Genomic DNA, 72089 nt, shown 5'->3' with positions numbered 1-72089 from the left:
TTTGATTGGGTAATACTTGATGTCATCGTTAGTTTTATTGGTGTTTTTAACTGTCCAGTGAGTAGGGCGTGTCTTTCAACGGAATGAAAAAAAGGCCCACCCGACGACCCACCCATTCCATTTTTAAATATATAGATATAATATGGGGGTCATCAAAAGATGTACACACACATACATTTTTTGTCTACCTCTCTCTATATATTGTTATTATATTTTATCTACTGTTTATCTACTCTTTGTTTAATGACAGTAGATTTAATCCTAGCCTTAAAGACTGAAGAACAGTCGTAGACTACTAAGCACTGTTGTAAGTCACTCTGGATAAGAGCGTCTGCTAAATGATGTAAATGTAAATGTACTATATACTATATGTTTCAGTCTGTCTGCTACATATTTGTTTATTCATTTTAGTTGTCCCCTTTTATTTATATTTGTATAAAACTTTCTGTTGGTCTGTTGTCTATTTTTATTTCACTATTATTGCATCTGTGATGCTTAACAATATTGTGATCTACTGTAAGTAGAATTGAATGGCTTGCTTTTATTGTACCATATAACTAAAACTTGAACTTTCTTTCTTTCTTTCTTTCTTTCTTTCTTTCTTTCTTTCTTTCTTTCTTTCTTTCTTATCACTGGAAAGCTTCACTCACAATTTCTGAGACTGTATGCAGTAAAGTGTGTTAAACTTCTGCAGTAGCTGCTTCTTGTGAAACTTTACATAACTGGGTATCAAATGTGTTCTATTGCAAATCTGAACAAAAAATTTTAAATGGATTGATTGCTACAAAATATGGTACATTTCCATTAATGTTCTAACTTTTCTATCCAGTTCAGGTTTAGTAGCAGCCTCTTCTGCCAACACTGAATGCAAGGTGGGAACCAGCCTTTGATAGGGTGGCCAGCCATCACAGTCTAACACAGTTAAATGTTGAGCGGAGTGATTAACATGTCAAGTACTTAAAGGCACTTTTTTTTTGAGGCTAAGAATAATGAAAATGTCTTCATTTGTGCACATCTTGCTATGCTGTGATAAATCTACTAATAATAGAATTTATTGGTATTAATGTACACAGCTCAAACCAAATTACTTGTAACTTCCTATCTTTGTAGTGTATTTCTCACTTATCTCCTGTAATTTTAATTGTTCTATTAATCACAGATATTTTCTTATTTTTCAATATTAGCTTTTGTAACAGTAGGGGGCGCTAGAGCTCCCTTGAACCCTCAGGTACCACTCCAAACACAGGGTAAAAATCCAATTATTATTTATTAAATAATAATAATGTGCACAAAGCACCCTCCACTCCACACTACTCATACAATAAATCAATAATCAATGAACAATAACCAATCCTCCACTCCCAGACGCGTTGCCACCCTTCCACCCAGCTCAGCTCAACTGTCTGAGATCTCCCACAGTCCTTTATAGTCCTCGACCCGGAAGTGCTTCTGAGCCCTCAGTACATGTGATTATCCAGCACTTCCGGGTCAGGTAAAAACTTCTCTTTTTCTTCAGCCCGGAAGTATATCATTTCTTCCGTTCCCGTGAGTTGGAAATACTTTAAGGCTATATGGAAAATATAAATCTCTGGGCCTCCCTGCAGCAACTCCTGGCGGCCCCGACGTTATCCAGCAGGGCTGTGTATTAAAACTCCATAGTCCATGATGCCCTGCTGGGGGTATTGGCCGAGATGAATGGCCGGCCATATCTCACACTTTGTTCCAGATTTCTATGGACTTTAATTTAAGAGTTAATGGACTTATCCATTAAGTTCATGAAAAGTGTTTTATCCAATTCTGTGGAAAATTTGGGAAGAAGAGTCCTGTAAATACTTACTATTTAAATAAAAAAATGCAGTTTAATGTAGAAAAGTGAAAAGAGCTACATGTGGACAAAAGGGGACATCAATTATAACTAAGCAATGTGCAGATGCTATTAAAAGGGAAAAAAATAATAGCTTATACAATAAAGGCTGGTGAATAGAAATGAAGGGACAACAAAACTCAGACTATAAAATGCACTAGTGAGACCACGGCTGGAGTACTGTGTGCAGTTCAGGACACCAAAATAAAAGAAAGACACAACAGCACATGAAGCTGTCCAAAGGAGAACAACCAGATGCATCATGGGACTTAAGGCCAATTCAGAGAATTAGACCTGTTTAGTGCCAAGCAGAGGAGACTGCGTGGGGACTTCATCCAGGTCTTCAAAATCCTGAGAAGTCATTGATAAAGTAGACCCAGCAGAGCTCTTTCAACTTAACAGTGAACCACATATTTGAGAACACCAATGGAAATTAAAGGGAAGTTCACTTAGGACTGAAGTCAGGAAAAAGTTATTTAAGTAAAGAACTGAGGACATCAGGAACAAACTACCCAGAAATGGAGATGAAGCAGAAACTTTAACAATCTTTCAGAAGTTCATAGATAGATAGATAGATAGATAGATAGATAGAACTTTATATGTCTCCAGGGGAAATTAGAAGTTTTACAGATGCTCAGATGGGATGCCAGACACTAACATATCGACACCAAAACGCATAAAGATTTCGAAAAGCCTCTGCGAGGGGTGTTTTTAAAAATGCTCCTATTATGTGATGATCTTAACCCACGCGTAACCGGACGTAGCATCTGGAGGTCCACAGCTGCAATCTGCAGGCACTAATCGAATCAACTCCACCTACTTGGAGCACATCTGCAGAGATGGGGACCGATTTCTCGAACGCCTTTATTTGAACTTTTTTTGAAGTGAGAGACACCCGCGATTGTGCGTGAGGATCGGTGTGTGACGTCACCGGCCCGGGACTGACAAGACATTTGCACAGATGAATCTGTACGGTTCTCATCGCCTCGGCTGCTCGGCAAATGGAAATATGCCGTTTTAATTATCGACGTCTGCTAAAGACTTTAAAGTATTCCTCAGCAGTGACAAGGCCACAGTACAGAAGTTATTGAAAGATAAAGAATTATTTGGAACGTATTTGTAAAGTACAGTAATCCCTCACCTATCGCGGGGGTTACGTTCCAGAGACCCCCCCCCCCCCCCCCCCGCGATAGGTGAAAATCCGCGAAGTAGCGACCTATATTTATTTTATTATTTATACATATTTTAAGGCTTTATAAACCCTTCCCACACTCTTATAAACCTTTCTCACTCTCTTGTTAACCTTTCCCACGCTCTTATAAACACTTCCTATGATCTTAAACACTTTCTACATTCTTAAACACCTCAGACCAACACTGCACACTGCCTGCACGCAGCGATCAGACGTCAATGTGTCTGCACTCGCTTTGTGAAGGGGGGCAGCTGAACTCACGCTGAGCAGAAATGGACTTTGTGCTGCTTCTGCCAAAATATGAGGGGCCAAACAGGCCATAAATCATATATTTCTGTGTGTAATCTATTGGTTTACGTATCAACACTATTGGTTTATGAATATTTACTATCGGTTTGCGTGCATACTTAATTGGTTTGCGTGCGTATAATACTGGTTTCATTCATATGAACTATATTGGTTCGTGTCCGTATATTATCGGATTGTGCGTGAACTATATCCGTTTGTATATGCATAGCACTGGTTTGCATATGAACTATATTGATTCGCGTGTGTATATCAGTGGTTCCAGTACGTTTGTTATTGGTTTGTGAGTGAACTGCATTGGTTTTCGGTTGTATGTTATCGGTTTGCGTATGAACTATATTGGCTTGCGTTCTGTGCCGGTCTAACGATGGATTTGTGTATGCACTATATTGGTTTCATGCACGTCTTATACTGGTTTCATGTGGGTAACATATCGGTTTTGCGCTTGAACTCTATTGGTTGTGTGTGTGTTCCATGTCGGTTTCTCGTACGAAACATACTGGTTTGTGAACGAACACTATTGCAACTCTGTGTATGAACTATATCGGTTCTGCGTACGAACTATATTGGTTGTTCACGTGATCTTCAGTGAAAATGGGCGGGGCAAGAAACAGGAACTCAGGGGCCGGTAGTGTCATGGAGCGTGTAGAGCAGCTGACAGGGGACAGATCTGGGTTTACTTTAAACAGTGCAGTATTTTTTTCCACACAATAGGTTTGGGAAAGGACTTGGTGGTAATTATTACTATTTAATAGAATCTACCATTGAGTGTGTAATGAACACAAAGCTGAAGTTAAGTACGTATTTGGTCGTCTTTTTATTCGCTTCCAGCCACATGCTCGCTTGCAACCCGCGACTGTACTTTTTCACACAGCTTTTGCAAGCTAGTTACTTATTCTAAAGGCAAAATATTCTACATTTACGACTGACGCCGTTACATTTCTTATGCCCAGCGATCCCGCACCGTGCCGCCTATTCAGGTGAAGTGACATGCTCATGGTCACACAGTGTCACTATCAGGACTTTAACCGAGAAATGTAGGATTTAGAAATGTAGGATTTAGAGGGCAAAGCCCTTACCACAATGCCCCAATGCTTGCACATCTGCAATGTGTATATTATTTGACATAATATAATCTTGTCCAGGACAGATTCCTTTGTTAAAGTTGAGTGTAACATTTTCAACCCGTTCAAGAGCTAAATCTGGGATATTTATTCTTTCAAATAATGTACACACTGTATAATATTTTACCATGCACTTAACATTGAAGAAGAAGCTGGTTTGTGAATAAGTAGCTGACTACAAGCATATGTGTAGCTAGGAGTGAATAAAAAGCCACCTGAATGTGTACCTAACTTAAGTCCCGTGATCATTTCAGATGTTAAACGTTAATCATCACCAAGCCCTTTCACAAACATTAAGTGGCATACAAAAGTATTCAATCCCCTTGAAAGTCATAATTTTCTGCAAGACAAAAGATGTATACACATTTATTCATTCAGTATTTTTCTTATGCTGTGACAAAACATTTCCAAAGACAAAATAAACCATTTTCTGTAGACGTTTAACTGAAGAAGAAAAACTCCAAAGTTAATGTTTGCATAGGTATTTAAACCTCTGTGCTTTGGAAGCTCCATCATTACACCAATGACAAATTAATTACAAAGGTGACAGTCGTTTAACAGTCATAATTAAACATGATGAGGTGCTACTTGTGAGTCCTTTCTGTCTCTCTGGATATAAACAGCCCCCTTTGTAAGGGCCGTAATCTTTGGTGGACAGTCACTGCAAAAATGAAAACAAAGGAGCATTCTACTGATGTGAGAAACAAAGTTATTGAAATGCACAAGGCTGGGAATGACTATAAAAATATCAAAAGAGTTTGAATGTCCCATTGCGCACTGTTGCATTCATCACCAGAAAGTGGAAGGTTCATCAAAGTACACAGACTCTGACTAGAACAGGCTGTCCCTCAAAACTCAACATCAGAGTGAGACATCAACTGGTGAGAGAGGCGACTAGAAATCCAACTGTCACTCTCAGACGTCTGCAATGATCTTTAGCTGGAGTAAAGGTGCTGGGGTCCACAATTTCAAGAGTTCTCCATAAAACAGGCTTCTATGGGAGGGTAGCATGAAAGAAGCATGAGAAAGACCCAGTTAAAATATGGGAGAAGGTTTTATGGTCATATGATACCAAAATAGAAGTTTTTGGACAGACGTAAAAGGTATGTGAAGTGTAACACTAACATTACCCAGGCCTCAAAACAACATTCCTACAGTGGAATATGGTGGTGGCAGTCTCATGCTATGGGGATGTTTTTCATGTGCTGGGTCTGAGAATCTTGTCAGAGTTGAAGGGACAATGGATGGACACATATACTGCACAATTTTGCAAGAGAACTTGTTCCAGTCTGCTATGAAAGCTCAGGAGAAGATTAATCTTTCAACATGATAATGACCTTAAGCATTAGGACAATGTGACACTGGGATAGCTCAAAAACAGAAAGATGAATGTTTTGGAGTGGCCAAGTCAAAGCCCTAAGCTTAACCCTGTTGAGAATCTGTGGCACTGTTTGAAAACTGCTGTTCAGAGGTGCCATCTCACCGACATAGAGGGTCTCTAGAAATCCTGCCAAGAATAAAGGGGCAGAATCATTCCTGAGCAGTGTGCAGAACTGGGGCCTACTTACAAAAGAACGAAGGCTGTTATGGCAGCAAAAGGGTTCTTGACAAAGTATGAATGTGTTGGGCTTGAATACTTAATGCAAACATCAACTTTGGAGTTTTTCTTCTTCAGTTAAATATCTACAGAAAATGGTTTATTTAGAAATGTATTGTTACAGCACAAGAGTTCACATTAAAAAGAATGAATAAATAAACGTGGAAAAATCTTTTGTCATACAAAAAATTAGGATGACTTTTAAAGTGATTGAATACTTTTGCATGTCATTGTATGTTTCTGAAAGGGCTTGGTGGTTATTATTTTTAACAGTATTTTCCCGTAATTCTGAAATATTAACGGGGCTGACGTGAGGTGCACATTCTGCTGGCTTTTTATTCAATCCTAGCTTCATCCAGTATATGCTTGCAGTCAGCTACTTATTCATACAGCTTTTGCACACCAGCTTCTTATTCTAACAGCATGGCAAAATATTCTACAGCATGTACATTAATCAGAACCATTACAAACTGATCAATTATTTGAAAAAATAAATATTCCACATTTTGGTTCTGCACAGGTCAAAAATGTTAAACACAACTTTAATTTAACAAAGGAATCTGTCTTGTCACAAAACTGTGAAAATTAAGGTGGCTGAACGTGATTTAACACTTTACAGTGCCCATGATAGATTATCAGATATTGGAGTGGAAATACGCAGGTACTCGTACCTGGCAGGGCAAAAATCGGCTGCATCTTAAAAAACGCATATGCCTTGTCACAAAACTGTGAAAGGTAAGGTGGCCCAATATGATGTAACTCACATATACTGGTCCTAAATATGGAACATTTAGCTTTTCAAAGAATGGACACGATCATATCATGTCAAATAATATGCACGTTGCAGATGTGCAAGCAGTGGGGCATTGTGGTTAGGGCTTTGTCCTCTAAACCCTACATTTGTCTGTTCAAGTCCTGATAGTGACACTGTGTGACCATGAGCATGTCACTTCACCTGTCTAGGCGGCACGGTGCGGGATCGCTGGGCATCAGAAATGTAACCAGTAGTAACTAAATGTTATACTGGATAAAGGCGTCAGTCGTAAATGTAGAATATTTTGCCTTTAGAATAAGTAACTAGTTTGCAAAAGCTGTGTAAAAAAGTACAGTCGCGGGTTGCAAGCGAGCATGTAGCTGAAAGTGAATAAAAAGACGACCAAATACGTACTTAACTTCAGCTTTGTGTTCATTACACACTCAATGGCAGATTCTATTAAATAGTAATAATTACCACCAAGTCCTTTCCCAAACCTATCATGTGGAAAAAAATACGGCGCTGTTTAAAGTAAACCCAGATCTGTCTCCTGTCAGCTTCTCTACACGCTCCATGACACTACCGGCCCCTGAGTTCCTGTTTCTTGCCCCGCCCATTTCCACTGAAGATCACGTGAACAACCAATATAGTTCGCACGCAGAACCGATATAGTTCATACACAACATTCCAATAGTGTGCGTTCGCAAACCAGTATGTTTCATACGCAAAACCGATATAGTACACACATAAATCCAGCATGTTACTTTCACAAAGCCGGCATAGTACGCACACATAAAACCGGTAGAAGACTGACAAGGACTCAATGTAGTGCATACACAAAACCGATAGCGTTCATATGCGAAACCGATATATTACCCACGTGAAACCAGTATAGTGCATATGAAAAACCAGTGCTATACGTAAGCAAACCAGTAGTATACGAACACAAACCAATATAGTTGATACGCAAACCGATTGCATACGCACGCAAACCAATGCAATTCCCTCACAAACCGATAGCAAACGCACGTGAACCAGTAATAAAGTTCAATTCAATATAGTTCATATGCAAACCAGTGCTATGCATATACAAACGGATATAGTTCACGCACAAACCGATAATATCCGGACACGAACCAATATGGTTCATATGAATGAAACCAGTATTGTTCGCACGCAAACCAATTAAGTATGCACGCAAACCGATAGTAATCATCCATAAACCAATAATGTTCATGCGTAAACCAATACTTTACGTACAAAAATATATGATTTTTGGCCTGTTTGGCCCCTCATACTAAATGCCTGCTTGTCGCTCTGCACGAGGAGTGTGTGTGTGTGTGTCTGTGGGTGTGTGAGAGCTGAACGCACCTTCGCCCAAACCCCCCCTCCCCGGAAGCGCAGTAGGCTCCTGTCAAGGGGGTGGGGAGCTGAATGAACGCTAAGGAGAAGTGGACTTTGTGCTGGCTTTGTACTGCTTGTCGCTCTGCGTGTCAATAATTTAAAAGCCTGTACAATCAGGCTTTTAGGTGTACATCACCTATTTTCCTGTCTCACTGTCTTGTCTTGCGTGAAGTTAAAATGTTTTATAATAGTGAGATGTTACTCATATCCTTAGCCCGACATCCACATATCATATGTGTTAACAAAGTGTGTTTTATAAGTTTACATGTGTTTAAAGCATGTGGGATGGGAATTTTAAGGCTTAAACTATAAAAATGTTTATTTATATGGTCTTTCTATATCGCAGATTTTCTCCTGTTGCTGATGGGTCTGGAACATAACTTCCGCGATAGGTGGGCAATCACTTGTATTTAAAAAGCCGCGAAGTCGTGAATCCGCGAAAAGTGAACCGCGAAGTAGCGAGGGATTACTGTAAGTAAGGAGGATACGGTACAGCGTTTTGTTAGTAAAACAGGACATTTACATTTCAACTCTCTGCTGGAATATAAAGCACACGGCAGTGCGCCCTCTTCTGTTCTTTCTACGATATTATGAGATGCACCAGAAATGAGCCCTTCCTCAGTGCGCCGCTCAGTTTCCACAGCTTGAGATGCTCTGATAAGCAAAGCACCAAAGTGCAGGATCCCATTTTACAGACAGACCGATACTTTAATTAATGAATGCAGTGCTAGTTAGATAAACTTTTTATAATCCCAAGGAGGAATTCACATGCATATGTAGCAAAGTGTAATCTGTCACTTGTAATTTTGTTTTGTTTTAGTTGTGAACTTCGCCAAAATCCATTATTTTTGTAAATAGTTAGTAGTATACCAATCTATAGTATGTTATAGTACGGGCGTTAATTAATGTTAAACCTCACAACCTGCATGCACCGCGTGTCTTGGCTCAGCCGCCAGACGCCCGGTGGGTGCTGTTAGGAGTAGGTGGTGTTTTCAGCTCTCCCCAAGCTTTTTCTGATTTTTATTTTATTTCATTTTATTTGTTGTGTATATTGTTTGGAAATGTTCGAGTGTATATTAACTCACGTGTATTTTTCTCAAGCTCTTACATGTAGTTTTTGCATTTTTACTTTTGAAAATTAAGAAAAGGTTATTTTTTCAGCGTGCATGTTAATGTAATTCAGTGCTGTGTACAGTATGACCATATGTAGATTTCATTCTAGATCTTATTTTATTTATTTTGTATTAAAAGTTTTGTTTACAATAATTTGTAATTGATTTGATTTATTATTTAATAGGCATGGGGGAAGCTGTTTGCGTAATGCCGTGTTCTTTATTTTTCCTTTTGTTTCAGGAAAGGTATGCTACCTTTTTTTTTTGTTAAGAATATATAAGATTATAAAGTGAGAATATTTTTTATTGTGTAAGTCTATGCGTATTGAAAATAGTTGTCTTTGGAAAATCTGAACAATATTTTGTAAATAGTTTTATACAAGGGACATCCAAAAAAGTTTAATATTTTCATTGGAAACAGTAAAGGTGGGAGGGAGAGTAGTAATTAGGCATTAAAAAGTTGGTACGACGCTGGGAAAATTGCATCACAAAGGAAGGCGACTATGTAGAACAGTGATGTAATTTGTTTTTGAAATCCTCAAATAAATAGAGTTAAAAGAAAGTGCAGAAACTTTTTGAAATGTATGTAATGTATTAACATAGTTATTAAAGAAGGTGAAGTACTGTGTATGCTGTTAGGGAAAAATAAAAAAAAATTGTTTCGCCCCTACATGCGTCTGACTTGATTGTCCTTGATACAACGCGGAGAAAGCAGCAGCATAAACATAAAAATCAAAGATACAAACTGGTGGGATAGATAATACAGCAATTCCATCAATAAATAAATAAAGTTTGCATGTTCTCCACGTGTCTGTGTGGGTTTCCTCCGGGCGCTCCGGTTTCCTCCCACAGTCCAAAGACATGCAGGTTAGGTGGATTGGCGATTCTAAATTGGCCCTAGTGTGTGCTTGGTGTGTGGGTGTGTTTGTGTGTGTCCTGCGGTGGATTGGTTCCTGCCTTGTGCCCTGTGTTGGCTGGGATTGGCTCCAGCAGACCCCCATGACCTTGTGTTCGGATTCAGCGGGTTGGAAAATGGATGGATGGATAAATAAACATTTGCAAGTTTAATATGTGAATGTCCATTGTCCAGGGCAGGTGATGGAACAGACCTTATGGATGACGCTGCAGTTGTGACCTACTGGGCTTGCTATTTTGAGAGGCTGTTTAAAGCTGATCCTCCAGCTAGGACGTTAGATATCTTTGGGTCAATGGTTCTTGAAGCCAATCCTTCAATTAGCTGTGAACCCCCCAGACTTACTGAGATTGCACAGGTGGTGAACCAGCTGAGGGTAGGGAAGGCTGCAGGGATGTGGTATCCTGGGTGAACTTCTCCAGGCTGGTGGTAAGGCTGTCTTCCTGGCATTGCAAGCAATCTTTGCTCCCATTTAGGAGATGAGCATCATCCCATCTAACTGGAAAATGGAATTTATCGCCCCTATCTGGAAAGTGAAGGGTCATCGTCTGGATTGTGGCAACTACGGGGGATAACACTGCTCTCTGTACCTGGTAAGGTCCTTGCTAGGGTCGTCCTCAATGGGATTCCTGATCACATGCCAACCTACCAGTGACTGAAAAAGTCTGGTTTTATGGCTAAGAGGTCTACCATCAATCGTATCCTGCCACCAACAGTTTCTTTGAGGCCTTTGTTGATTTTTATAAAGCATTCAACTCAGATGATTAAGCTACTCTGTGAGATCCTGAGACTTTGCTGGATCCCCCAAAGTTGCTGGATATCCTGGCCGGCCTGTACACTATTACTGTGAGTGCTGTACAGGATGGAGGCATAACCTCTATGTTTTTCCCAGTTGATTCTGGGGTTCATCAGGAGCGTGTTCTTGCTCCTACTTTGTTTAGTGCTTGCATGGTCTGGGTGTTGGGCAGGGTCATGGGGTGCAATGACTGTGGGGCATCTGTTGGTGAAAAAAGATTAACTGATCTTGACTTTGCTGACACTGCTGTGACCTTTGCAGAGTCAATGGAGGCTCTGATCAGGGCTCTCAAGAGTCTGAGTGTCTGGGCTTGCGAAGGTCCTGATAAAAAACAAGATCTAGGCCTTTAATGACCTCTTAGGCACAGCCATCAGTAGTGTGTCTGTCTGCGGAGAGAGTGTCGACCACGTTGAGAGGTTTACTTACCTCAGCAGTGACATTCATGTCTCTGTTGACTCTTCCTATGAAGTCAGTAGATGGACTGGGAGAGCATGGGGGTTCATGAGGTTGCTGGAAAGGGGTGTGTGGCACTCCCGATATCTATGCAAAGGACGAAGGTCCATGTCTTTAGAGTCATGTTTCTTCCTGTCTTGCTGTATGGTTGTGAGACATGGATGCTATCTAGTGACCTCAGAGAAACACTGGACTTCTTCGATACTATGTCTCTTTGAAGAATCCTTGGGTACTGCTGCTACAGAGACCCAAATTACCTGCATTGTGAGGGAGCGTCAGTTACGGCACTGCGATCATGTGGTAAGATGAGAGCTGGAGGGTAATCCGGCTCGCAGGGAAATGCTCCATGGGTAGCATTCTTCACAGCATGTCTGTCAGAGCATTATCCGAAATGGTGAAAGAAACGAAGGACAGGGACTCTTTTTATATACTACTGAATTTACATACAATGTCAATCAATGCACACATTTTACTCTGGTTGGTTCATTTGGTTTAGCTGTTACCACTGAAATCCCTGTGTATATTACAACTGTCCAAACACTGAACGGAAGGTGATATTGATATTGATTTGCATATTAAAATATGTGAAATTCTGGGAGGAGTTGGGGTGGAGCTGTAGGTGTGTGCATGTGAGTTAAATTTCACGCTCATTGGGATTTGTAAACAGGAAGTGTGTGGAACTTGGCGTATGCACAGATTTATGCACCTGAATTTTTTTTATGTACGCACATTTCCACTTTTGTCTGTACGCCATGTTTTACTGTGAATTCTATGCACAGTGTTATATACATGAGGCCTATGCTGTAGAAAGGATTTTCTCCAAAAGATTGTGGTCAGATAATGGTAGCTTTGCTGGCCTTCAGCATGCCTTAGTTATGCTGCTCTAAGAATTTTACTAAAAGAGGCTGGACCAAGAAGCACAGCTTTAATTTTAGCATAGGCTTTATAAAGAATGAGATCATCATGGACTACCTAATATATCTGACCATGTGCACATTTTAAATTTATTCCCTGATATTTTTTCTCAAGGAACTGAGAAATAGTGCTTAAAATAATACTAAAAATAAAAATTCAAACATTATTATATATATAGTGGTGAATTTGTGAATTCCAAAATTATTAGGGATACTTACATTTAAACAAACCATTAAAAGCTGTTTTTGTAACAAAAAAATCTGGTGTGTCAGAGAATCCCTCTGTTACGTTTGCAAGATTTAGTATTGTAAGATTTATAGGTGCATCTCAATAAAATAGAATATCATCGAAAAGTTCATTTTGCCAATTATGTCCCACAGGTAATGAAAATTCAAAATTCAGTATCTCAGAAAATTGCAATATTACATAAAACTAATAAAAAAAAAGATTTTTAATACAGAAATGTTGGCTTACTGAAAAGTATGTCCATGTGCACACTCAATACTCGGTCAGGGCTCCTGTTGCATGAATTACTGCATCAATGCGGCATGGCATGGAGCCGATCAGCCTGTGGCATTGCTGAGGTGTTATGGAAACCCAGAATGCTTTGATCGCAGCCTTCAGCTCATCTGCATTGTTGGCTTTGGAGTCTCTCATCTTCTTCTTGACAATACCCTATAGATTCTCTATGGGGTTTAAGTCAGGTGAGTTTGCTGGCCAATCAAGCACAGTGATACCATGGTTATTAAACCAGGTATTGGTACTTTTGGCAGCTTGTTAGCAGAGGGAAGCATGAAGTGCTCTAAAATTTCCTGGTAGACAGCTGCACTGACTTTGGACTTGATAAAACACAGTGGACCAACACCAGCAGATGACATGGCTCCCCAAACCATCACTGACTGTGGAAACTTCATACTGGATCTCAAGCAACTTGGATTCTGTGCATCTCCACTCTTCTTGCAGACTCTGGAACCTTGATTTCCAAATTAAATGCAAAATTGACTTTCATCTGAAAAGAGGACTTTGGACCACTGAGCAACAGTCCAGTCCGTTTTCTCCTTAGCCCAGGTAAGACGCTTCTGACGTTGTCTTTGGCTCAGGAGTTACTTGTTACAAGGAATGAGTCACTTGTAGCCCATGTCCCGGATACGTCTGTGTGTGGTGGATGTTGAAGCTCCAGCCGCAGTGCACTCCTTGTGAATCTCCCCCAAATTCGTGAATGGGCTGTGTGTCACAATCCTCTCAAGGCTGCGGTTATCCCTGTTGCTTATGCATCTTTTTATGCCACATTTTTTCCTTCTACTAAACTTTCCATTAATATGCTTGGATACAGCACTCTGTGAACAGCCAGCATCTTCAGCAATGACCTTTTGTGGCTTCCCCTCCTTGTGGATGGAGGATGGCAATGACTGTCTTCTGGACAACTGTCAAGTCAGCAGTCTTCCCCATGATTGTGTGACCGACTGAACCAGACTGAGAGGCTTGGGACACCTTTGCAGGTATTTTGGGTTAATTAGCTCAGTGGAGTGGAACACCATGATTCTACAATCTTGAACTTTTTCATAATATTCTAATTTTCTGAGATACTGAATTTTGGGTTTTCATTAGCTATAAGTCATAATCAGCAAAATGAAAATAAATAAACGCTTGAAATATATCACTCTGTGTGTAATGAATCTATATAATATGTGAGTTTCACTTTTTGAATTGAATTACTGAAATAAATTAACTTTTCGATGATATTCTAATTTTCTTGAGATGCACCTGTACATCATTACCTTGTTTAAAACTCACAGAAGAGTAACATTTAATGGATGAGTCCAATTTTTTACATTAATATTTCTGAACTCTTGTAAAAGAGCCTTTGCTGTGCCATTTCCAAAGTGTCTCCCATGAGTGATTGACTTTATTATTGCTTAGCCTGAGTGCAAATCAACAATTACAAAAGCTACCTGTAATAGATTAATCATAACTGATACACTACATTACTTTCACTGATGTACCATTCTAATATGAGGAACGTTCGAAAAGTTTCTGCACTTTTATATTTTCATTGGAAATGGTGAAGGTGGGGTTAGTAGTAATTGGTTGTGTCTGAGAGTGTCATGTGACTAGTTTGGTCTGGCAAGCCGACTGCCCTTGGCAGTTTAGTATAAGAGTTGTTTTGTTTTTTAAATTCTTAATAAACAGAGTTAAAAAAAAAAGTGCAGAAACTTTTTAAGCATCCCTCTTATATGACGTAAGTGCTTTTGCTTCAAGCTTTGTAATATATTGCGTGTTGAGACAAAAATAATAAAGAGCCACTGGGAAGGACTACATAGGACAGTGTATTGAAAGCAAATAATCCCCCTCACCCTCTGTTATTTCTTCTGCTATAGCAATTGCATATGACACTACAAGCTATATACAGTTACAACTCACATCTGAGGCTGTACTGGGAATTCACCCAGGACAAACACCAGAACTTGTCATTGTTCCCAAGGCCACACTCATTCCCTACTCCTTTCCTGCTCAGTCCTTGATATGAGACCCCGACTGACACACAATCTCCAGTGTACTCCACCTCCCAGTAGCAGCAATTCCCAGTCAAAACCTCTCTGCACAGAACTTGGCTGAGGTAGTCAAATCTGTCAGAGTGATCAGGATATTCGGTTTCTGTCGTCTCCCATGTCACCTTCTTGTTCTTTTCACATAGGCGCAGGTAACAATTGACTGTGTTGGGGTCCATTGTGAGGGGAATGAAGTCTGAAAGGCAACAAAAGAAAACAAGTGAGGAAATCTGTGAATGTGGAATCTGTGGGCATTGAAACGATAGCTGTATCTAATGAAGATTCAAACAAGTTCCTGGTTGCAGCATTTATTTAACTTTACCATTAACATCACCTTGCGTTCTGGGAGGTGTTATACATGTATGGCTTCTGATAACATGGCACTCATCATGTCATGCATTACAATGACATCATTATAAAACAGGGCAGGGTGTGAACATCAGCATCCAAGCTTTTAGATAAAATACAAAAATCTTTAGTAAGAATCTCATTTAGTTAGGGAAAGGACATGTTGTTATTTTAGGACCTCCGCTCTGCTATTTCGACATCTGACTCACAGCTTTGGTTTCGCTTTAATGCTGTGGTGTTACTGGCTCCCTGACTATGACAGGCCAACTCTCAGAGTGATTTTCATGGTGGTCTACCTCTAAACAACTCTATTTATTTCCCAGTCCTTGTTATTCAAAAGTCTTCAAACCTGCCAATTCCATCGGCAAAAATACACAACAGTACTAAGAGCTCCGCCAACAGGCCAGGATTGTCAATTCTTAATAAACCCCTGGTGGTACATTATAGGAAAAGTCTTCATCAGTCAGTCAACTAGAGAAGATTGGGTTCTCTTCCATTTCATGCAGGATGGAGAGACAGAGGAGCTGGCTGACATTCATCTAATGGTCTTTAATCAGCCACATCTATGTTTTCTTTACTTCTGATTCAGTGGAGCCTCCTGCTGGCCTTGGCATTCAACTTAGCCACCGGGGTCCTGCAGGATAAACCATCCAAAGCCTTCAGCACTCAGAAGATGAAGACCAGAGGCTCCCAGTTTGATTTTTTTTTGTCACAAGTTGTACATCTACAGTTTTTTAAGATTCAATTACTGCTGGTTTTTCTTTCATTGTTATCTCTTGACCTCTACAGTGCGGATTCAAAAAACAAAATCAGGAAAAAGTAAAGAAAAAACAAGGAAAGTGAGAGCTGGTAGGATTCTTTTGGCTTTTTGTGTTTGTCCTCTTAGTAATGTTTGTTCACTTGACACTTGTGACTCCCTTGAGGGTATCCCTTTCCTGGTCTCCCTCTCCCAGGAGGCACCAGCATCGCAATCAGCTCACACAACACAGTCAGTCACACAACACTCACATGGCACTTTCTGTTAGTTTTACTTTCAGCATAAAATGTTTGCACCTTAAAATGTGGATTGGTTTGTGTTCTGAGGACACATTCAGTCAAAGCACAAACTCACATTGTTAAAACACGGCTCTGCTCTGAGGTTTGGGAGGCTGTAGTGGAAAAACTGAAGCTTCATGATCTGAAAATAAGAAGAAAAGAGAAGAATGGAAACTGTGAAGATGGCATTGTGTAATGTTAAATTCTTAAACATGTTGTAAGAAAGGCACTATATTGTGCCTGACCCTACACAGATTGACACAGAGGCACGTGTAAAAACAAATAAACTATTTATTTTTCTTCAGCTGGAGGGCACGTCTTCACCGTAATACCTCCAGCCACAACGCAATCCCAAAGCACAGTACAGTCACCAAGCATTCTTCTTCTTTCCTCTCTTCTACCACCACTCCTCCTCAGCAAGCTTCGTCCACCTACACCCGACTCTGGCTGCAGAGTGGTGGTCACTGGCTCCCTTTTATTGGGTACCCAGAAGTGCTCCAGGTGGTTGATTGCTGACATCTGGCTGCACTTCCGGGTAAGGCGAAACCAGTGCCCAAAAGGGGCCAGCAGCTCCTGTTGCAGCATCCCCTGGCGGCGCCTGCGGAACCCCACAGAGCTGCACAGAACTCCAACCCCCATGAAGCCCTGGGGAAGTCCGAGGCACGGCTGCAACCCAGGGAGGCTGCCATTTTGCGTCCAGGAGGAGATACTGGGCTTCCCGCGTTTGCTCTTCTGGCAGATGTGGTGAAGGGGCATCCCGGCCAGGCATTGGCCCCAGCCATCTGTCACAATGTATTGCAAATACTGTATAATTACACTAAAAGGACACACATATAAAGCACAAAACATGATGCTGTAATGCAATACCAACAGGAAATTGCATGGCATAATTCTTTTTTTCCTTTTTAACCATAAATTCCAATGGCCCTGTCAGCCTCATTCTGAAATGGATCACAACACTGGAAAAAGAATGAAGGTCCAACATCATTGGCGAGAACTCATCCACTCAAAGTTACACAAAATGCCACCAAATGACAATGAGAAGCGAAAGAAAGTGGGCAGGACTTAAAAAGTGAATAACATCTGCAATGACCTCAAAAACCAAATAAAAGAACACACCAACAAGATGACCATTTAGGAGGTTGAGTGTCCCAAAGGCTCAGCCTCCTACACTCAGTTACTTTAACATAGAACTTCAAGGATGTCTGAAGATCACACTATCCACTATGGACCAGTGGATGGCATTAATAAAATCTGTGAGTTAAGGGGGGCTACACCAACTACTACTTTAGATGTGATGAGGAGGATTTTAAGAGCAGCTCTAAACTTGACTGGAAACCAGTGAAGTGATTCATCAACTGCAGTTACACTCCCTTATTGATTTTGCATATGATATAAAAATGTTACATAAAGATGCTTATTATATAAAATGTTGCACAGAGATTTTTATTAAGTAAAATGTATATGTTTCTATACTGACTATATGTCTTAGTTTTCATTCTGGTCCTTTCTGCTATATCTTGCATTAGCCAGTCTATAAAGCTTTGTGAAAGTGAGTTCTGTTTAAAATATGGCAACTTTTCGAGATCCATCAAACTGAGACACCATCTTCATTTTGCAGAATTTCGAAGGAAGAGAAGAAACATTTTAGAAAATAGAAGAGAAAGACAACTGTGTGTCAAAGACATACCTGAGTTCCCAGTAAATTCAGCCAAATTCAATTTCTAGCCTGTTAATTTAAGAGGATTCAGCTTTGGTTTACTGGGTTACCACCAAATAACGGAGCTTCGTCTTCTTTTTTTTGTAATTTAGAGGCATATTTTGCATTAACTCATTATTTTATCTCAATAAAGCATTGCACGTAACTGAAGAAGACTTTTTTTGAAAAGGAGCATATAAATTTGGTGCCATCAATCTACAAACAGAAGCTGATATTTTATATCAAAATCACATCTCTAATGGTAAGACATAAAGAGAAAAAACAACTGATGAGTGCAACACACCCTGAGGGACACCACGTCAAACTGAGGACAGGATAGGCGAGTGCAGCCTTCAGATGCTGATTGATCATTAAAACAATTGGATAATTAAGAAGTTAATCACACAAGGACAGCGTCCAACAAGCCGACTCAGTCGTAGTGCGTTTACGACTAAAAGCTTAATAAAAGTGCCATTGGAGGAAATTAGAACATTACTCATTAAATGACCTGAAGCCGTCTCTGTTCTGTCACCAAGTAGAAAGCCTGAGTGACGTGTTTGGTAATCATTTTATTTTCTCTGAAAACTTTATACATAAATAGTAAATCTGAACTTGTTCAGTATTCCAAAGTACATTTTAATCTTAATCTGAATTCTTTTAAAAAGGTCCAACAATGACTAGTTAGGAGGAATCAGGGACAATGAAATTAATAAAGATTCATTCAGCTTTTCCAATATTGGCTGCGCAAAAATTGCAAGTGACCTTTTCAACAAACTACTTAGAATGGTGCTTTTTTGCCTCACCCCAACAGGTCAGGGAGGTCTAGCAGGGACTCCATGTGAATGACATTAACATTTAAAAGCCCACTGTGCCATCATGTCTTATAAGAACATTCAGATAAACAACATCTCTGGATAATTTTTAGCAAGGTGTATAGCCAATTTCAGTCAAAACATAACATTACCTGTCTTCCCCTTTTCCTTTAAAATCAAATTGTTTCTTGATTATTTCATTTTGAATTTTACCAGCTGCCATCCAGTATTTGTCCTAATCCACCCTTTGTACCATAACCAGAAAATAAAGTTCTTCCTTTAGTTACTACTGCTGTTCAGTGAGAGGATGAAGGGAAATGAAGAACACAACCTGGTCAGGTTGTATGGGTGGTGTGGAAGGCAATGGAATGAACAAACTTGTGAAGAATACATTGACAGCATGATGTTTTTCTTGAATCACTATTTTCCTTGGTTTTGTGGTAGGAAGTTTTAGCTTAATTTACAGCTTATAAAGGTATGGGAGAGGAAAGGATAATGAGAATTAATAAGGGTAGGTATTTTTCATGAAAGGGATTCCACTCAAAAGCTGAAAATAAAGCAATAGAGAAATAGCCATCTTTGTAAATAATCAAATTAAGAGACAAGGGTTGATTAAACAGACATATTAGAGAATTATTGCAGATTGAATAAGAAAACTAAACCAATCTATACAGGTACATATAAATAAAGTATTGAAAAAAACATATTAAACATAATTGAAATAAACATGTTAATAATACCCAGTGAGTGTTGGAAAAAAAAAGTGTTGCAACCTGTTTTCACACATTTATCATGCAAACGTTCAGAGTGGTCAAGAAAGGTGATAAATATGACACTGAGCTAGATAAACAATAAGCCTCATGTTTTTTTTAGGCATTTCCTGTTAATAACCAGAATCTGTCTTTCTCTTCTGGATTTTATGTAGTTTGATTTTTATAAAGGGTAAGATCTATTCAAAGTAAATGTAATGCAAAAGTAATTTTGTGATTGGAAAATCATGTAGCAGACTTTGATCAAAGTGAGAACACAATCATCTGTGATTGTTTATACTAAAGAAAGATCTTTTTTTTTTTTTTTTTTTAAAAAAATGTGCTTTTACTGCTCGCTTTTGCATTATATTTCTCAATTTTATTTTTCTTGAAAATTACAGGCATATGCAGCATTACAAATCTGGAAGGTCATTTCCGTGGCACTAAAAACCTACAACAGTACTAATCAAGGTGATGAGCTGTTCCAAAATAATCAAGTACTATACAACTTGCATTTAAAAAAAACTCAATGAAAAAATATGAAAAACTTTTTAGTTAAAGTTTTTTCAACTTTTTGCAACATATTTAACAATATACTGGTTGTTGTTAAGTGGTTGTTTTGATTTAATAAGTTAACACTTCTGTATGTTCAATTCAGTTACTTTCATTAAAGTTCTCTTCAAACAATGCAGTCTCAGAGCTGTATTACAATTTTACAATATAATTACATCCATCCATCCATCCATCAACTTCCGCTTATCTAAGGTCGGGTCGCGGGGGCAACAGCTTGAGCAGAGATGTCCAGACTTCCCTCTCCCCGGCCACTTCTTCTAGCTCTTCCGGGAGAATCCCGAGGCGTTCCCAGGCCAGCCAGGAGACATAGTCCCTCCAGCGTGTCCTGGGTTTTCCCCGGGGCCTCCTCCCGGTTGGACATGTCTGGAACACTTCACCAGGGAGGTGTCCAGGAGGCATCCTGATCAGATGCCCGAGCCACCTCATCTGACTCCTTTCGATGCGGAGGAGCAGCGGCTCTACTCTGAGCCCCTCCCAGATGACTGAGCTTCTCACCCTATCTTTAAGGGAGAGCCCAGACACCCTGCGGAGAAAACTAATTTCAGCCGCTTGTAATCGTGATCTCATTCTTTCGGTCACTACCCATAGCTCATGACCATAGGTGAGGGTAGGAACGTAGATCGACTGGTAAATTGAGAGCTTTGCCTTACGGCTCAGCTCCTTTTTCATCACGACAGACCGATGCAGAGCCCGCATCACTGCGGACACCGCACCGATCCGCCTGTCGATCTCACGCTCCATTCTTCCCTCACTCGTGAACAAGACCCCGAGATACTTGAACTCCTCCACTTGGGGCAGGATCTCACTCCCAACACTGAGAGGGCACTCCACCCTTTTCCGGCTGAGGACCATGGTCTCGGATTTGGAGGTGCTGATTCCCATCCCAGCCGCTTCATACTCAGCTGCGAACCGATCCAGAGAGAGCTGAAGATCACGGCCTGATGAAGCAAACAGGACAACATCATCTGCAAAAAGCAGTGACCCAATCCTGAGTCCACCAAGCCGGACCCCCTCAACACCCTGGCTGCGCCTAGAAATTCTGTCCATAAAAGTTATGAACAGAATCGGTGACAAAGGGCAGCCCTGGCGGAGTCCAACTCTCACTGGAAACGGGTTCGACTTACTGCCGGCAATGCAGACGAAGCTCTGACACTGGTTGTACAGGGACCGAACAGCTCTTATCAGGGGGTCCGGTACCCCATACTCTCGGAGCACCCCCCATAGGATTCCCCGAGGGACACAGTCAAACACCTTTTCCAAGTCCACAAAACACATGTAGACTGGTTGGGCGAACTCCCATGCACCCTCCAGGACCCTGCTAAGGGTGTAGAGCTGGTCCACTGTTCCACAACCAGGACGAAAACCACACTGTTCCTCCTGAATCCGAGGTTCGACTATCCGACGGACCCTCCTCTCCAGAACCCCCGAATAGACTTTTCCAGGGAGGCTGAGGAGTGTGATCCCTCTGTAGTTGGAACACACCCCCCGGTCCCCCTTCTTAAAGAGGGGGACCACCACCCCGGTCTGCCAATCCAGAGGCACTGTCCCTGATGTCCATGCGATGTTGCAGAGACGTGTCAACCAAGACAGTCCTACAACATCCAGAGCCTTGAGGAACTCCGGGCGTATCTCATCCAGCCCTAGGGCCCTGCCACCAAGGAGTTTTTTGACCACCTCGGTGACCTCAGTCCCAGAGATGGGGGAGCCCACCTCCGAGTCCCCAGGCTCTGCTTCCTCATTGGAAGGCATGTTAGTGGGATTGAGGAGGTCTTCGAAGTACTCTCCCCACCGACCCACAACGACCCGAGTCAAGGTCAGCAGCGCACCATCCCCACCATACACAGTGTTGACTGTTGTCCTGAGACACCGGACGGTGGACCAGAATCTCCTCAAAGCTGTCCGAAAGTCGTTCTCCATAGCCTCCCCAAACTCCTCCCACGCCCGAGTTTTTGCCTCAGCAACCACCGAAGCCGCATTCCGCTTGGCCTGCCGGTACCTATCAGCTGCCTCCAGAGTCCCACTGGACAAAAGGGACCGGTAGGACTCCTTCTTCAGCTTGACAGCATCCCTCACCGCCGGTGTCCACCAACGGGTTCGGGGATTGCCGCCACGACAGGCACCGACTACCTTACGGCCACAGCTCTGGTCAGCCGCCTCAACAATAGAGGCACGGAACGTGGCCCATTCGGACTCAATGTCCCCCACCTCCCTCGAGACATGGTCGAAGTTCTGCCAAAGGTGGGAGTTGAAGCTACTTCTGACAGGGGGCTCTGCCAGACGTTCCCAGCAGACCCTCACAACACGTTTGGGCCTACCAGGCCTGACCGGCATCCTCCCCCACCATTAGAGCCAACTCACCACCAGGTGGTGATCAGTTGACAGCTCCACCCCTCTCTTCTCCCGAGTGTCCAAGACATGTGGCCGCAGGTCCAACGACACGACCACAAAGTCGATCATCGAACTGAGGCCTAGGGTGTCCTGGTGCCAAGTGCACATATGAATACCCCTATGCTTGAACATGGTGTTTGTTATGGACAATCCGTGACGAGCACAGAAGTCCAATAACAAAACACCACTCGGGTTCAGATCGGGGGGCCATTCCTCCCAATCACGCCCTTCCAGGTCTCACTGTCATTGCCCACGTGAGCATTGAAGTCTCCCAGCAGTACGAGGGAGTCCCCAGAAGGTATGCCCTCCAGCACCCCCTCCAGGGACTCCAAAAAGGGTGGGTACTCCAAACTGCTGTTCGGTGCATACGCACAAACAACAGTTAGGACCCGTCCCCCCACCCGAAGGTGGAGAGAGGCTACCCTCTCATCCACCGGGGTAAACCCCAATGTACAGGCTCCAAGTTGGGGGGCAATAAGTATGCCCACACCCGCTCGGTGCCTCTCACTGGGGGCAACTCCAGAGTGGTAGAGAGTCCAGCCCCTCTCAAGGAGATTGGTTCCAGAGTCCAAGCTGTGCGTCGAGGTGAGCCCAACTATATCTAGCCGGAACCTCTCAACCTCACGCACAAGCTCAGGCTCCTTCCCCTTCAGAGAGGTGACATTCCACGTCCCAACAGCCAGCTTCTGTAGCCAAGGATTGGACCGACAAAGTCCCCGCCTTCAGCCACCACCCAACTCACACTGCACCCGACCTCCTTGGCCCCTCCCATATGTGGTGAACCCATGGGAAGAATACAATTACAAAATTTACAAATTACTAGTTACATAATGAATAAATGTAAAGAGACAAATTTGTTTAAACAAACAATAAAACAAAACAATTAAATACAAATTAACATAAATAGAACCTAACAACATCTGTCCATTGACATAATTGTTGAGCTATGACAGGTGACAATGAAGGACAGGAAAACAAAAACTCCCTTCAGCATCATTGCTGGAGAAAATAAATCTCTGTGGGGTCCACGGTCAATTATAACTAACAATGTCAAAAGACAAAATGAAACACAGTTACAGTTTTGAAGACCTCACTACTGGCCACCCACCCCTTCCAGGACATCCTAAAATAAAATCTGTGCTGGGATGTCTAATATGATGGCAGACTCTTTCAAACTTTTTTTTTCTTAGACTACCAGGATCTTAGCACATGTTATCTGGACCATTTCATGTCTATGTTCTGTGCTAAAAATACAATACTTCTATAGGTGACAGGCTGATAAGCAGAACTGACAAGGTAGTCTTCTCTTGAGTTCTGCCTGTGCCAAGCGTCAGACCAGGTGAGATTGAGAATATTAGAAGGCTTATTGTATGGCTCAAATCTTGGTGCAGGGTAGAAGGGTATAGGTTTATCTGGGCATTGGGATTCATTTTGGAACAGATGGGACCTGTTAGAACATTAGAACACTCTAGACGAGAACAGGGCATTTAGCCCAACAAAGCTCATCAGTCCTATCAACTTATTTCTTCCAAAAAAACATCAAGTTGAGTTTTGAAAGTCCCCAATGTCTTACTGTCTACCACACTACTTGGTCGCTTATTCCAAGTGTCTATCGTTCTTTGTGTAAAGAAAAACTTCCTAATGTTTGTGCGAAATTTACCCTTAACAAGTTTCCAACTCTGTCCCTGTGTTCTTGATGAACTCATTTTAAAATAACAGTCTCGATCCACTGTACTAATTCCCTTCATAATTTTAAACACTTCAATCATGTCACCTCTTAATCTTCTTTTGCTTAAACTGTATAGGCTCAGCTCTTTTAATCTTTCCTCATAATTCAACCCCTGTAGCCCTGGAATCAGCCTAGTCGTTCTTCTCTGGACCTTTTCTAGTGCTGCTATGACCTTTTTGTAGCACAGTACTCAAGATGAGGCCTCACCAGTGCATTATAAAGATTGAGCATAACCTCCTTGAACTCCACACATCGTGCTATATAACCTAACATTCTGTTTGCCTTCTTAATGGCTTAGAGTCCACTATGACTCCTAAATCCTTCTCATAAGGTGTACTCTCCATTTTCCAACCACCCATTGTGTATTCAAACCTAACATTTTTACTTCCTATGTGTAATACTTTACATTTACTGACATTATATTTTATTTGCCAATAATAAAATATGTATGCTATCCAAGTCCTTCTGTAATGATATAACGGATTCCAAATTATCTGCTAATCCACCTATCTTGGTATCATCTGCAAACTTAACCAGCTTGTTGCTTATATTCCTATCTAAATCATTTATATATATTAAAAATAGCAGTGGCCCTAGCATTGACCCTTGTGGAACACCACTCTTAACATTGGCCAGTTCTGATGAGGTTGCTCGTACCATCACCCTCTGATTCCTGTGTCTGAGCCAATTCTGCACCCATCTAAAAACATCACCCTGAGCTCCCACTTCCTTTAATTTGATGCCCAACTTCTTATGTGGCACCTTATCAAATGCTTTCTGAAAGTCCAGATAAATAATATCATAAGCTCCACTTTGATCGTATCCTTTTGTTGCCTCCTCATAGAATTTCAGCATGTTAGTAAAACACGACCTCCCTCTTCTGAACCCATGCTGACTGTTCAGAATAACTCCTGTCCTTGCCAGGTGTTGCTCAATCTTATCCTTAATAATTCCTTCCATGAATTTTCCTGTGATGCATGTTATGTTTACTGGCCTATAGTTGCTTGGATCTGCCCTGTCACCCTTTTTATATAATGGGATGATATTTGCCATTTTCCAGTCCTTCAGAATCTCTCCAGTGTGCAGTGACTTCCTAAAAATATGTGTCAAGGGTTTATATATGTACTCGCTAGCCTCCTTAAGAACTCGAGGGTAAATATTATCTGGTCCTGGTGATTTGTTTGATTTCATCTTATTTAATCTGAGCAGCACTTCTCCTTCTACAATTTCCAAATCCCTCAGTACCTCCTTAGTAGTCCCTGTTACCTCTGGGAGGTTATCCACTTGCTCACTTGTAAACACCTCAGAAAAATGTAAGTTTAGGGCATCCGCTATTTCACTGTCTGCATCTTTTAATTCCCCTTTACTATTTCTGATGCACTTGACCTCCTCCTTGACTGTTCTTTTACTACTAAAATACTGAAAGAATCTCTTAGGGTTATCTTTCGCCTTATCTGCTAAATTCCTCTCCAACTGTCTTTTAGCCTCCCTGATATCCTTCTTAATGGTTGCCTTCATGTTCTCATATGCTTTATGATTCACTTTGTAGTCATTAGTCTTATATGCCTTATAAAGATGTTTTTTCCTTTGCAACTTCTTTTTTAAATCTTAATTAATCCACCGTGAAGTTTTTTTTTAGTTTCCTATTAATTCCAGATTTAGATATGTATCTGTCCTGCATTACATGTAAAACATTTTTAAACCTGTTCCACTGCTCCTTGACTGTCTCCATACTTAAAAGCTTATCCCTGTGTATCCTACTTAGACATTGTCGCATCTGCTCAAAATTAGCCCTACCAAAGTTCAACTTAACAATTTTAGTCTTTGCATCTGTACTCTTACAAAATACTGAGAATTGTATTACATTATGGTCACTTGACCCTAGTGGTTCAATCACCTCTACACCCTTAATTCTATCCTGATTATTACAAAATACTAAATCCAGACAGGCTTCACCCCTTGTTGGTGCTTTAACATGCAGTGTTAGAAAACAGTCACTGATTACTTCTAAAAACTCTTGCTCTTGTGCTCCTAAATCTGCAAGGTTATCCCAGTTAATATTTGGATAATTAAAGTCCCCCATGACTATAATATTTCCCTGTAAACTTGCCTTTTTGATATTACTAAAAAGATGTGTTTTGAAATTACTGTCTGAATTGGATGGTCTATAACACACTCCTTAAATAAGACCGCTTTCCCTAATATTTTCCACGCGAAGCCACATGTCCTCACTAAGATGGGGCTCATCATCCAGCTGAAGAGGACTTACATTTAAATTCTGTTTGGCATAAACAGCAACCCCACCTCTTTTTCTGTTCTGTCTATCCTTCCTAAAAAATGTGTATCCCTCTATGTTACACTCGTCCCCATCTTTGTTATTTAGCCAAGTTTCCGTTATTGCTATAATATTATAATTATGCTCTGCTACATACAACTCCAACTCACTTACCTTATTTTTGATACTTCTAGCATTAAGGCAAGCTATTTTTAATGTGTTACTCCTTCTACATTTAAATGTTTGCTTAGGATTTACATTACTATGCATTTTTATTTCTTCACCATTGTTTGTTCTTCCATATATAGATCTAAACCTGGCCTGTCCTAAACTCCCTGCCCCCCATTCCCTAAATTAAACAATCCTCGACTAACCTACACATACACCTCCCCAATATATTGGTGCCCCTCCAGTTCAGATGTAACCCATCACGGTGGAACAGGTTCCATCTGTTCCAAAAGGAGTCCCAATGCTCCATAAACCTAAACCCTTCTACCCTGCACCAAGATTTGAGCCACGAGTTAAGTCTTCTGATCTCCTCAATCTTACCTGGACAGGTGCGTGGCACAGGCAGAACTTCGGAGAAGACTACCTTGTCAGTTATGCTCCTCAGCTTGGAACCTAACTCCTTGAATTTGGATCGCAGAACTGTCAGACTGCCCTTATGTATGTCATTATTTCCAACATGGACAATGACAACTGGATCCACCCCCGCTCTGGCCAAGAGCCTATCCACCCTTCCAGGGAGGTCCCCCACCTGTGCTCCCGGAAGGCAACACACCGTGCGGGACTCTCTCTCTCTCTCTGGAACACACCTGCGCTTCAATGCCCCTAATGATTGAGTCCCCAACTATCATTACCTCTCTCTTTTTGGGAACTGGTTTTGAGGCGGCCCATTGCGGCTCCTCATCCCTGCCTACCATCTCAGAATTGTCAGAGACACCGTCCAGCTCTGCAAGGACATGATAACGGTTTGACACTTCTAATTCTGGGGTTGATGCCCCCGGACAGTGTGCACCCTTTACCTTAGGCCTTGTGACCGTGACCCACCTATTTCTACCTGTCTGGTCTGGAAACTCCTCCCGCACCACCTTGGGGGTGCACACTATCTCTCTAAAGGACACCTGGGCCAAGTCCGCCAATTCTCTCTTACAACACAAGTCAGCCAACTCCTCCTCCAGTTCAGCAACCCTGAGCTTGAGGTGCTGGATCAGCTGGCATCTCTTGCAGATGTAGCCCTCATAGACAACTGGCTCTTCCAAACCATCATCTAAAAAGTCCAACATCCAACAGGACTTGCATTGCACTGGCCTCATTATTAAAATTTGATTTGGGATTAGTAAACTGCCTTAACTTTTTTTTTTTTTTCTTAAAATTAAATTTTTTCTTCTTTTGGCTGCTCCTTAACTTAAAAGGTAACACTAAGATCTGCTACAGATATTTGACACCTTCTGTCCCCTTAAGCTCCTGTATTGTTCTCCCTCTCAGCTGCCTACTATTTGTCTTTCTATGAGGTTAACTTTACTTTTCTCTGTCTCTTCTCCTAACTTTGCGCTCCTCTTACTTATAAGCTACTTCAACCACTAGGGTCAAATGACCATAATATAACAGAGTTCTCAGTGTTTTGTAAGACTGCAGATGCAAAGACTAAAATTGTTAAGTTTAACTTTGGTATGGCAAATTTTGAGCAGATGCGTCAAAATCTAAGGAGGGTAGACTGGGATAAGCTTTTAAGTGTGGAGACCGTCGCAGAGCAGTGGAACAGGTTTAAAAATGTTTTACATGTAATGCAGGACAGATACATACCTAAATTTGGAATTAATAGGAAATCTTTAAAAACTCCACAGCGGGTTAATAAAGAGTTAAAAAAGAAGCTGCAAAGGAAAAAACATTTATAAAGCATATAAGACTAATAACTCCAAAGTGCATCGTAGGGTGTATGAGAACGTGGGCGCAATCATTAAGAAAGATATTAACAAAAAAAAATAAGCTGGTGAGAAATATAGCAGATAAGGCGAAAGACGACCCTAAGACAGAGGTGTCGAACTCTGGGGCTGGAGGGCCGCAGTGGCTGCAGGTTTTCATTCTAACCCTTTTCCTAATCAGTGACCAGTTTTCATTGCTAATTAACTTCTTTTCCCTTCATTTGAATAGCCTTGTTTTTAAGGATTCAGTCTTCTGAATTTATTCTTTTTTCTTCATTAAATGACAGCCAAACAGAAATTAGACGTGAAACAAGCCAACAGATGACCAGCTAAAATGGGATTTCAAACTCCAACCAATTTCACTTCAACCAATCTCTTAATGAGAAACAAATTCTTGCTGTTAATTAAGCCTGTTATTTAATTTCATGGCTTATTTTGATGACCTGAGAGATGAATCTTACCAAGACCATCACCTTTTTTATTTTCAGATATTGTGTGATGGGCACAGATGAGCTGGTTATGTGGTGGCTTGTTTTGTGTCTCATTATTGTTTAGCTGCCAGTTAAGGAAAAAGAAACAACTAAGGGACCTGAGTCAAGTTAATTAGGAGCAAAAACTGGTTATTAATGAAGAAGATGGTTAGAATGAAAACCTGTAGCCACTGCAGCCTTTCAGGGCAGGAATTCGACACCCGTGCCCTAAGAGATTCTTTCAGTATTTTAGTAGTAAAAGAACAGTCAAGGAGGAGGTGAAGTGCATCAGAAATAGTAAAAGGGACATAAAATTAAATTTTAAATTGAGGAAGTCAATAACCTCCCAGCGGTAAAAGGGACTACTAAGGAGGTACTGAAGGATTTGGAAATTGTAGAGGGAGGTCATGTTTTACTAACATGCTGGAACTTTATGAGGAAAGAACAAAAGGATCCATCCATCCATCCATCCATTTTCCAACCCGCTGAATCTGAACACAGGGTCACGGGGGTCTGCTGGAGCCAATCCCAGCCAATATGGAGCATATATTAGTTATCTAGACTTTCAGAAAGCATTTGATAAGGTGCCACATGAGAGGTTGGGCATCAAACTAAAAGAAGTGGGAGTTCAGGGTGATGTTTTTAGACGGGAGCAGAATTGTCTCAGACACAGGAAGCAGAGGATGATGGTGCGAGGAACCTTATCAGAAATGGCTGATGTTAAGAGTGGTGTTCCAGAGGGGTCAGTGCTGGGGCTGCTTTTATTTTTAATATATATAATAGATTTGGATAGGAATATAAGTAACAAGCTGGTAAAGTTTGCAGATGATACCAAGATAGGTGGATTGGCAGATAATTTGGAATCCGTTATATCATTACAGAAGGACTTGGAAAGCATACAGGCTTGGGCAGATTTGTGGCAGATGAAACTTAATGTCAGTAAATGTACGGTATTACCCAAAGGAAGTAAAAATGTTAGGATTGAATACACAATGGGAGTTGAGAGTACACCTTATAAAAAGTATTTTCATTTATAGTGGACTTTACTCTATTAACTTCCAGACAGTGTTCAGAAGCCATTAAGAAGTTAAACAGAATGTTAGGTTATATAGCAAAATGTGTAGAGTACAAGTCACAGGAGGTTCTGCTCAAGCTTTATAACACACTGGTGAGGCCCCATCTGGAGTACTGTGTGCAGTTTTAGTCTCCAAGCTACAAAAAGGACATAGCAGTGCTAGAAAAGGTCTGGAGAAAAGCGACTAGGCTGATTTGGGGGCAAAAGGGGATGAATTATGAAGAGATTAAAAGAGCTGAGCCTTTTCAGTTTAAGAAAAAGAATATTAAGTGGTGACATGATTGAAATATTTAAAATTATAAAGAGAATTAGTACAGTGGATCGAGACTATTATTTTAAAATGAGTTCATCAAGAACATGGGGAAACAGTTGGAAACCTGTTAAGGGTAAATTTTGTGCAAACATTAAGAAGTTTTTCTTTATATAGAGAACCATATGCAATAGTATGTATAGAGATCCATAATGTAATAATCTTGGAATAAGCTACGAAGTAGCATGATATGCATTAAAACTTTAGGGCCTTTCAAAACTCGATTTGATGTTTTTTTAGAAGAACTAAATGGATAGGACTGGCAAGCTTTGTTGGACTAAATTGCTTGTTCTCATCTAGATTGCTCTAATGTTTTTACATAGTTTTTCTTCACACAGAAAACTACACAATGAATAAATTACTAAGTAGTGCTGTAGAGAGTAAGATTTCAGGGACCATAAATATTTGACTTAATTACATTTTGGAGAAGTTAGGTGAATAGGATTTGTAAACGTTTTGGGTGGAATGGCTGCCTGTATTAACTCAGAATTTTTATAATCCTCTAATGTTTTAAGTTAAACCGAGAGTTTAGGGAATATTTCTTTAGGCATACAGATCTGTAATCACACATTACTCATTGCTAATGGGCAGGGCAGTGGCAGTGGGCAAGAAAATAACTTAAATCTGACATTAAACTGCATAAGCACTAAACTAAAATAGTGTTTCAAGTTCAACACTAAAATATGTTTATTTTGAGTTGTATGCTCTTTCAGTTGGAAAAACCTACAAGTTTAATAAAAAAGCAAGTTAAGGTAATATAACATAAAAGGAATTAAAACAGTGAGAACATAACCCTCTGCACACTAGATGCAAAAATTGAGGATCTGAAAAAAAAAATTAAAGGACAATAATAGTATGTAAATAAATGTGTTCATTTTTATTCACTAATAAAATATTCCAGAACTAAAGTTTTAGTCTAAATACAAAGACTATAATAATTCAGGCACATGTATTTCTCTCCATTCAGATTAGTACAAGTCACTTCAAGTTCAAGTATAGACTCTGGGGGCTCTTCCTTTAAATTGTCTACTCTTTGAATAGTTGCTTGAGAGGTTAGAGGTGGATCCACGCTTCTACTGCTACACAGTGAATCAACTCTACACCATGAATAGTTACACAGAGGCATAGACATAGAGGCTCCCTGGTGCATCAAAAGTTGATAACCAGTTCCTTGATTTTGCTGATGTTAAGATGCAGGGAATTCTCTTTGCACCAAGAAACAGAGTTCTCCAACCTGGCTCCTATACTCTGTCTCATCATCTGTATCAATACACCACACAAGCATACAATCATTTGAGAATTTTTGCAAATGACATGACCCGGTGTTATATTATTTATAGTCAGAGGTGTACAGAGTGAAAAGAAAGCAAAGAGGACTCTTCCTTGTGGTGCTCCCATGTTGCTCATATCTGTATCAGAAACACAGTACTTGACTTTCACAAACTGCAATCTGCCTGACAGATAGTCCATAATACTTCATGTGAGTAGAAACTTTCAGCATGAGAAAATAAAGTGTAAAATTAAGAGGAGAAATCAGGGCCTAGGTCTGCTACACTTTTAATATTATTTATTGGTCCAGTTAATATTTACCTTTAACTCCATTACTTGCACCTCTAATTTTGGCTAAGTAAAGAACAGAGAGTAAATAATTACCTGAATAGGTATGGTTCATAGTGATGGACAAAGGAAAAAAATGCAGAATTGTGGGAACTAGAGTATTTGTGGAAGAGGTTGGGAGCCAAGCCAGAGGAGGGAGAGTATTGTAATACTCCATAATTTAAAAGAAAAACTAGGATGTTACAGCAAGAAGAGGGAACATGTAGCAGAAAGGATTGTCCCTGTGTGTATAGCCCATCCATCATTCTGTCCTACTAATCATCTATTTCTATAACCTGCTTATTCTAGTGTAGAGATTTGGGGACCCTAAGCCCATCCTGGCTACATCAGACACATGACAGGAAACAGCTTTACAGGGTGCATTTATGTCAACACTCAAACCTACTTACATTTACCTAACTTATCTTTACCAGTAATCCTGCTGCAGATCTGTGATACTTGATGCCCGGAGCTATGGGCACTTTCCATTAAGCCATTGAGCATCTTGTACTTCGTAAGTGAGGATGAACTAGGACAAGTGTGTTCCTCTTGACAAAAAAAGAACAAAGAAATCTGAAAAATGATAGTTGTTCAAGTATAAAATACAAGATAAAAGCAATGGAGGCTATTTATAACTCTACGTTTATTCAACAGAAAAATTCAGGAACGTTTATAATAAGAAAATATGAAAAAAAAAAGTTCTGATTACTCTTCTTTCCCATGAACAAGCAGGGTGTGTGTCATATCATCTGGAATGCAGAGCTCAACGTTTTGGTCCAACTGTGCTGTATATGGTCATTTCTGGATGGGTGGACTCACTGCCTCCAATTTGAACATAAGTTGAGTGTACAGCTGCAGTATAACGTTGGGGATCTTCTGTCTAAAATGCAAAAATTTAGATGGTTTAAAAATGCTGGTGCATAGATTAGCAAGCAAAGACAAAACATAATGGCAGTCAGTCACTAATTATAAATCCTCTTAATGCAATTAAGGACTGGTGGTAAAGAAAAGACTTTGACATGTCATATTTTACACCAGATTGTAGTTTGTAAACACAAAAGGTAAATGAAACTGTGGCTGGGGACACAGTGGTGTAAAGATTAGCTATGCTACCTCACATCTCCAGGGCACAAAGCACTAAGTTTGTGGAGTTGGCATATTCTCTCTATGCCCATTGGTCTTTTTGTTAGTGTAATAATAACGATAATAATAATAGTAATAATAATAAATATTACTTATATAACACATTTATCATGTTCAAAGTGCTCAACAGAAATTAGGAAAGAAAAATAGGGACATGCAAAGCATTGAAATAGTATAAGAGAGAATAAATCAAAATAAAATATATGATTATAGTAAGAAATCCTGAACAAATAACATAATATGTGCTACAAACACAATTTTCTTTGGGTACCTGGACAAAGAGGATAACCTGAAAGAAGGGTCAGAATGTCATGATCAGTTAAATGCCTTCCCTGACAAATAGTTTTTTGAAAGAATAAATTGAGTGTCAATAATTTAGGAGGATCATTCCACAGTCTGGGTGTAATGGAGATGAAGGCACAGGATAGTCTGGGGCACATCACGACTGCCAGAATCGATCGACCTTAGCAGTAACCAATTAGTATGACTTTTGGTTTTGTTACAGTTTAATTTGAAATATTTATATTTCAGCTAGATTTTAATATCACATAGGCAAGTTATGAGCTGAGAAAGCTCTGATGAACTTTCACATTTAACAAGGAAATAGATGTATCATCTGTATAAAAATGATAACCCTGCCCAAATTTAAGAAAATTAAGGCCAAGGGGAAGCATGTAAATACAGAAAAGCAGATGACCAAGGAAAGAGCATTGAGGGACTCCTTGTGTTACCAGCACAGAGCTGGACCTGCTGTTGCCACGCCTAACAACCTCTTGTCTACAAGTCAGACAGAACTTACACCACTGGATGGCAGTGCCAGAGATACCCAGAATATTCTCAGTTCTGGACAGTAGAATATCATATTTTATAGACTCAAATTCTGCACTAAGGTCTAACAGATTTAACATGCTAATTTGCTCAGAGTCTGCTGCCAAGGTCAGATCATTAGAGCTGTTCCACAGCTGTGCTGAGCCCTGAAACAAGAATAAAAGGGTTCCATCAGCTTATTACAAGTTAGATAACTGTTGAGTTACCTGCTCAAGAACATTAGACAGAAAAGGTACTGTAAGTGAAAGATGGGTGAAAACTTTTTGAGATTGTCAGCAACAAGACCAGAGATTTTTAAGGTTGGGGTTACAGAAGCGATTTTCAAAGTAGCAGGCACACAGACAGGTGCCAAGGGATGCATTCACTATTGTTTTTACAGTCAGGATTATGGCATGAAGGCAGGTTTTGAGAAGTTTGGTGGGGTAGGGTACAAAAGTATTAGACCTGATCTTAAAGACCAGGGGCCTTGCGCAGAATTCACACTAAAACATAACGTACAGACAAAACTAGAAATGTGCATACACACAAAAAGTTTAGATACATAAAACTGTGCATAAGCAAAGTTCTACACTCTTTCCCTTTATAAATCCCAATCAACGTGAATTTTAACGCACTTGCACAAGCTACAGCCCCACCCTGACTCCTCACAGAATTATGCCCATTTGAATATGCAAATCAATATAAATAGCCCCTTCCACTCAATATTTTGTTAAAAGACAATGGCAAAAAGCACATGTAAAAAAGATGAATTTCAGCCAATGCGAAATGGAGGTCCTGTTCAGGGAAGTCAAGGCAAGAAAAAACATACTATTTGGTGACTTAAGCAGTGGTATAAGCAACAAAGGGTAACTGATAGAGAGGCACAGCGTGGCAGAGACAATCAAAAATTCAAGTTCAGAAAGTCGTACAGTGCCCAAAATAAAAAAGAAGTGGTCAAATATCAAAGTCGACATGAAAAGGCAAGTTGCAGCCCAAAGTCTGAGTTTCAACTCCACTAGACAAGGTAGCAGAATTCCGGGGCACATATTGTTTGAGCAGCGAGCTGCTGCAATTGTTAGCTAGACACTTATAACAGACATTTTAACGTTACTCAGTCAGTGGGTTGGCGAATGAGGTGAGAAGCCAAATCTTGAGCAGGTACCCTCTGTCGCCTAAGTAACTGTATGATATGGTAACATCATACAGATAACTTACAATTTTGACCAAAAGTGTAACTTTAAACTTACAATTTTGACCAAAAGTGTAACATTAAATGTCTTATCTTACTGAGAAGCCAGCCATCACACACAACATCATTTTCAAGTTTGTTTCCAACACTACTATTTCTCAGGGCCAGGCCAACTTGCTACAACATTAATGAAATGCATTTTCACATCACAGATAAGGTGCACATTAATAGAGTGGAATTGCTTTCTATTTACATAAGTAAATTAATTCTCTAAAGGCACCTTTAAAGCAATGTGTATGCAGTCGACTGCTCCAATTACATTTGGAAGACCAAATGTTGCTGCCAATTGTGCTTTGATGTTTGCCTGTTCAACCACAGTGTAAGGAAATCTTATATATTTGGATGACAAGTGGATAATACCTTCCCATACAGCTGGCATTGTGCAAATCAGTGATAACTAGCAAAATACCTGATCAGTCAGCCAGTTCACATTGAAAAGCTCCTGTGACTAAAACCCCGAGGGTGGACAGAACTTGCAAAGGAGCAGGTAGAGCACAATTCCTCATTTTGTGCATATGCACCGTTCACACATGAGGCAGCAGGGACCTTAATAATTGGAGATGAAATTGGTGAAAATTTAGAAAAGGAGCTGAATGGAGAGGGAAGACAGGGAAGATATAAAAGGAGGATGGATTTAAATTAGTTAAATTATTTAGGTTATAATTTTTTATCAAAAGTGAAGGAATGTTTCACAGTCTTCAGTGGAAGTGGTGATTTAGTCAGATGCAGGTTGAAATAGTTAACTAACCAGAGGGAACAAACCCCTTAGGTTATATTGGCCACCCTCTATAGTGGTGCCATAATGTATAATTCTCGGCTGCAGTCAGTGCATCTCCATAAGCTCTATGATAGGAACAGAAAGCCTGGAGGTGCACAGTGAGGCCAGTCTTATGCGACATTCTCTTAAGGTGTCACCTAGCTACTGCATAGTCTGTAATGTTGAATTACAATGATTGCTTAAATTGCTTAAATTAAACCTCTTTTTGTTTTAAATGAGCTATTTTATCTAGTGCTGAAAGGAGGACCGTTGTAGTGATCAACAAGACTACCTAATGTAAGTAGAATATAGGAAGACAGAAAAAAGATCTGAAATGGGTCCAGCAAGAATAGAGTGACATATATTTTTAAGGCTTCTTAGAGGAATTTGATGTTTTTAGTTAGGAGCAGGAAGAGGGGTTGCAACAGTGAAAAATACTTCTTTGTGATCAGAGAGTCCCAGATCAGTTCATTGAGTGCACTAGTGATAGAAATTCATTTGTCAGCTTAAGGCTATGTCACATTACACAATTTTTCCAGTAATTTTCAGTCTTAGCTTTCATTTACACAATCTTAGCCAGCTGGAGGAAGTCAGCAGCACGCTCCTGTGAAGCCAATCACCTAATGTGACATATCTAACAACCGAGACCCACTAATCTCTGATTGGCTCGGATTGAATCAAACTTAAACAGAATGGAAAAAAGAAAAAAAAAGTCTGCGACTGTGGCTGAATGCACCTCAGCTATTAACCATTCACACAGTACCAGCACAGCAGCATGGAGGCTCTGGACCTCACAAACAGAATAGAAGCTGGTCTGTTTGATTTCTCGTATTGTACCCAACATAACATATTGGAAAAAAAATATAGGGCATGGATTGTTCCTGAATACTCTGCAACTGTTAACACCTTACACAGCAATGTCTCCATTAGTACTCGACTGTCAGAAAAAGGGGCAAGAGTATTGTGTGATCAAAGAATTAAGGCAAAGGTTAAAGGTAAGGGTTTTAAGACATTACTAACACCAGCAATGATGTATGGAGCTGAGACATGGGCAGTAAAGGGAGCGCAGGAGAAGAAGTTAGATGTAGCAGAAATGAGACTGTTGAGATGGATGAGTAATGGGAGTAATGGAAATGGGAGTACATGGGAAGAGAAAGCGAAGGCGGCCAAAAGTACCAGCATGTCCAGGACTCTGATAGCACATTCACAGTATAGATAAAGAAATTGTTTAAGGAGTTACAGTGAATTGCCCCCATGTCACATGAATGTGTTCATTAAAGTTGTAAAACTAACTCAAAAGAGAAAATAAATAACAACAACAACAACAACATTTATTTATATAGCACATTTTCATACAAAAAGTAGCTCAAAGTGCTTTACATAATGAAGAGAAGAAAAATAAAAGACAAAATAAGAAATTAAAATAAGACAACATTAGTTAACATAGAAAGGAGTAAGGTCCGATGGCCAGGGTGGACAGAAAAAACAAAAAAAAACTCTAGAAGGCTGGAGAAAAAAATAAAATCTGTAGGGGTTCCAGGCCACGAGACCGCCCAGTCCCCTCTGGGCATTCTACCTGACATAAATGAAATAGTCCTCTTTGTAGTTAGGGTTCTCACGGAGTCACTTGATGCTGATGGTCATACAGACTTCTAGATTTTAATCCATCCATCATTGTTGGAACATCATGGTACTTAGAGTAGATGGTGGTGGGTGGACACTAACATAAATGAAATAGTCCTCTTTGTAGTTCGGGTTTTTCACGGAGTCACTTGATGCTGATGGTCATACAGACTTCTGGCTTTTAATCCATCCATCATTGTTGGAACATCATGGTGCTTTGGGTAGATGGTGGTGGCGCACCATCTACCATAAATAAATGCATACCCACATGTGTCTATATCTTTACTTTACTGCATTGTGCTTTCATATCTCTCTTCTCTATTCTTGTGAGCTTGAGCTGCATTTTACACCTGTCCATTTCACTAATTACCTTGTTATTAATTTTGCTGTGGAAAGTGCTTCTCCTTTTTGAATGGAAACTGGATTTGTCATAAAGCTGTAGTGAATGGGAAATCGTCTACATATTGTGCATGTATGCAGCATTCAAAATAAATGGAGTATAGAATGCCTACTGATACGCAGCTTAACAAGCACTGTGGAAAGCAACTCTTCTGTGCCTGCTATGCCAGAGTCTGTTTTTCTTCCATGAACAATAATCAGTCAACAAATAAGACACTGTAATGATCAGGAAAGGTCCATCTAATATGCACAAATAAAACAGAGCTCAATGTTCAGTGATTATAAAAACATTAGGTTTCCACCTTCCACACTGAAATATTGCCCCTTCATTTTCAGAAGTATATGACTCTGAAGAGCATTTTTAAAATTTTTTATTTCAGGAGTTTGAGTGGACAAAAGGCAGAAATAAAGACAAATACATCCATCTATTTTCCAACCCGCTGAATCCGAACACAGGGTCACCTGGAGCCAATCCCAGCCAACACAGGGCAGGAACCAATCCTGGGCAGAGTGCCAACCCACCACAGGACACACACAAAGGCCAATTTAGAATCACCAATCCACCTAACCTGCATGTCTTTGGACTGTGGGAGGAAACCGGAGCGCCCGGAGGAAACCCACGCAAACACAGGGAGAACATACAAACTCCACGCAGGGAGGACCCGGGAAGCGAACCCGGGTCTCCTAACTGCGAGGCAGCAGCGCTACCACTGCACCACCCAGACAAACACATGCATTTTTTAAATTGAAAATGTACTAGTGTGGATTGGGCATAAGAAAGCAAACTCCACAAAGTTAGAAGGAAATGACAAAAAAGAGCTGACCATTTACAGATGTGGCAAATAATACAACTACCTGTTAAATTATTGTACATGCGATGTAGCTACACTTTTCTTAATGTAAAATAAGTAGAAAAAAAGAGGAGGTAATTAAATTAGGAGATCAGTTAAAGGTAAAAATGATTCACTACATGTGAAAATGGTTCCAACAAAATGCTACACCACAGGGGCATCTCCAGGACTGAACCTGAGAATCACTGCACTACACTAGTTTACTTACAAATCAGTACTGAATATTAGATGTACATGCATTAGAGATATTGCCTGGACAGCCCTGATGCACTAGTTAGGGCAAAAGTCGAGGGCCATTTTTTTTATCCTGGTCCCTTCCTGATTACCTGTTACTAATGCCAATGGGAAACATTTTTATCTGAAAGGTTTTGGTATGAAACAGAAACAGAACAGGCAAGACTCAATAGTTTAACACTAATATCCTTTAAAAGTGATATCCATCAACAGCTGCATTTTAGAGAAATCATAAAGATGTTGCTGCAAATAAATCTAGAAGACAAAGCTTCTGAAAGAAGGGACATATATTTTGTATCCATATGAAATGCTCTAGAATAGTGGAGTTGTTTAAAGTAATCAAAGACTGACTGCTTTCAGTCTGCATGCATTTGTAAGTGACTTTAGTGCTTGCTTAATCTGAACAATTTAAAGAGATTTCACAGCTGCCACTGGGATTCTCAATTGAAAACAGCTTCTTTGAATGATGTTTCAAAATATCTGGAAAGTAAAGGCTATACATTGCAAGGTATTGATACTTTAAAAGAGTAGCTGTGTATGCAAATAACCAACATACAATACAATAAAATTTAATTTATTTCTTGTGTAACCCAGAATCACACAAGAACTGCTTCAATGGGCTTTAACAGGCCCTGCCTTTTGACAGCCCCCCAGCCTTAACAAAGAGACAGTTCAAAGAGAGACCCCTTTCCAGGTAGGCTGGGCATGCAGTGGGTGTCAAAAAAAGGGGGTAAATACAATGCAATACAAAGAACAGAACACAAGTAATCCTCAATACAATATAATAGTGCAATAAAAATATTACAAGTAGTATGGCTCAGCCCAGTGGGAGAAGAACCTGGGCATGCTGGCGCATTTATATCTGTCAATTTTCCAGGAGGGTTTAAAAGACATTGCTGGGGATAGGTTGGCCTGATCTGTTGAGTTCTGCATGTTTCCACAACAACCCTCCTGAAGAAAAAGAAGATGAAGTGATCTATGCTAGTGTTGGACTGGTATTAAAATTTTGAGTGTAACCAGTACTGATACCAAAACAGTTCAGAGTAAATAACAGATAACTCCAAAAACCCCTACTTCCCTTTAGACAGCCATGAAGTCCAGATCTCATTGGTTGAAGCAAAAAGGGGGAAGGGGTCCATGAACTCCCAATCACATTAAATCATATGTTTTCATTTCGTAAACTGTACACAACAGACATTTTCAAAATCTACACTAGTGAGTGACAAGGAGAATCCCAAAATGCTGGTATCATCCCATTTTAAAAGTTGGGGTTTTCAGTAGTTTTCCAGTACCCAAATTGATGCATGCACCTGCACTGAAGCAATTTAGAATTGCCTGAAAACATTTTTGTGAACCCAGAAACACTGGCAAAGTTCTCACTGAATACAACTCAGGTAGTAGATTGGACGTTATCTGAAATTGTCACATCTGTGATGCCAGCAGTTATTAAACAGTTTTAAAGCATATGATTCAAAAAGGTTAAAAAAGAATAAATGTACCTGTTCATTAACTTCAGCTATACCAGCATACACTGTATTGGCGTCACTTTCGTCTAAAAGGTAAACACAAATATTAAAACTTTTGACATTTTTCAATACCTCTGTTTCAATAATGGTAATATCAATTGATATTAATATGTATTTCAAATCTAAAAATCTAATGAAAGTAACAATTATTGCAGGATATTAAAAAATTTGTTAGATTATTTTTAAGTAAGTAACTTACAGACCAAATTTAGTTCTTTTTCTAATAGCATTTCTTAAGTGTTAAAACAATTAAATAACTGCATATTTTTACAAGCAAAGTTACTTGCAATTACTGTTTTAGGGTAAGTTAATATGTATATTGCTTTTCAAATACGTACCTTTATCAAAGTTGTTTTGTTGGGCTTTCCGGTAGCAAAATACTACGAGAATTATAACAAATAAAATAATAATAGGAGATACTATTAAAATTATAAGGAGCAATAATGAAATGCCTGAAACAAAGGAGAAAGCAATAAATCAATCATTTCAACTTATTCACTTCAATTATAAACTTTACAAATTACATAATGCATGATTAAAAATGCAGATTACTCAAACAAAACATTTCAGACTTGTTAATGTGAAAAGATTCAAACAATATCTGTTCATTAATATTATCTTAGAGATATAACCAGTTGACAGCAGAGGAGAGGAAAACAAAACTTCAGCATCATACTTAGGGAAAATAAACCTCCTTGGGGGGTCAAAGACCGGTTATAATCTGAAGTCTGACACTGTAACAAAGTCACAGTTCTGAAAATAATGGCAATATTTTACATATAAATGTGAGTATTGACCAAATAAATGTAAAGTATATTTACATTACTAAATACAAACCATGTCTTTACAATATGACGATAATTCTTTTATATACCTTTATGCATGTCAGGTTCACAAAGATTTCTCGTAGTTAATGACAAATTGCTAACTTTATTTTCTGCAAAACAGGTGAAAGAAACATGATTTCCATCTCTATAGTGTGCAGAATATTCCAGACGAGCAGCATTGTGTGAAGTAACCAAAGACTCATTTGCTCCAATCTGCATCCATTTCAATGTCACTTCTGTGCCTGCCCCAACTGAGCAATTCAGAGTGATATTACAACTGCCATCAGAATTCAGGATTTGAAAATCTTTGTTGGAAAGTTGTTGTACAGGATCTGCAACAATGAAAACAAATATATAGCCATGAGCTGAGATGTCGAGGTTTCTGGCAATAACTTCCCAGACACTATATTTTGAAGATTTTTAGCCCTAGTGTGTTTTTTAATCAGTTTAACTGTCCATCTTTCTTGCAAGTAAACATCAGGCTGTGCTTGCTGAAAAATGTGCCTACATTACAAAACATATATAGCAACATCTTTATGAACTCTTGCTGTAAGCTGGGCGATAGTTAATGAGAGTAACAAACATGATTTACAAATTTTACAACTTTACTTAAAAAGAAAAAATGTTTATTTTAAATGTGGTAGCTGGATTAGTTAAAATAACAACCTAAGAAAATTCTATGTAGAACAGAGACTAATAAAAAAGAATAGCCAGAACAAGATTTGAATAGTAAGGAAGTAAAATGGGTAAGAATAATATAACTTCGAGACAACGTGAACATGTAGAATGTTAGATGTAAGATGAGAGGCATTGGCTTCAGCAAAACAACAACTCTTTTCTTTATCACCTGTCAACATAGTATTTGGTATCTGCTTCATGAACATAATGGTAGGAGAGCTGGGTCTCCATACAATATTTCACCTGTTTTATTAAAGTCGTATACAGATCCATGGCAACTACGTATTTTCAGTTTGAAGCTGTTTGCAATATTCTCCCATTGCTGTAGAAATCGCATGTAAAATCATTGAAAATCGTATGAAAAACATGAAGAGTACAGTATGTAAATGCTGTAGCTAATGGGAAGCATTCAGTTAGACATGCATTTGTTTGTAAAGAGGGATGACAGGTCTGTTGACTATGCATTTTTTCATGTCTCCACTTTACATTTATCTGGACTACAGCTTGATGTTTAATAAAGCTGGCTGATTGACATAGACTGAAATGATTCAATATGGCTACATAGTGCATCCTTTTTCCATTCTGTTATGTTGGGTTGGCTGGGATTCTTCAAGTTGAACAAGATAGGATGATGTGCTAATAATGTAGTTATCACAACAGACTATTTGCTAAGCAATAATGTTGTACCATATATTATTCTAAGAAAACCTGAACGTGTATTGGTGACATTTGTGATTCCAACACTGTGGGATTAAATAGTAAATAGTGCTAAGAGTTTATTCCAATTAGATCCCAGTAGGTGATATTTCTACAATATGTGATCCAAAGCAGTACTTAAAACTGCATCCTCACATTTAAAGGGACCTGGATTCAACTGCTGAACCTTTCACTGTCCTAGTGGAGTTTGTACTTTTCTCTAGTGTTTTCTTGGTTCCTCTTCAGGTTTACCTCCACAGGTTGACTGATAACTCTAATATTTGTCCAGGTACACTTTATATGATCGATTCCTGCTTTGCAATCCAGGTATTTTATACCATTATATGGTTTTCCCAACCATATAATGGACTACGAAGATGCAAAAAAGACATGGATGGGTAATTCAGATGTCTTTAAGAGCTCTAAAATCTCTACACACAGACTTGTGGGTACATGTCAGAGAGTTGTTAACGGTTGCTGAGTTCCTGTATCTTTCTTATTCCAAGGCTTCTTTCTTTTTTTTTAATTGGATGTCATAGGGGCAACATATGGAGTTCTCCAATATGTTCTTTGAGACATCATAGAAGCATGTATGCAGATCATGACTGCAAAATCTTGTAAGATGTAATACACCTTATGGCCCTGTCAGACTTAGTTATGAGAATTAACCTTGCATGTATGACTCAAAATTGCCAATTCTTTATTGCTCCTCTGACTAAGATCACTATATTTTTGTAGCTCACCTGGTTATTCACACCTTTTTTATATTCTTGACCAAGATTTTGCCTCTTTTAAATTTTTTTATCTGTTTAGATCATTGCAATGTTCTATGCACGCCTTCTGCCTGTATTTAACACCAGCCCAGGAGCACATTTGGGCTCAAGAAGACCATCTGAAATTCCCTCCCTGCCTACCTTTGTCCCTTTATCCCTGATTCCCAGCCCACGCTCAAAGAGCTAGACTACTCAAAATTGGCCTGACCCACATAACACAGATCAGGAGGTCATGAACACTGTGATTCTCCTTGTTTAAAAGGTTAGAAGTCACTCTAATTCTGTATTTATAGTATCTCTGTCAACTGTGTTGTAGAATGCTGTAGTATGCTCACCAACTATGGAAAAACCTAGTATGTCACATCTTTCAAGTTTTCAGCAAATTGAGAAAATGATGTCACTCCTATAATTAACGATCTCTAGATTTCATTTATCCTGAGCTTCGCGTACACAATACAGCGGTGCCTTGGTTTGCAAGCATAATTCGTTCTGGAAACGTACTTGTAATCCAAAGCATTTGTATATCAAACTTCCCCACAAGAGATAATGGAAACTCAGATGATTCATTTCACAACCCAAAAATATTCATATAAAAATTATTAATATAAAATTTAAAGTAAAAATACATAAAACAAATTAACCTGCACTTTACCTTTGAAAAGAATCATGGCTGGTGTCCGGGAGATGAGAGAGAGGAGAGGCGGAGGAGGACGGTTGTTGTGTAGGACGACTTTCACTGTAACTAATGGAGTCACTTCTATCTGTTGGCTCACTGGAATCTTTTTCTTTTTTTGTGACTTTAACAAGGAACCTATCCAATTACAGTTGCTTTTTCCTCCTTTTGAAGATTTCGCAGAAATGTGACAGATTCATCGCTCGCACACAAAATAAAAAAATGCTTTGCGCACACACAAGTGGTCACAATGGTAAATAGTATGTTCTTGTACGGATGTTGACTATACGAGTGAGGCACGTTGACTGAGACCGAACATGGGAGACAATTACCCACAAACCTGCAGCAAGAGAGAGAGAGAAAGAACCATCTGCTCAGTTGTGTATCACGTAACGCTCGGCAGAAAAATGTATACGTACTACTCATATTGCAAGACCTCGCTCATTTATCAAGTTAAAATTTATTAAAAAATTTTGCTCGTCTTGCAAAACACTCGCAGACTAAGGTACTCGCAATCCAAGGTTTTACTGTATTGTTTTTTTCACAAATCAACATCACCTGCCATTTAAATCACGCAGTCACAGCATTTAAATCATGTGATCATAATCCAATGTTTTCAGTGGTAGCCAGTCTTTCCTCACTGGTCAGTGGAGTTGCTAGGTTTTTGTCTTGCAGTATGTAAAATACCGTGTACATACTAGCTTCTTCCATCATATTAAGACCAGAATGAAAACATATTTGGCCATCACCATTACCTGTTAACATCAGGAAAGACCTAGTAATTCCAAAAAATAAAAAAACTCAATTTTGAAAAAAATGGCACTTAATAGGTTTTTCCATTGCACGTGAAATGGTGGTCTTAACCTGACTTATCTACCCTATCAAATGAGGAGTCTGAAACCAGTACGTTAATAGTTATGTCTTGGTATTGTTAGTGTAGTATTTCTGTCTAAAATGCCCAAATACTGCAACATGTGTGAAATGTTTTGCAGTTGTCACATTCAAAGGGCCAGGCATATGGTAGCTGCGGGCAATTTTGTCCAGGGAGAAATACAAGCTGAGTGTTAAGATCTCCATGAAGCTGCAATCTAGGAAATGAGAAAATTGAAGGTTTGGGAAAGTGGAGTAGAATGACAAAGAGGATCAAAATATAGTGAGAGTATATAGATCTGAAAACAACAGGCCAGAAACCCTAACAAAAACTAACAATATTGTAAAAACATCCTAACACTAAAGTTGTCACATACAGTAAGCAACTATTAGCTTTTACTAATTACAGTAAAAAGATAAGAGATGAGAATTATGTCAAATGTTGCCTTTTAAAGGCCAGACAATGTTGGAAAAAAATATGTCATGCTATCTCTGTGTAATATCAAAGCAATATACATAACGAAAGTAAAACAATGTGGGTTTTTGTAGCTTTGATAAGTACACTAGTTCAAATGCTAAAATGCAGTCACTTTATCGCCCTGCAGGTGTAAAGTGGTGTTTGGACCTTATCAGTTTGTTTACAAAATACTACAGAAATAAAGCTGAACTGGGCAGAAATGAATAGGTTACATGCTGCTGGTGTATTGGAAAACACTGGATTGGAAAGTGAAAGAGTGAACAATACAGACAAGCAGTATTTTGTAGGTATATAAATTCTAAATTAAAAAAAAAACAACAGCAAAATATTTCTGTTGTATTTGCTTTTCCATTTTCCTTTCACCATCTCAGTGAAACCCTTTTAGTATAAGCTGCAGTTTTCCACATGATAACAGCTGATGGGCTACAGAACTTTGTATTGATACAAAATCTATCCCAGGAAAAGGCAGTTGGAGATTTCACCAGATTTAACCAAGGGAACAGTATAATCTACAGTGCATCCAGAAAGTATTCACAGCACATCACTTTTTCCACCTTTTGTTATGTTACAGCCTTATTCCAAAATGGATTAAATTCATTTTTTTCCTCAGAATTCTGCGCCCCATAATGACAACGGGAAAAAAGTTTACTTGAGGTTTTTGCAAATTTATTAAAAATAAAAAAACTGAGAAATCACATGTACATAAGTATTCACAGCCTTTGCTCAATATTTTGTCGATGCACCTTTGGCAGCAATTACAGCCTCAAGTCTTGTTGAATATGATGCCACAAGCTTGGCACACCAATCCTTGGCCAGCTTCGCCCATTCCTCTTTGCAGCACCTCTCAAGCTTCAGCTTCATCCAAGCATCAGGTTGGATGGGAAGCGTCGGTGCACAGCCATTTTAAGATCTCTACAGAGATGTTCAATCGGATTCAAGTCTGGGCTCTGGCTGGGCCAGTCAAAGACATTCACAGAGTTGTCCTGAAGCCACTCCTTTGATATCTTGGCTGTGTGCTTAGGGTCGTTGTACTGCTGAAAGATGAACCGTTGCCTCAGTCTGAAGTCAAGAGCGCTCTGGAGCAAGTTTTCATCCAGGATGTCTCTGTACATTGCTGGAGTCATCTTTCCCTTTATCCTGACTAGTCTCCCAGTCCCTGCTGCTGAAAAACATCCCCACAGCATGATGCTGCCACCACCATGCTTCACTGTAGGGATGGTGCCAGGTTTCCTCCAAACGTGACGCCTGGCATTCACACCAAAGAGTTCAATCTTTGTCTCATCAGACCAGAGAATTTTTTTTCTCATGGTCTGAGAGTCCTTCAGGTGCCTTTTGGCAAACTCCCGGTGGGCTGCCATGTGCCTTTTACTAAGGAGTGATTTCCGTCTGGCCACTCTACCATACTGGCCTGATTGGTGGATTGCTGCAGAGATGGTTGACCTTCTGGAAGGTTCTCCTCTCTCCACAGAGGACCTCTGGAGCTCTGACAGAGTGACCATCAGGTTCTTGGTCACCTCCCTGACTAAGGCCCTTCTCCCCCGATCGCTCAGTTTAGATGGTTGGCCAGCTCTAGGAAGAGTCCTGGTGGTTTCGAACTTCTTCCACTTACGGATGATGGAGGACACTGTGCTCATTGGGACCGTCAAAGCAGCAGAAATTTTTCTATAACCTTCCCCAGATATGTGCCTCGAGACAATCCTGTCTCGGAGGTCTACAGACAATTCCTTTGACTTCATGCTTGGTTTGTGCTCTGACATGAACTGTCAACTGTGGGACCTTATATAGACAGGTGTGTGCCTTTCCAAATTATGTCCAGTCAACTGAATTTACCACAGGTGGACTCAAATTAAGCTGCAGAAACATCTCAAGGATGATCAGTGGAAACAGGATGCACCTGAGCTCAGTTTCGAGCTTCACGGCAAAGGCTGTGAATACTTATGTACATGTGCTTTCTCCATTTTTTTATTTTTAATAAATTTGCAAAAACCTCAAGTAAAATTTTTTCACGTTGTCATTATGGGGTGTTGTGTGTAGAATTCTGAGGAAAAAAATGAATTTGATCCATTTTGGAATAAGGCTGTAACATAACAAAATGTGGAAAAAGTGATGCGCTGTGAATACTTTCCAGATGCACTGTATATAAAATTTCCTACTAATTTTCAGATTTCACTACATCTACAAACAAGACTTTAGTGAGATCATGTGATGTCTTGGTAAAAATGACTGCCTGAGACTACTGTTCTCCCTCACAGACACTCTATAGACACTAAAGCCAAAATACCAGCTCAACCCAAGGCTCCGAATTTGCGTGTGGGGTGCCTGGAGTTGTATAGGGTAAATAATTCAGACAGTCAGTAAACGCACATGTTTATTTGACATTTGGACTAAAGTCTTCACACATTATACACTTCACACCATTATTATTATAACATTGAAAAAGTTTCTACTTTAGGTATGTGTTCAGCATTTCTTGCCTTGCATTTCCTTTCATCCTACACTTATCCAGATCTTTGTAGACACAGAACACACATGAAATATATGTATTCCAAATAACAATATACTGTATTATTTAACCTATACAACTCCAGGCACCTCACATGCAGATAATGAGCCTTGGCTTGAGCTGGGAGAACTTTCTGTCCGAGTTGAGCTCCGTCAAGGGTGAGGGGAATGGGACAGCAGGCTTGACACATTTACAAAACAAAAGACGCTGATGGAGAGGTGCGAAGGAATTTAAGGTGGGCCAGGATTACAAGTTTTTTTGTAGGCTTCAGGAATTCTAGTGTTAATGCCTCTTCATGTATTGGTGTCGTTAGGTAGATTTGCTGACTCGGGTGTACTGAGTACTAAAATCTGCATCTCCTGTGGCTCTTGATATCAAGTCTCTTAACAGCAGTCTTTTTGACAGAGTGTGACACACTATTTACTTCAAATGAATATTTTCCAGTTCATATTTTCATAAATAGAGCTGCCAGTTCTTTCAAGCTTACATCTCCTACACTCTTGTTGTAATGCTGAACAAAAGAGAACACTCACAGCACCTGCAACAGCATATCAATCACGTTTATCATTCGTCCATTGATGCCATTGAATTCCAATTTAAAATCTGATCATAAGAATCGTTTTTTCCTTGCATAAGGTTATTTGTATTTATAAAATGTATAATGTGCTCAGTCTGCACATGCAACATACATTTCTAATGTAGATGGTTCATTGTAAACAGAAAGCTTCTCTCTGCTAGACCAGGTTAAGAAGAGTACTGTTGATCTATACAGTTCAAAAGTATTGCCTCTACTTTGGGCAGCACCTTCATGAGGCATTGGATTGGTTTAGAAGTGTGGCACTCAATGTATCCTCTAATTGTTCCCACCTAGTTTTAAGCAAAATTCACTTATGGTTGTCCCCAGACACACTGTATGGCTTCAGAGAGACTATAGTCATGGATACTAAGAAAATCAAATCAATTTGTTGAAATTACCCACACCCAGGACCACAAGTGCTCAGTTTCAAAACTGCTGATTTCTGCCCGGTGTACACATACTAAAGAGGTAAAATGTCAGTATCTGCAAATGTGTCTTTGTTCACACATCTTCAACAAGGCACTTCATGCAGCAGGATTTAGGAAATGGGGCTCCTGTGCAGCCAGAGGTTGTACGCTATTTCCATTTCTATATCCATTCTGAGTTTTGGTTGATTTCATGCTCTACCTTTTAAATGTTGATTTCATACTGTGTCATATTTTTTATTTATTTATTTTTGTGGTTCATTTTGCAGTCTGGACTTTTAATGGTATTTTCATGCTGTTACTATTTAATTAATTTCACGCTCTAGATTTTGAATATTATTTTCTTGTTCTCAGTTTTTAAAGTTAAGTTAACGTTGTCAGTTTTTTTCTATTTCATGCTTTCACTTTGTATTATTAATTTCATGTTTTTTTAATTATTTCACATTCTTACCTTTTGTTAATTTCATGCTCTCAATTTTTATTGTTAATTTACACTCTGAATTTTTAATGTTAATGTCACTCTGTCACTTTTTGTTAATCTCACACTCACATTTTAATATTAACTTCACATTCTCATTTTAACTTTGCACTTTTTTTTTCCCTTTGGAGCCACCATACATTTTAGATATTTGAAGATACACAGGAAGCTATTTAAGATATCTGGAAAGGTATTAGATCGAACATATCTTGAAATATGCAGTAAAATATTAAGAAATATAATTAAGATATTTTAAAAAGGATTTAAGAAATCTTGAAATTCAATGCTGTTTGAGATATATAAAAAAGGGGTCTCTACTCAATTTCAGATATCTTAAAATGTATATTTTTATGATAACTCAAATATATTTTAAAATCTTTCTATTATATAAAAAAATCCTGGGACGAGACAAGACTTTGTGCCAAGAGATTTAACCACACCCACGGTCCACTCATCTCTCATTCGTGTGAATGCTTTTGTCAGACAGTTCCTGTGCTCTCAGCTCTTATAAATTTTGATGTTTTCCTAGTCCAAGCGGGGGGGGGGGGGGGGGGGGGGGGGGAGTGGAAATAAAAGACAAAGAGTAGAAGACAAAGTAGAATATCGTAAAGAGATTCAAAAACGTTGGTGCGATACACATGCAGAGCAGGTTAGAGATTATGAAAGTACTAAAATTCAAAAGTCTCAAAAACTGATAGTAAGGATTGCATTAGCACTAACAAATGGAAATTATTACTCGGTGAAATAACGGAACAGCGAAAAGAGATCAAATATATGGACATAAGTGATATGACAGAAGTATGTAGATATTATTCGGCTTTAAAGTTTAAGCCGAAGACTTGTAGATCGTCTAATTCGTGTTGCCATCAGGGAAAAGTAGTGTTTCTTCCCAATGAAGATGCGTATCCACGTGAAATAAAAGATTTGTAATTTGGTGAAAGTGAAATCCACAAACACTACAGGCAAAATATCCAAATCTACAATAATCTGTTTGCATTCACATCATTCAATGATCAAAACATAGATTTACATGATTCAGGACCATACACTATGAGAATCTGAGGTCCCACAACAATTTAAGCTACTACAAGTTTAATTTCAAAGAAATCACAGTTTGGTCAGGTTTATTATATGTATGATCATGGAGAAGCGATGCAACATAGAATCGAAAGAGTTAAACGATTGGACGTATTAGAAATTCTACAGCCAATAATGGATACAAATCCATACATCCAAAAGTATCACACTTTACACTAAATGTATTTGAAAAACACAGACAAAGAAGTTTTCTTGGATTTCTATATGAATCTGAAAGATCACGCTCGCATATATAATAAACCAACATGTGGTGAATTGTTAGTGATAATAGTTTTGAAAGACGGAGATATCAAAGACAGAGTTGATATTCGTGTTTTCCAAAAGCACAGCATGATTCGTCGCAAGGGGCAGATCTGGGAAATGACTAGCTCGTAGGGCCAGCACAGGGGTTGACGAGCACAGGGCAGAGCCCCCTAGTATCTTTAAAAAGACATGCAATAGTTTCAAGATAATCTGAATTGCATTTTCAAGTAGCTACAATTTAAAATATCTTAAATGCATTTTCAAATATCTCAAAATAACTTCCTGCTCATTTCGAGAAATCTGAAATTCATTTTGGACCAGGAAGTCCAATTGAAAGAACAGTAAATTTTGGAGGAAGTGATTTTGAGATTTATTGAAATTGGTTTCAAACACCTTAAAGTGTATGCATGGTCAATTAGAAATGCAAAGTTATTTTGACATATCTGAAAATGTATTTGAGATATTTTGAAATGCATGTAAGATATCTGGAAATGTACAGGCAGTCCCCGGGTTACGTACAAGATAGGGACTGAAGGTTTGTACTTAAGTTGAATTTGTATGTAAGTCGGAACAGGTACATTATATTAATAAATGCTATTTTTGACCAACTGCAACCAAGTGCTTTGCCAATGAATGATGGAGTTTCACCTCTCTCTGATCTTTTTATTATTTCTACTTTATTTTCAATGGTGATGGTTTTTCTCTTCTTTGCTGTATCACCAGCACTTGCATCAGATTTGTGTTTCAGAGACATTCTTGAAGGGTGAAGATAAAAGGTTAAGATGAGCTCTTCTGCACAGCACTGTACACACTATCACAGCAGGAAGGCACCAGTCATCAACACGTCTGATGTACTGACAAGAGAAAACTTCCTGCTATGTGCATAACAGTACAAGAAGGCTTGCTATTGAGAATGAATCAGGGAGGCAAGGGGCGGTTCATCACCAGCCCACCTCACAGTGACCTCCACTACAGTATGCTGTAGAACGAACATTATGCGGCCAAAGGCGAGTAGTGAATCGCCCAACCGCAATTCAACAGGCAGCCATCCGAGGCACACTATAAGGCTACCCCCACCACCCCGTTCAGCCACATAGATAGATAGATAGATAGTTGGGGCTATAGATTTCCTGTGGGCTGTTAGAGTTAATTAGTTACATATACTTCATTTGTTTCCATGGGGACATTTAAACTTTACAGAAATCTCATGAGAAGGAAAAAGTATGTATATTTTATGTCAATATCTATCTATCTATCTATCTATCTATCTATCTATCTATCTATCTATCTATCTATCTATCTATCTATCTATCTATCTATCTATCTATCTATCTATCTATCTATCTATCTATCTATCTATCTATCTATTGTCAAGCTTGGATCACAAAGTTGCACAGGAGAGTACAGCAGGTTTCCTAAGGAGTAGAAACTTTATTATTGTTCTGGCAGTTACAAACACAAGTCTCTTTCAGTGATGATCAAGCCTCACAAGGAACAGCTGTCAAACTTGACACATTGGCCCTGACTCCTGCTGAAAAGAACACAAAGACTTCTTCATCAAGGGGGTACAGCAGCTCAGTAGAAGCAGCTGGAGCAGAGAGAGTTTAGGGGAAGAGAGGCAGGAGAGTAAGACCTCAGTCTTTTAAATGTTTGAAGCCCTCGCGCAGCAAGCCAGCAGCTGATCCTGCAAAGAGAGGAGCTGTATGCGTGTGTATGTTTCCCATTGAAAAACTGTTTAAGAAGGGGTTTCTGAAGGGCTGCCGCTTCCCTCTGCTGGCTCAGAGCAAGTGAAACATCCTTACAGACTGAAGACAGACTAGCAGATGAAATTAACAGAGCTTAACATGATTTACCCAGGAAAAACTGTGTTCTGCTTCTTTCTACTCTAATCTTAAAAGGAGTATCGTGTTTGTACGTGTAGGGTGGGTCTGGGGTTTTGGGTGAGTCTTGATCAAGAGTGGAAGTGCAGCGTAACAAGAGGGAGAATCAAAGATTGGACATTTAAGTCCTGCTTTGTCAGCTTTTCAACATAATTTAAGCATTATGAATATCCCACCTTGAATTAGGAGCATAAGTTAAACTTGATAGTGTTCATAATTAAATCCCAGCAAGTAGTTACTGGATTTTTGGAATCCAGTCGGACACAAAAAGAACAAATTCTTGAGTCCCAAAAGAAGAGACACGGATAGAGAGACAGGGACAGCTAGCAATAACAACAGGGTCACCATTTAAAAAACACATAAACCTTTTGTTTTTTTCCTTAACCCATTCTACAAATATCAATACTTGGGCTAGTATATATATAAATAAAATAATAATAATGGTGTGCTTGGTATAAGACCTTTTCTCCCATACTTCTGGCCTCTGCACTACATATACTTTGACTTCCTTGTTTTCTTCCTTCAAATTCATACCTTCTTAAAATCAGTTGCCATTTCCTTATCCCTTTACATCATTCTATTTTATATTTTCAAGACATCCTACTTTTAAAGGCATTGTATCTTTCGATTATTCCCACTTAACAAACTCTGAGGTAATGGGTTCAAATTCCATTACTGACACTGAGTGACCATGAGCAAATCACTTCATCTACTGTATGTGTGCTCCAACTGGAAAAACAAAAGAAATGTAACCAATTGTAACTCCATCCATCCATCCATTTTCCAACCCGCTGAATCCGAAAACAGGGTCACGGGGGTCTGCTGGAGCCAATCCCAGCCAACACAGGGCACAAGGCAGGGAACCAATCCCAGGCAGGGTGCCAACCCACCGCAGGACACACACAAACACACCCACACACCAAGCACACACTAGGGCCAATTTAGAATCGCCAATCCACCTAACCTGCATGTCTTTGGAATGTGGGAGGAAACCGGAGTGCCCGGAGGAAACCCACGCAGACACGGGGAGAACATGCAAACTCCACGCAGGGAGGACCCGGGAATCGAACCCAGGTCCCCAGATCTCCCAACTGCGAGGCAGCAGCGCTACCCACTGCGCCACCGTGCCGCCCCAATTGTAACTCAAACTTTGTAAACCGCCTAATAATAAAATCTTTCATTAAATCTTATCAGTTCTTAATATTTGAGCTATGGATCTTAATTTGTCTTGTGCCAATTTGAACTTCATCCTGGTTTTTAAATTTCCCTCATTATTTTCCAAAAATCCCAATCATCATTTAACTCCACTGCCAATAATTAATTTCCTCTACTTTACACCTACAATAGAATAGAACACTTTAGTTTAGGCCTATTCCCAAACCCAAAATGTCAGTTTCATGACATGGATATTACAAGCATATTCATACAAATGTTTTAATGCTGTCCTTTAGTCTGCAAACTATAGTCCAACATCAATCAAGTGCTTTGTTTCCATATTATTGTCATTATCCTGTCCATTCACACCTCAACAATTCCTCCTTTTGGAAATACCTACTCATTTGCTATCTCTCTTTAAAAAGGAGTTTTTTTTTATTTTCTTTAGGCACCATTTCAGCCATACTGTTAATTGTCTCAAGGTGGAGATTTCCAAACCTCTTATCTTTTCAGCACTGGTGTTCTTCCTTTTTAAACCTGACCTCATTAAAGGCCTCAGCTGTATTAAATAATAATTATTCTACCAGCTTTACCATAATCTTGTGGACATAGATAACCATAACTTGGTGCTTTTAAGCTTGACTTTGATTTGATGTTATTGTAGAAGAATTAAGTAGATAGGATTGTTGAACATTGTTGGGTTGAATGATCTGCTTTTGTCTCCATTGTCCAAATGTTCTAATAATCATCAAGAATAAATGGGTTAGGGTTGAGTATTTTGGGATTTTGTTCTTGGCTTATTATTCTTATTGTGACAATTATTTTCAATTACTTTCCAAACTAAAATTGATGACAAGAAGCAAACAAGACCTAGGAACAGCTTAATATAGAAACACATACCTTGAAGAAAGAGTTTATATGAAATAAGCTCTGTTGATTCAAATTTGTTATTCAAGAAAGATGCAGTATAGATTCCAGTGTCTTCTGTTGTCAGGTTCTTCAAAAGCAGAACAAAATCTGATTTTCTGTATTCTGCTTTGAATTTAAAATTGGGAGCCAGCACAATATTTTCACCTTGGTGTTTCACAATCCGAATCTTTACCGAGTCCGAGTCTTTACCAAAACACCATTTGAATTCCTCTAGACTTAATTTTTGCTTCTCTGTCAACATTGACTGCATCTCAATGATTTTACCAGTAGGTCTATAGACTTCACGAATTTCAGCAAGACACACTGTGAGAAAAAAAAGTAAAAAATACTCTTATCAGTTGCAAAGTATATGAGAGTATCTCCTCATTGATTACAGACACTGCAAAAATTCAAGCATTTATACAAAAAAAGAACACTATAACTTTAATTTCTGATAATGATATGAGTTTTTTTTAAATAAACCCCATCCTCAAATTACTAAACCTAAGTCTGAAATTACTGAAATTGCTACAGTATATTGCAAAACCTTACATGTAATTTGTCAGGCGAAGTGTTCTGCAGGATATCTGTGACTTACTGTTCATGGTGCTACCATCAAAGTGTATCATTCTACAGTCTCCGCAGACTAGTACTAAGATTCTCATTTCCTACTAATAAATACAAAACACCACTGAATTTTTTTTCAATAAATAAATTTATTTTGTTAATGAGGTTTGATGTTTGTGGATTTAAGGACATTAATCTATAACTGAGAGCAATTATTTCTTAGATTGGCTGCAAGTTGTAGCAGAAGGCTGGGGGAAGAAGCTTGCACAGGGAAATACCTCCCCTGGGACAACAGAGGGCAGCTCCCATGACTGGCTACAGTGCCATGGGTTTGGTACATGGAAGCTTAACCCTGCTGGGACCTGTGGTCACTGCCAGGTGACACATGTAGAATGTCTGAGCCCTCCTCAGTAGGGCTGCGGCTGGAAAGAGATTGTGGAACACCTGGAGCACTTCTGGGTGCTCTATAATAGGGGCCACCTTTCCCACACTTAACACTAGAATTCCCGAAGCCTACGAAAAAACTTGTAATCCTGGCCCACCATAAATCCATTTACACCTGTCCATCGGCATCTTTTGTTTTGTAAATGCGTTGAGCAGCAGAAGCAGCAAGCAGCCTGCTGTCCCATCCCCTGCCTTGACAGAGCTCAACTTGCGGGCACAAAGATCTCCCAGCTTTGGTTAACAAGTCAGATGTATGTTGTGGCGGGCGACTGGGAGCGGTGCTCAGCCGGGACACCTAGAAGGATCGGGAGATCAACTATGCCTGCCCCAGACCACGAGAGGGCAGCTGCCCTGGTTTGGTATGGGGGCCACGGGAACTGAACATGGAAGCTCAACCCTATAGGGCCCATTGTCATCACCAGGGGATGCCCAGAAGACTGTGAAGCCCTGGATTTCAGCACTTCCATCACACCCGGAGGTGCTGGCGAAAATATTACCAGGGACACCCAGAGTGCTTCTGAGTGGTCATACAGCACTTCCGCCACACCAGGAAGTGCAGCAGGAAGTTCATCAGGAGGCACCTGGAGCACGTCCAGGTGGACATAAAAGGGGCCGCCTCCCTAAAGCCCACAGCTGGAGTCAGGTGGAAGAGGATGAAGCTCGGAGGAGAGGAGTGGAGGCAGTGAAGGCAGCACTGTTAAGAGGCCCAGACTTGAGGGTGTTTGGTGTTGAGACACTGGGTTGTTTACGGGACTTTATTAATTGTAAATAGTGTAAATAAAACATGTGTGGTGCTTGAACCAACGGTGACTGATCTGTCTGTGCCGAGGCTGGTCTTTCCACAATGTGAACTGCAGCATATAAAACAACAGTGAATATTCTCTTGCACTGGAACCCGTCTTCTGTGGAATTGTACGAACATTATTGTATTTGTTACCTAACGCATGAAAATATATTAAGGGGAGTGCTTTCATGGACCATGATAGTAGTGCTGGAAGGTAAAAATTAAAGTTCCAAACACGCTAGATCATGTAAATTGCTGATGGAAAGCAGCAAAGCTCAGAACATGGTGGACTTATGGTTGAGTTTGTATATAAATATTGCTTCTAGTAATTGAAACAGTATATGCAAGGTATGATAAATTCTGTTTGTGTATTTGCACCATCTTCAAGTTTACCTGATATTTGTGCAAGATGTATTTTGTTTTTGACAATTCCTGTAACAGTAGAAAAAGCTGAAAGATGGGAGATGCCATCCAATCCAGTACCTCGAGCTCAGCATTGCTGGACTTGAGGAGGAGGTGACTAGCCTGCATTTCTGTAAGAAATTTGCAGATCAACAGGTACACACTAACCAAGGACAGGCATTCAACCATTTTTAGGAGGAGCTGAACTGTGACTCTAACTTTGCAGTGATAGGCAAGGATAAGTGCCTCAATGGTTCACCTTTCAAACCACTCCTCTGATGGCAAGGAGAAGGATTGAATGTTGGTGACTTCATCATTTGGGAACTGAGACACAGGTTTATTCCAGAGACAAAAAGTTTTGTAAGATGCATCGTCTTCCAGGCTCACAGGTGGGAGACCTTTTTAGAAGGGTGGCAAGGCTCTTGAAACCAGTTTTAATTCTGCATGTTGAAACAAATACATATGTAAGAGCAGGCTGTCAATTCTTCCATCCAAATTTAAAAAGTCAGTTGTCAATCTGAGGAATGAAACTGATATGGTGGTCTTCTATGTAATACTGCAGTACCAAACATCAGTCCAGGAAAGATTAAGGAGATCAGAAGGTTTAACAGTTGCCTCAGATCTTCTTGTAGGATAGAGGGGCATATGTTTACAGCATATTGGAACTCCTATAACAGATGGGACTTGTTCTGCTGAGAATGCTTACATTTGAACCAGACAGGCATCAGTGTATTGTGTAAGTATATAAGTAACTTGAGAATATGTGTGATGGGCAGGAAGTTTAGGATAGGCCAGGTTTAGGACACACAATAGTATAATTACAATTATACAAGATATATTTTTAAAACTCTTGTCCACTATCAAAAAGACTAACTACAGTAAAAAAGACATTAAAATGTGCTTGTCTTAATGCTAGAAGTATTACAAATTAGAAAGTTGAATTTATATAGATCTTTTCATAATTGAATCATACTAATAACACAAGCATGGGTGGTTAATAGAGATGGGGGTGAGTATAACATAAACAGGTACACATTAGGAAGGTCAAGCAAACCAAAAAAGTTGTTGAGTCACCACTTATGTAAAACAGGATTTACATTCAAATTTTCTTTAACTGGATAAGAAGGCATGTCCTAGTTAGGAGGTGTGGATTCAGCTAGAATGCATTTGGGATAGAGATTATACATTAGATAGATTGAAGGAGTTGTACGGTTTCAGTTTAAGCAAATTGAGATTAAGTGGTGATATGATGGAAGCATTTGAAACAATGAAGGGAATTATTGCAGTGGATCCTTGCTGTTATCAAAGATGAATTCTTTAACAAGAACACCAGGACATTGTTTTGAAAATTGTTAAGGGTAAATTTCACACAAATGTTAGAAAGTTTTCATCACACCAAAAAACACAGATATATGAAATAAATTACCAAATAGTGCGGTAGGGAGCAGGACTTTAGGAACCTTCAAATCATAACTTAATGGTATTTAACACAATCTGGGAAAATAAAATTGGTGACCTTATGGATGCAATGGCCTGTTCTTGGCAAAATTGTTGCAATATTTTAATGTCTATTGTATTTTTCATTTATCCCACCTTAATCAAATTGCATAAGAAGAGACTAAAGCAAGCAAACACTCATTTTTTTATTTTTTGACAAGAGACAAAAACTGCTGTCACAATTCATCCAGGCGTCCCAAGAAGAAAAAGCTGAAAGATTGGAAAAAAGGGTAAAGGATGGAAAACTTCGACTGCCTCAGAATATGCCCTGTGTCTTTTTAAGGGAGGATCATAATCATCTAGAGATGGACACACCCCTAAAGGAAACCGGAAGCCCAAGTATGTCTACTTGGTCAAGTCCAGTTAAATATAGAAACTGGAGGTCTACTAATTCCAGCTAGTTGACCAATACACAGGTTATTATATGGACAGGAAGGACAGTTCACATTCACCCAGAACTGGTTCAAGATCTACCAAGAAAAACAAAGAAGATAAAACCAAGGTATAGATTTCTTTACAGCATAACAAATAAGTAAGCAAATGTCTATTTGTAGTTCTTTAAGGTCTTCTGCACTGTTAAATTCTGAGAAACTGTAAACTTTTTTCACCTAATCTGGGAGAAAATCTGCAATTAACAGTTATTTACCATTTTACTAAAGGCCTCCTATATGCTGGGGTTGGAAAATCTATTCAAAGAACAAATATTTTGTTTGGTCAAGTGCTCTACTCTCAGCAGTCATTAAATCTGTAATTCTAAATATAGAGAACTTAGCAATGTAGCTCACCAAATAGTGACTGAAACATGTGGTGAACAGGATTTCGTGAAAAAGGTCAGATTGAATGGACTGTTGTCAAAGGTTTTTTCTTTGTTTCTCTAAGATTCTCAGCTAAATTAAGTGTGTTCAGAAATGAATGGATTGTTGATATTTCAGAAAAGGTGGAGTTTAGTTCTAGATCTTCCTTCACTTTGACATCTCTTCGTTTCCTAAGCTGTTTCTCAAGTGTATAAACCTTTGCAGCGTGATATGATATCTGAAGACAGTTTTCACAAGTCGAGTTCAGCTAGCTAATGGTCTTGGATAATATGTGATATATTGTACCTATTACAGCTGAGCCATCTTTAAAAATTATTTTTGGATAATTTTTCATTATTTCAATTTATGCTAAAATGTGTACGTGTCCTTTTTTAAGTATTAGCTCTGGCTGTTTGTTGACTTCATTTTTAATTTTATTTGCTAATCTTAAAGTACTTTCCCAGTCCTATTATTCTACCTTCCCATAATTTATATGCAATCAGATCCACATGAAGAACTGTTTCTGTCTCCTCACCCCCAGCAAGTAACTCAACAGTGCTTAAAACAGAAACAAAGGAAACATTTAACTGTCCCTCTCATTTATGAAATACATCTCTTCTGTACATTAATATACAGTGCAAACCTCTCTGGGAAGTTAAACAATACAGAAATAATAAAGGAATAATGGTGCAGAAAATTTTAATATTTTAAGATTTTAATATGGTAAATAACATTGCAATACCAAGTCTAATGAGCTTAAAGAAGTCTCAGCACCAGTCTGTATTGGCCTCATATCTTCTAGGTACACTTTCATGGTGAAAAAACAAAATGAGTATCCAGGAGAAGAAAAACTGAAAAAGTACAGTTAAATTGATATACAGTAGTTGATCAGTAACATTAAGGCTGATAACAGTTACTGAATCTGACAAAACGGAATATTTGCTACTGGATCTTGATACTTTACAGCAAGGTTTCTTAAACATTTTATTTGACAACCCAAATCAAAAAATCAGTTTCATACTGGGGCACTAAAAGATGATTATTATGATATGGCGTTCTAGTGTCTAAAGACACAAACAACAAAGGACAAATAAAAATGTAATGATTTTTGTTTAATTTCAAGCATATTTGTCTCATGAATATTACTAAATGAGGAAAATGGGCAAAAGATTGTTAAAACAATATTCCTTTTATCCATTTTCCAAACCTCTTTTATTCAGAGCAGGGTCACTTGGCAGCTGGAGCCCATCCCAGAAAGCATCAGGTGCAAGGTAGGGTAAACACGCACACACTTGGAAGAAAGTGATAGTGCTTGTTTGGATGAAACTAGATTATTATTATTATTATTATTATTGAATTTTTGATTGAAGTCTCTATACAAGGACGCTTATAAGTTTACGATACAATGCATATGTTTTCAGTTAATATTTATAGTTGGAGCATAGGTAAGTTAAGTGACTTGCTAAGGGTCACACTGCAACAAGTCAGAGCCAGAATTTAAAAAGGAACGTAACCAGTTCACTTCAAGTTTACCAGATGGAGTGTACCAATGCTGTGGTCTTTGAATACCTTTAAAGAACAAGTGGAAGAGAAACAGAAAGAAAACCTCAGCTTCCTTTACTCCCATTTGCTTCATAAATATAAGCAAGGCCGACTTCCCACAAATATGTTTAAGAGTAAAATTTGATAAAAGGCCTTCTAACAATGAAATAAGACAGGCCATCCTATACCTTTGTGCAAACCTGAATGTCAGATTCTCACAACAGTTCAAAAAATACTGTTTTGAGTGAGAGCACTAGTCACTTTAGTGACTATGATATCCAAACAAGAATAAGAAAACTTTGTAGCCCCAAACAGAAAATTTCAGGGAAGAAATCCTAAGGAGAAGGACCATAAATGCCCAGTTAAGAGAAGCATAAATCGCTTTTAAATACACTAGATACCAACTACATTTGATAAGATCCTTTCAGCAGCTGTGATGACTTTCAGCTACTGTTAGCGCCCACAAAGCCTAAGCCACAGTAACATAATGTCTGTTGTTGTAAGATCTGATAAGACAGTATGACTTTGCAATAAAGGAAGGAAGTTAAATTTTATGTGAACACAACATATAGAATTACTAACTGAGGCCAGAATTAAAAAATAACTTATCCAAAATTCTCTTCACAGTTCATGTACACACAACTAGGTCTCCCCAACAGTAAAAAAATAAAATTATCAGAAGAACTTATTCCTCTTTTTATATCCAATGTCTTTAATCAGTCGAGTATTCCTGATAAAAACAGGTGTCCATCTCAGTTGATAAGAATTGTTTATAGTAGGTTCAATAGGTTTTGGAGAAGGGAAAGAAAAATGTCCTGTTTGGTCATCTGACAACATTACATGTTCTTCTTCTTCTTTTGGCTGCTCCCGTTACGGGTTGCCATAGCGGATCATCTTCTTCCATATCTTTCTGTCCTCTGCATCTTGTTCTGCTACACCCATCACCTGCATGTCCTTTCTCGCCACATCCATAAACCTTCTCTTAGGCCTTCCTCTTTTTCTCTTCCCTGGCAGCTCTATCCTTAGCATCCTTCTCCCAATATACTCAGCATTTCTCCACTTCACATGTCCAAACCAACGCAATCTCACCTCTGACTTTGTCTCTCAACCGTCCAACCTGAGCTGACCCTCTAATGTACTCATTTCTAATCCTATCCATCCTCGTCACACCCAATGCAAATCTTAGCATCTTTAACTCTGCTACCTCCTGCTTTCTGGTCAGTGTCACCGTCTCCAACCCATATAACATAGATGGTCTCACTACCGTCCTTGTAGACCTTCCCTTTCACTCTTGCTGATACCCGTCTGTCACAAATTACTCCTGACACTCTTCTCCACCCATTCCACCCTGCCTGCACTCTCTTTTTCACCTCTCTTCCATAGTCCCCATTACTCTGTACTGTTGATCCCAAGTATTTAAACTCACCCACCTTCGCCAACTCTACTCCTTACATCCTCACCATTCCACTGACCTCCCTCTCATTTATACACATGTATTCTGTCCTGTTCCTAATGACCTTCATTCCTCTCCTCTTTAGAGCATATCTCCACCTCTCCAGGGTCTCCTCAACCTGCTCCTTACTATCGCTACAGATCATAATGTCATCAGCAAACATAATAGTCCATGGGGACTCCCGTCTAATCTCATCTGTCAACCTGTCTATCACCATTGCAAATAAGAAAGTTCTCAGAGCCGATCCCTGATGTAATGCCACCTCCACATTGAATGCATCTGTCACTCCTACTGCAGACCTCACCACTGTCACACTTCCCTAATACATATCCTGTACAACTCTTATATACTTCTCTACCGCTCCCGACTTCTTCATACAATACAACAGCTCATCTAGAGGCGCTCTGTCATATGCTTTCTCCAGGTCCAAAAAGACGCAATGCAACTCCTTCTGGCCTTTTCTAAACTTCTCCATCAACATCCTCAGAGCAAGCATTGCATCTGTGGTGCTCTTTCTTGGCATGAAACCATCCTGCTGCTCACTAATCATCACCTCACTTCTTAACCTAGCTTCCACTAACTTCATGCTGTGGCTCATCAATTTTATCCCCCTGTAGATATTACAGTCCTGCACATCCCCCTTATTTTTAAATATCGGCACCAGTACACTTCTTCTCCACTCCTCAGGCATCCTCTCACTTTCCAAAATTCCATTAAACAACATTACATGTTGTTTTAAAAAATATATTTTTTGTGCCCACGTCTGTGTGGTTTCCTCCAGACATGCACATTTTCCTTCCACATCCTTAAACACTTGAAAATTTGTTCAATTAGGGGTTACAAATTGGTCCTTTGTATGTGTGTGTGTGTGTGTGTGAGGTCGCCCTGCAATAGACTGGTACCCTGTACTTGTTTCGCTGCCTTGTATCCAGTATTGATAAATGGATTCTGGCCCCACATAATGCAGAATTTGATTGGGGGGGTATTAGAATATTATGTTATGCTATGTTATTAATAAGTCTAACAAGAAATGTCATATTCATATTTGAATTCCATTGTGAATTTAGATGTAATATTCCTCTTCGGTGTCTCATTCTTGAAGTGTTTTTTTTTCTCTTTCTTCCGGCAGGGCTTCTGATAATGGGAGCATAGGAATAGGAATAAGGAGTATATCAGTTAAGCTGATTTGTGTTTTCTAAATAGTTAAAATGATGTTTTCTATTTTACTGCAAACTTCTATCTCATGGTGTCAGACAGTGGTAATGTATTGCATGTTATTTGGCCATGCAAACAAAAATTTTACTGTACACGTGAAAATATTACTATTATTATTAGTACTACAGGGCAGCAGGGTGGCGCTGCTACCTTGCAGTGAGAAGACAAGGGTGCAAATCCCAGGTCCTCACTGTGTGGAGTTTGCATGTTCTCCCTGTGTCTGCATGATTTTTCTCTGGTTTTCTCCCACAGTTCAAAGACACACAGGTTAGGTGGATTGCTAACATTAAACTGACCCATATGTACGTGCATGTGTGTATGTGTGCCAATGTGTGAGTGTATTCACTCTGCAATGAACTGGTGCTCTATCTAGGGATTGTTCTTGCCTTGAACATATGCTTGCTGAGATAGGTTCCAGTCCTTTGCAATCCTGCTTTGGAAATGTTATGGTATGGTATTCTACTCATAAAACTTATTTTGTTATTAAGGTGGAAGCATACTGATGTAGTGGCTTACACTGCTGCCTTATAGTTCCAGAGGCCATGCCTTTGAATCCCAGCCCAGACACTGTACTTCTTTCATGTTGTTTGAATGTTCTCTGTGTGCCTTCTTGGATCTTTCTCCCTGTATATCCCATATAGAGGGAGCTGTGGGGAGAGGACTCACAAAAGTTAAGGAGGTTCCACCTGACCCGGAAGTGCTTCCAGAGTGTAATCATGTGGCACCAGAAGCACTCCCGGATTTGGCATAAAATAAGCCACAAAACCTCATCCAGGTAAGTTGGAGTTGGAAGGTAAAGGACAAGGCTTGCCTGGAGGAGAGTAGAGGAGCATTAATATGCAAGTTTACTTGTGAGTTCTTTTTTGAAGAAAGGACCCAAAAAAGGTATCTGTGTAAAATAAAATGTATTTTATTTGAACGCCTGGCTGTGCACATGCACTGTTTCTGGACTCAGCTGGTATTATTTACTTGGCTACATAAGATACTGATGACACTACTAGACATTTGTTTGTATTTTTATGTATGAAAATATGAACACGATCTACAATGATGAATAACCATAGCAGATGTCTGCTGAACCAGTCCACAAGATTTATTTGTTGAAAGGCTGAGATGCATAAAACTAAATTTTATCACCTGAACCGTTGCAAGTGAGAACTGCATAATTATGATGATGCTATAATGAAACCCGTCATTTTGACTGAGCTGTTTTGAGGCAATTTGAGAATACTTTGTGCTATAATCCCAAGAGTCATTTGGTAATGCTGCTCGACTCATTAATTAACAAGAGCTTCAACTGAGATAATGTTGTTGTAAACATGAAATGAAGGGCTAAATTTGTTTTATGAGCAGCATTATGGGTGAGTAGGTATAATATGATTTGCTTGTTCATTCATGCGTTTTAACATGCATGTCTAAGGATCTCTTCATGGGCTCTGTTGAGATATGTAATAACCCACCAAGTTGAGAAGGGGGTGCCATCACCAGCTGCTAGATGGAGAACTTCTGGCTGCTTTGTCTTTTACATCTTATTACTAAATAAGGAGCCATTAACACACTGAATGCAGCTGTTTAAGATTGAAATAAGCAATTAAGGGCGGGGAGACTTAACAAGCGAGACCACTAAAATGAAGCATCAAACTATCACTTAAGCAATAAGTGTTTCATCAGCAATAATTGATTACTCATTAAGAAACTGGGTTGGAACAAAAACCTGCAACCACTGCGGCTCTCCAGGACTGACGTTGCCTACCCCTGCCCAAGACCAATGGACAAATTAGTAAAACCACTGGTTTCATTCTATTTAAAATTTAGTTGCAATGTTTATATCTAGGATTTTTCTATCAAATAAGTTTTCTGACCTATTATGAGTGCATTACTAAGCTTCACTTAAAATTGGCTGTTTCTAGTTACTTGAATACCTTACTTATAAATGTTGTTAAGAATGTATTAAAATTCTTTATTTTCATTTTTAACTATATTTTAATTAAAAATAACAGGTACTATTCTATTCTGAACAGAGGTTACACTATTGCATGCATTGTGTGCTTTACACAGACAATAAACACAACTACCAAGAAGTGCAGTGAAGTGTACACTGCAAAAAATCAGTGTGAAAAAATGAGAAAAAATATATAAAAAACAAGAAAAAGGTATTAGAATCAAGCAAAATTATCTGCCAATATAGTGAGAAAGTTTAACTTGTTAACTTGTTAAATTTTCTAAAAATGAGATTATATATCTTACACATACAAATCTACTCAAGTCAGTTATTCTTAAAATAAAACAAGATCTGTTATTTCTTTTCAAGATTGTCTGGCTTGTTAAGATTTCATTTTTTGCAGTGTAGTATTTTGTGACCATCAAATTCACATTACAAACAACAAAATCAAAAAGCTTGAATTTTACAAAACCAGATCCCAGCATATTACATTCCACTCTGACTGGTCACAGTTTATCAAGTGATTGATACTGTAAAACACAGAAACATTAATTCATAGACACATCACATGTAAAGTTTGCTTTTCTACATGTTTGTGTTCACCTTTAGTTTATCCAGAAGGGCCACTGTTTGAACTTTGAGATACCATGCTATAACTTGCGTTGGCTTCAAGTTACATTTAAAACCAATTTTAAAACACTCCCCTCTAATACAGAAAGTTGTTATTATGTTCGGCTACCGTTTCTTAATAAAAACTAATAAGGTAATCACAAGATACAGGTTTTCAAGAAATGTCAAAGACAAATAAGACTCCAGCAGAAGTCAAGAGCCTATAATTACAAAGTATCTGGAATATGGTATAACTAGCCTTCAAAGCAGGGAATGACCTGTTAGTGTTAGAAGTTAAAGTAATCTTAAAAAAAGTGATATCATTTAAGTTTTTCACACAGGCCAATAAAAATGTGACAATAATCATGAGCTGTTGATGATCCTATTCCTTCTCCTTTCATGATAACTTGGTGGCACAGCATAGAATTGTATGTCAAAGTGGTTCAATATCTTTGACATTAAAGGGCACAGTATTAAACTGCCTTATAGTTATAGTCTCAAGCACATGGGGTCAAGTATTGTAAAATGTCCAGCTACAAGAGTGTAGTCACTTTTTGGTCTGTAGCAGTCATCTATTGTGAGTGAAGACAACATCAGTTTACATGTTACTGAAGCCATAGTTAATTTTCAAGTAAGGTATTTTCTTGATTATGGAAGTAAAAACAATAATGACTTAAATACTTTATGACTTCTATTTCTAAAGCAGTTTAAACAAGTTTGCCAACTGATGAAATTTATACCAGAATATAAAACAAAATGTTAAAGAGATGAAATCTTTTGCCAAATGAAATTGCATTTATTATTCAAGTAAAGAGAGAACGCTGTATATTTACCATACAGTAAACTAGTTACGTGTGTACCTGTTGATGAGAATAAGATGAACTTTGTACCATCTCCTATCTTTGATTAGGCTGTGACCCTCAAAATAAGAAATCATGTCTGTGCTGACTGTAGAAACTTCATTATCTATTCGGGTTTGTGCTCACTCAGTTTTATCACTCAGTTCTTGTATATCTTTGCCTAAGACTGCTTGGACCCTGAAGTTCTTAATGTCACTGAGGCTGCTTTTTTACTTTACTAAGTTGCAGTACCACTCACTTAGGATCCATTTTACTTTTAAGTGTAAAGTAACTGAAGCAAAAAATGGATGTAATATAACCTATTAAACTGCAATAGTCTTTTACCATGGGTAAATGATGAAATATACAACACAATAATTTGAGTAAAAGTGTTCCATTAACTTTTCTTTTCATGTTTCAGCATCACTAGAACAAAGTGCAGTAGTACTGACCTTTTCTCAAAAAATATTAATATGAATAATGGTCTTTTTTTCTGAGGTGTAAAGACATGGAGTCCCAAGCTAGACAGACTTTTTTTAATAAAAAAGTTTAATAATGTTTCTTTCTAAGTGTGTGAGAGTAATTGCAATACAATAAAGTAAATAAAACATATATAAAATAATTTAAAGAAATGATAATTTATTTACCTGTTTTATTCATGAAGATGCTAAGTATGCAGAATGTTGAAACTTTCATGCTCATAACAGTCATTTGGTCCAACAAATATGAAGTTGTTAAGTTATACTAACTCTCAGCGATGTGTAAAAACTTTCAGCTTAAGCCTCAGAACAGGAAACTGAAAGATAACAGGAAATTACTCTTTAAAGTATACTGATGCTGTCACCGCAAAGTTAATATTTCAGTCATCCTTCTTCACTCTCATTTAAATACTAGTTTTTCAATATAATTAAATAAATCCTTTTGCATTGTATGTCCTATTAGACAAAGATCACTATTCTCATCTATCCATCGATCTATAAATGTCATACAACACTCTAGTTTCACTGCACAACAAAGTTTTTGCTTCTTGAACACTATTGGGTGTTTCTTATAGATTTTTGGGTGCTGATCATGAATATCACATCAAAATTTCCTCATCACATACTGTTTCAGAGAAATCTTCGGTTTTGTCATGATTTTTTCTTATATTTGTATCTAAATATTTTCACTCCCGTAACCTGACTTATCAACAATGGTTTGTGCAGCCTGGGTATGACCAGGCATGGAATCAGGCCAGGTTGGAAGCTGTTCTGTGGAAGTTGACATCCTGGGCATGCCTGGGCAGGTCTGAACGAGCTTGACGCTGTCTCAGCGTGCTATAAAGGTAGCTTGCATACACCGATCCTTCTCATTTGGTTAATATAGATAGTCAGTGTGTACAGTATGTATAGTATCAGTATAGCAAAGAATAGTATCTGTAGCAATATAACAGTAAATAAGCTTGATGGTATAGATGTTTTGGTGTCGAGCGATATGTCTCGTCAATGTCGTAACAGCCGCAATACATTCTTCTATATCTATGGCGAACATACACTTCAGCCTCAGAGACATTGGATGACTGCTCTTGTGAATAAAGATTATCATCTGTATTTTAGTTGCAAAATTGGTGATCAAGACAAGGAATGGGCGCCTCACATTAGCTGTGTGACATGTGCTGTCAGTCTTAGAGCCTGGCTCAGAGGCACTCAAAAGATGATGCCGTTTGCTGTTCCGATGATATGGCGAGAACAGAAAGACCATGTGATGGACTATTACTTCTGTTTGACTAATGTGTCTGGTCTCTCTGTCAAAAACAAGAAGTCAATAGAATATCCTAATCTGCCTTCAGCCGTGCCACATGATGACAGTCTTCCAATTCCGAAACAACTAGGGCATTGGACCTTAGATGAACCAGATGAAGAAACTGCAATGCAGGGTACTAACAGTGACATTGACCCGGATTTTGAACCGTGCTCATCAGAGAATCCACATCTGATAACACAGTCCAAATTTTTGGCACAAGTCAACAGTCTCTGTTTCTGTTGTGACATTGAAGGATTGTTCTCTGCCTTGGGTTGTGATCACAACCCAGAAGAGTGGAATTTCTTCATTGATTCGTCAATGTTAAGCCTGAAAACTGTTCTGATACGCAACGTTTATCCTAGTCCAAATAAAAACTCAACCGGCACGCTAACAACACTCAGCAACAGTTGTAGCTGCTGCTGTTCTCAAGTACAATGTTGACGGCAATGCTCACCAATTATTTTTTTAATTTATCATTAAACCTTTCAATGTTTTGATGTTCCAAGTGATTTTTTTTTCTATCTTATTTCCCTTTTCATAAACAAAAATCAGAACTGGAGTCAGGCATCTCTTCCCGGTCTTTTTCAAGTCTTCCCCATTTGCTCCTTTTGTCCAATCCCATTGCATGAACAGAATACTGACCCTCATTCAATCAGTCACAAAAGAGATACTGTCAAGATGTGTTGTGCTCAGCATGTTAACAAGGCACTTCTCAAACTGCAAGAATAGTGAGAAACATGACACGTATTTCACCCCTATTTGAGGCTCATCAGGTGTACGCACTTTTTTGCTTCCCCTTACGGGGATCGAACCTTGGAAGTCAGCACCTCAACCATTGCGCCATGGTGGCTAGCTCACTTACTTGACAGGGTATAGATCGGATATATATAGTCACACATGTGTGTCCGAGAATCTCCTCCTGGGTTCTGTCAAGGTATGTACCGTAATAACCCGTCGAGATTAAATTGCTATCTGTGTTTTCTTCTTTTCTCCCCACAGGAACAGCAAACCCCCAAGTGAGGGCACCTGTCTCCTTCCCTTCCTGTTCAGTGTCTGTGACGACAGCGGACTCTCAGAAGATGGAGTCATTTGGCTATCGGACAACCCACTTGACAGACTGGCAGAAAACAGTGACTGTGTTTGATTTTCCGTTTTGTTTTGTATGGGTGGTCACCTACCATGTAATGCTTGTGGTTGGTCTGCAAGTCGGTTACCTGGTAGGTAACCACCGATACAATCAGATTGTGATTCAGACTACGAATGTCATGAATGTAATTACCCCGATCTACATGCTATCAAATAAATGAATCACATGCCATGGCGCAACGTAAAGAGGCTTCTCGAGGTTCGATCCCCGAGATGGGGTGCAGTGAGTGTGTACGCCTGATGAGCCCAGAATTAGGGCAAAACACATGTCGCGTACTCTTTGCATTATTTGACAGTAAACTATGCAACATTCTATGATCTGCTTCTCGCAACTGAAGAGGGCACTGTGGCGGATGTTTGCCGACTTGCAGACCAACCACAAGCGTTACCTGGTAGGTAACCACCCATACAATCAGATTATGATTCAGACTACAAGTGTCATGAATGTAATTACCCCGATCTACATGTTGTCAAATAAACAAACCACACACTGTGGCACAACATAAAGAGGCTTCGCCGCTGACGTCCGAGGTTCGATCCCCGAGAGGGGGTGCAGTGAGTGTGTACGCCTGATGAGCCCAGAATAAGGGCAAAACACGTGTTGCGTACCCTTTGCATTATTTGACAGTAAACTTTGCAATACATAGATGTATATATATGGGCGGGATGGTGGCGCAGTGGGTAGCGCTGCTGCCTCGCAGTTAGGAGCCATGGGTTCGCTTCCCGGGTCCTCCCTGCGTGGAGCTTGCATGTTCTCCCCGTGTCTGTGTGGTTTTCCTCCGGGTGCTCTGGTTTCCTCCCACAGTCCAAAGACATGCTAGTTAGGTGCAGTGGCGATAATAATAATACATTTTATTTATATAGCACCTTTCCCATGCTCAAGGCACTTACAGAATATAATAAAGAATGGCAGGGTATACAGTATATAGCATTGTACAAACCAGATAAATAAATAAAGAAGATTAAGACAGTGAATTCTGAAAAAAAAACAGACAACATAATTGATGGTCTAGCACACACACACAGGTTACATTAGCATCTTGACAGAGAAGCAAACTGAGAGAAGGCTAATAATGTCAAGTAGAGCTAAAAGCCTTCCTGAACCAATGAGTTTTGAGTTGTTTTTTAAAAGAATTCATGGAGTCAGCTGACCTGATTAATTTCGGTAGGTCATTCCAGAGTCTGGGCGCTATACAGCTGAAGGCCCTATCACCTATGGAGTGTAGATTAGTGTGGGGTACAACAAGATTGCCAGAATCAGAGGACCTTAGTGGGCGGGCAGGCACATAGTGATGGAGTTTGGCGTGAGGTTATTTAAGGCTTTGTAGGTTATTAGTAGGATTTTATATTCGATTCTGTAAGACACAGGGAGCCAGTGAAGATGGAGCAGGATGGGTGTGATGTGCTCGCTGTTACTGGTTCGAGTAAGGACTCTTGCAGCTGAGTTTTGAATAAGCTGGAGCTGTGATATAAGATTAGAAGGGGCACCTGCCAGTAGGGAATTACAATAATCGATGCGGGATGTGATAAAAGCATTTACAAGTTTCTCAGCATTAGAGAAAGAGAGGAAGGAGCGAACACGGGATATGTTACAGAGGTGAAAGTAAGAAAGTTTCTTAATGCGATTTATGTGGGCGGAATAAGAGAGGGAGGAATCAAAAATGACACCAAGATTTTTTACAGTAGAGGCAGGTCTGATGAGATCACCGCCAAGATAGACTGGGAAGGAGCTCATTTTATTAAGTTGCATTTTAGTCCCAATTTGCAGGAGTTCAGTTTTATTGCAATTTAATTTTAAAGAGTTCTGCTCCATCCAGGTATTAATTTCACTGAGGCAGGTTGTGAGCTGAGAAAGCTCTGATGAAGTTCCACTTTTAACATTGAAGTAGAGTTGAGTATCATCTGCATAAAAATGATAACCCAGTCCATAGCTATGGATAATATGGCCAAGGGGAAGCATGTAAATACAGAAAAGCAGAGGACCGAGGACAGAGCCTTGAGGGACTCCTTGTATGACTGGCGCTGAGCTGGATCTGCTGTTGCCAAGACTAACAAACTCTTGCCTATCTGTCAGATAGGACTTGAACCACTGGAGGGCAGTGCCAGAGATACCCAGCATGTTCTCCATTCTGGACAGTAGAATGTCATGTCTGACAGTGTCAAATGCTGCACTGAGGTCTAACAGAATTAATATGCTGGTTTGTCCAGAGTCTGCTGCCATAAGCAAATCATTGGTTACCCGTAGCAGAGCAGTTTCA

The 72089-nt window shown here is 39.3% G+C and overlaps 1 protein-coding gene across 2 annotated transcripts; it reads right to left on the bottom strand.

Annotated features, from left to right (window-relative positions):
- Positions 1 to 32589: 32589 nt before the first annotated feature.
- On the bottom strand, positions 32590 to 67666 carry LOC114666985 (SLAM family member 9-like). Of its 2 annotated transcripts, XM_028822044.2 has the most exons (6): positions 67551 to 67666; positions 54807 to 55139; positions 41427 to 41711; positions 40891 to 41004; positions 40526 to 40578; positions 32590 to 32843 (listed from the first exon to the last, which is right to left on the bottom strand). In XM_028822044.2, exons 1-6 carry the CDS (start codon positions 67612 to 67614, stop codon positions 32727 to 32729), a joined length of 966 nt encoding a protein of 321 aa, XP_028677877.1. In that variant the 5' UTR covers positions 67615 to 67666; the 3' UTR covers positions 32590 to 32726. The 2 variants fall into 2 exon arrangements, with proteins under 2 accessions (XP_028677877.1, XP_028677878.1); XM_028822045.2 differs by lacking the exon at positions 40891 to 41004.
- Positions 67667 to 72089: the final 4423 nt, after the last annotated feature.

This window comes from Erpetoichthys calabaricus, chromosome 16, assembly GCF_900747795.2.
Source record: "Erpetoichthys calabaricus chromosome 16, fErpCal1.3, whole genome shotgun sequence".
Lineage (NCBI taxonomy): Eukaryota > Metazoa > Chordata > Cladistia > Polypteriformes > Polypteridae > Erpetoichthys > Erpetoichthys calabaricus.
The sequence above is the reverse complement of the archived record's forward strand: the minus strand, read 5'-3'. Positions and strand labels throughout refer to the sequence as shown.

Bases quoted from the DNA above. Each gene is read 5' to 3' on its own strand.
- LOC114666985 (XM_028822044.2), bottom strand. From the start codon at position 67,614: ATGACTGTTATGAGCATGAAAGTTTCAACATTCTGCATACTTAGCATC. The intron at 41,005-41,426 runs GTATATAAAAGA...CCTTTGTTTCAG, and splicing joins TGAACCTGACATGCATAAAG to GCATTTCATTATTGCTCCTT. The intron at 40,579-40,890 runs GTACGTATTTGA...TTTACCTTTTAG, and splicing joins ACAAAACAACTTTGATAAAG to ACGAAAGTGACGCCAATACA.